This window comes from Pseudonaja textilis, chromosome Z, assembly GCF_049901715.1.
Source record: "Pseudonaja textilis isolate UNSWEBS1 chromosome Z, rPseTex1.2, whole genome shotgun sequence".
Classification (NCBI taxonomy): Eukaryota; Metazoa; Chordata; class Lepidosauria; order Squamata; family Elapidae; genus Pseudonaja; species Pseudonaja textilis.
The window spans coordinates 62,480,215-62,552,303 of NC_142008.1; the positions used below are offsets into that span (position 1 = coordinate 62,480,215).

Here is a 72,089-nt window from a genome sequence, read left to right on the forward strand (position 1 = left end):
TCTCAGTATATAGTGTGATATTCTACTGTAAGGAAAACATTACACCATTCAGATCTATAGCTGGGGTATAGGCTGATATCATCATGTAATTTATAAAATAAATTACAAGTTAACTTACTATTTAAGGGAACCAAGCTATGGAAAACAAGACATGGCTGTTGGTGAAAAAGACTTCTTCTCGTTTTTTGTATTCCAAAATTCTTCATTCTTGTAGTTTTATATATGCTTGACAAACATTAATGCAATTGAAACCCAAGATTTTTCATTCTTGAATATATGACAGCAAAATATGGTCAATCACAAAAACTCCCCCCCAGTTTTTTTTATTATTTTGGAATAACCTCTTTTCATGGACCATTAGCAGCTTCCAAAGGCAATATCCTTTCACTATCACATATGCCATGGGGTGCCATTTGAACAACTTCAGATGAGGGCATTAAATACAATCCTGGAAGGGAATCAGAGCATAACTAAACAGAAATAATAAAAGAAAGCCTGTGTAAGCAATTTGGAATGCTGTCCCTGACTGAATTCATTTGCAATATAGCAGAGAGCTACCAATAACTGATGATCAGCACTATTTTCCCTACTATGTAGCACCTTACTTAATTGTAAAACACTAATGATCTTTTTTGAGAATTATTATTAACAGAGGAAGCCAGAGAAGTTGCAGACCACAAGAGAGATGACTGTTCAATGAGAAACAAAGCCTTATTTTAATTACCTTGAATAGGAAGAACTACTTCAAGACAGTGGACTGTTAAAAACTAGATAATTTCAACCTTTATTTGCCTGCTAATCATTTCCACATTCTTGACTGTGTTGCTACTCAAAATTCTTTGGTTGATGTTATTGTATTATTAAATGATTTTATAGATAATCAGTTTTTTGTTTTTTGCTGGTCAATGACCAAAATAAAATGACCAACTGACATTTTCTTGCTTATTGATCCCACATATCTAAGTAATTTATATCTAAGCTTTAAATAGGATGTGGTGATTAGCAAGCTGATCTCTTAAATGGACTAATTTTCAGTCCTATACTCACCTCTTCAGCTAACAACTAAAGGTACTGATAAGATAGTTTGCAATACAACTACATTTACATATATCAAACCTTTGTGCAATGTTTTTTCCTCTTTGACTGGTTGACAAACATGTTAATTTATAATTTGTTAACAATGGTTTGTCGAAGAAACCACAATTGGTTGGGTTTTCACATTGCCTGGCTTTAGCCAAACAAACCAAATTCTGAATAAATATGATGTATTAATCCAGTATGTACATTCCCCAGAGAGATAGATTTGATTTTGTATCTTGGCCTAAATAATCTGCTTTTATTTTTGTTTGGGAAGATAAAGCAAAGTAGTTTGCTGCAAATGATAAATTAAAAGATCATTTCCTGCATAACTTTTACATTCATGTGGATGAATGCCTTCAGCCTTAATTCAACTATAAAAGAGCACCTTAAAATTGGAAACAGGAACATTTTCTCCAGCTATGATCTTATTGAACATTATTATATTATTTGGCTACAGGAACATTAAGGAGCAAATATGCACGAAGAAAAAATAACCTGAAGTTCTACATTGTCATCAGGAATGAAATAATCATTTTCTTTTTGTACATTGAGAAATCACTCCTTTAAGAATCACATTTCTTATAGAAAAACTGTAGCTTCCAATTCTGATTGCTTATTTCGAGTGACAAGGTCCCTTTGTGACTGCTTCACATTTTATTTTCTTGCTGTTTGTCCTTAATGTTCTTAAAATTCTCAATCTTAGACTCTTTCACCTCCTTCATTGTGAGTAGCAAATATCCATTATTTTGTATCATAACTATTTCCTCTAGAGTTCAGACCAATGATGGAATTCAAATAATTTAACAACTGGTTCTCTGCCCTAATGAATAGCTGGGTAGGCTTGGCTAGGCAGTCATGTGACTGAATGGGCATGGCCAACTCTACATCATTCATGTCAAGAGGCGCTTCTCCTCACCTGGCCTTCTCATGACCATGGGGATGCTGCAACTGTTGTAGGTGTGAAAAACGGTCATAAGTCACTTTTTTCAGTGCCATTGTAACTTTGAATGATCACTAAATGAAGGATTAGCTGTACAAAAATACAAAAAGTTTCTTAGCTTGCAAAAAGCTGTCCTAAATACTAATCATTAAATTAAAAATACCTGAAAGCTGGAAATCGAGAAATCATCTCGATCAAGATGGCGGCGGCCAACTAGGAAGGTGAGGCTCTAGCTCCTGGAGCACTATCTCCCTATAAAGTCACTGCCTGCACCAGAAATCATCTTTAAAGCTGCTGCCTGGGCCAGTACCTGTGAGTAAACCGGAGCCCAAAAAATTCTGGATTCCGAAGCCCTGTAGCCATAATCACGCTGGCGGAGCTCCTGCTAGCGGATCTGGAGCCCTCCTCTCCTTCCCCAGAGAAGTGAAGCTCTTTCCATTGATCCCTATTAACCACACCGGTGGAGCTCTTGAACTGGATCACATGGAGCCAGTGGAGCACAAACAATGCAACTTCATTTAAATCCCCCACACAGCTGATCGAAGTATCTTCCATGCCAGACGATGTATCTCCATTAATATCCCCCCCACAGTTTCCCTGGAGTCACATCGGACAGCTGGCAGGGAGAAACAAGGAGGGAGGAGAGAGAGACCAAGGGTTTAAGGAATTTTCCAGTCCTTTCTTGAACAGAGTCAGCTGTGTGTTTTGCTCTTATTTCAGAGTTTTCCAAACCTACAATTTTTACGAGTGTTCCCAGCGGATCAGATAACAGCAGCAATAAATCAAAGCATAAGTAATCAGATTGCCTGAATTCTCTCCTTGAATTATTTTCTTTCTCTGAGCCACAAACTTGTTTAAATTCAAAGAGAAGGGGCCAGAGATTCCCCACTTCAGCATCTTTGCATCTTTGCTATCTCAAAAAACTCAAAAATTTGCAAAACAAGAAAGAGAGTGTAAACCCTTGCTCCCTGATTGTTTTCAAGAGGAAAGAGGAAAACAGTTTGAGTGGGACTTGGAAACGTTTCCTCTGTTCATGTTTTAAAATCTGTTTAACACAAAGAAACTGCTGTTTCTCCAGCCCAGGAAAAGAGGCCTCCAGCCAGTTTATTAGGGGTTATAAACCTATTCTAAGGTATCAGCAACAGCTAGCAAAGCAATAACCCTTTACATGCTGATTCTCAGTACTTAAATATTTTCATTATCTCAAAACTTATAACTTTCTACCTCAAGACCTATATCAAAGATTAGATAATGATGCCTCCAAATCAATTTCTTGAAAATAATTAATTTTTATCAAATGATTAATTGATTTATTGTTTTTATTGATTAGTGTGATTAGAGTGCTTAGTGCATATAGTGTGATTACTGATTAGTGTAAATGATCAGCAATTCCTGTGGACTATTTGATTAGTAAAATCAGTGATTTAGTGAATTTAATTGACCAGTGTGATTAGTTATTAATGTAATTAATTAGGCTGTTTGTTGCTTAGCAAAACTATTTGATTAGAGTGATTTGAATAATTGATAAATTGATTATTAAAATTGATTAATTGGTGTGATATTGGCTATACTGATTAAGCAATTTGTCTAAAATAATTGATTTATCATCTAATAGTATAATAATTAATTTTTAAATGACCACTAATTTACCGATTCATTGAATTGATAGAGATTTAATAATGTATCATTGATTATCTAGTCAATTGGTTGATTGATTGATTTTTAGTAATAAGTAACCTTACTTTTGATTTGTTCTCTAACATATCAATTAACATTTATTAATTACCAACATTTATTAAGTAACTGTCTACCTATCACATTAACTAGCTATTGTAATTGTTCAGTGTACATTGACCATGCCAGCCAGAAACTCCAAACCAAAACAAAAAAAAATATCTCTACCAATGACCTCCCAGACTCCTGCACATGTCTTGAAACCATCAATGAAATGGTTTCAAGACATGTGCAGTCTTGAAAGTGAAATTTACATCAAATGCTGCCTATGCGACAATCTAGCCCACCCTGCCTGCTTAAATGCAAACAAAAGCCTGGTTGATATGATTAAAAATTCAGATACATTCTTTTATCTATGTCCATCATGTTCTCCTAAGCTAAACAAACAGAGTACCCTACCTGACAGGGTTGAAAGCATAGAATCACTCATTCACTCAATAGAAGAGTGCTTAGCAACACATTTTGAAACACCTATACAAGCAAGCCTAATTTCTCTTGAAAAAAAAAATACAGCACAGATAAGTGAGTACCTATCACCTCAAAATCAAATCCCACAACAACCACAACCACTACCTCAACTACAATCACAACTACAACCAAGAATAACCACCAAACCACAGCCACAAACAATTACTATCCCATCAAATAATTCCACAAATAATATCCTCTTACTCATCAGAGTCATCATGGAATGTGATCAGAAATGTCCAAATGCCATCTTATTTGATCTCGAAGACACCAACAAATCAGATGACATCACCAAAGTTCGCGATATCATAAGCAACTCAAATACAACAAACATCTCTCCTGAAGATATCATTGAAATAACCAGAGATGGCCCAGAGAGTCCAAATAGAATGATGGCTCTGTGGCCCCAAGATTTTGTAGAGTTGTTTGCAAAAATGAGTCCAGCAAACGTATATTCATTCATACAATAAACGCCATTGCAAAATCCAATCTCACCCATAAAAAACTTCACTCAAGACAAGACTTATTCATACTGCAAAGAATCCACTCCCATGAACTCCACACAGAACTCAAAAACCGTCTAGACAATGGAGAAAAGGACCTGTATATTGACTACCATGATGACTGTATCAAAAGTAAGTCACACAACCCACAACTCAGCATCCAACCCCACTTCAACCAATCCACCATCACCTAAGACTAGGGACGCATGCCCCCAACTACTTCAATTCCAACTACGACTGGCCTTCAATGCAAGCTACTCAATGCAAGAAGCCTTGTGAATAAAATACCTGAATTTCTCCTCTTACTAAATACGGCTAAATTTGACATCATATTTGTCTGTGAAACATAGCTCAACGCATCTCTCCCTGACTCCATTACCACAGTAAGAGACTATCATGTTTGCCAATCCGATTGTGAAATCTGTAGAGGAGGTGGTGTTGCTAACTTCTATAAAAAGTCCTTATATCTAAAAAACATCCAAGATACCCAGGAGCTTGGTCTTCCTGAGACTATCATCTGTGAACTGTCCTTAAATATCACATTTCGATTCTTACTATGTTACAGAGCCCCTGATTATGACATTGAACATGCAAACAAGCTAAATTCACCACTAACATGGGCAACATCCTGCCCACAGGCTTTTATCTTTCTTGGTGACTTCAATCTACCTCATATTAACTGGACCCTTAACAAATGTACAACTGAACCCACACATGCAACATTCTACAATGCTGTAAAAAATCTGGGACTAAAACAACTATTAACCAACAATACTAGAATTAATAACTGCCTCGATCTCATCTTCTGCAATAGTTTGAATTCAATTTACAGAATACAAATTAAAGAACCCTTTTCCAACAGTGACCACAACATGATTGACCTTTGTCTCAACATACATCCACACAAAAATCATCACAATGACATAATCCCCAGTTATAACTTCAAAAAAGGCAACTATGATCTTATAATCAATGATCTCTCATCCCTTGATTGGCAGTTTCTATTCACTGGATGCAATACTGTTGAAGACCATTACAACATATCTTTACTTGAAGTCAAAAGAGTCATCAAACTATATGTACCAATAACAACTCCCAAAACCAGAAAAAACAAATTACCCATAACAATAAGGAAGCTTCAATTCAAAAAGAAATCACTTTGGCGGAAAAACAAATCTGCTCACGTTGCCAACTTCAAAAATCGATACAAAAATTTATGCCAACAGATAAAGACTGAATGCATCAATTATCACATTAAACAAGAGGAAAACCTTCTATGCACCAACTTCACCCATGTTTCTACAATTTTGTAAACAACAAACTAAAAGACTCAAGGTCCATCCCACCCCTGAAAAGACCAAATGGTAAGGACTGCAACGATGACACCATTAAAGCCAACCTCTTTAACACATTCTTTGGCTCAGTATTTGTAAACATGCCCAGTATTTCTTAGTCGAATCACAGATGACTACAATGATCTAATACATATCGATTTCACAGAAGACAAGGTTGAAAAAGCACTACGCAATCTAAAACCATCTCTATCTATTGGACCGGATGGAATATGTGCCTACTTCTTAAAAAAGCTATCCACTGCCATAGCTGAACATCTAAGCATAATCTTTGAAAAATCTTTCAGGACCAGCTCCTTGCCAAACCTATGGTCTCAAGCCACAGTGATCCCCATCTTCAAAAAGGGAGACCCCAGCCTAGTTGAAAATTACAGACCAATCTCCTATGCTGCATCACCTGTAAAGTCATGGAATCAATTATTAACCAATCCATTATCCTCCACTTAGAAACAAACAACCTACTCTCAAATAAACAATTTGGTTTCAGAAAAAAATTATCCTGTAATCTGCAACTCTTACACTGCAGAAACATATGGACTACACAACTCAATCAGGGCAAAGCAATAGACACAACATACATAGACTTCTGTAAAGCCTTTGATTCATTGGTACATAACAAACTACTCCTAAAACTAAAATCTTATGGTATCTGGACACCTGCATAACTGGATAGAAGCATTCCTGTCAAACAGACAACAAATGATCAAAATTGGGAGTGTCCTATCAAATTCTGTACCTGTCAACAGTGGTGTCCCCCAGGGCAGTGTTCTAGGACCAACTCTTCATACTCTACATAAATAATCTCTGTGATCATATTAAGAGCAACTGCGTTCTCTTCGCTGATGATGTAAAGTTATTCAATACCACATATAAATCTGCTACCCTTCAAAAAGACCTTGACTATGTATCAGAATGGTCAAACAAATGGCAATTTCAAATCTCAACAAATAAATGCTCTGTCTTACATATTGGCAAAAAAAACAAAACAGAGAAAATAAAATACAAGTTGAATAGTCAAGACCTTGTTGATGATCCAAACTCTGTCAAGAATATTGGAGTACTCATCTCAAATGACCTAAGTGCTAGAGCCCACTGTAACTACATAGCCAAAAAGGCATTAAGAGTTGTTAACCTAATCCTACATAGCTTTTTCTCTGATAATATCGCACTAGTAACTAGAGTATATAGAACATTTGCTAGACCAGTACTTGAATACAGCTCATCAGTCTGGAACCCACATTACGTATCTGATATTAACACAGTTGAGAAAGTCCAGAAATATTTCACAAGAAGAGTTGTCCACTCCTCTACTTGTTGCAGAATACCTTATGCCACCAGACCTGAAATTCTAGACCTAGAAAACTAGAACTACACCGCCTTCGGTCTGATCTAACATTGCAATGTATGCAAAATCATACATTGCAATGTCCTACCTGCAAATGAATACTTCAGCTGCAACCATAACAATACAAGAGCACACAATAGAGACAAACTCAAGGTTAACTGCACCAACTTGATTGCATGAAATACGACTTCAGCAACAGAGTGGTCAATGTCTGGAATACTCTACCTGACTCTGTGGTTTCTTCCCCAAACCTCAAAAACTTTAACCTTAGACTGTCTACTATTGACCTCACTCCTTTCCTAAGAGGTCTGTAGGGGGCGTGTATAAGCGCAACAACGTGCTTACCATCCCTGTCCTATTGTTTATTGTTTATTTTTTTTTATTTTTCTTATATGTATCCATGTATTCATAACTATGTTTTTACTTATACCTATTATCTTGCAAGTGATTGATAAAGCAAATAAATAAATAAAATAAAAAATAAAATAAAATAAAATAAATATGATCAGCTGTTGCCTGTCAGACGCTGTGTTAGCACACGGTTTGACATTTACCCTTGTTAGTGCTTTAATAAAAGGCTTGCCCTGAATCTACTGGTCTGTCTCAGTAATTCCCATTTAATTTATATAACAAAGCAAAGGTTAACTTTCTCATTCTTTCTAACCCTTTTTAAATGGCAAATAGAAGTGAGCCTTTCTACTTGCCATTTTATTACCAAGAATTTACCACCATCTTCAAATTAAAGAATTGCCTTCCAACAAAAAAAAACCACATTTGGAAACTGCCTGAATAGTAACACAGCACATAATTTTTTATGTTAAGTATCAAACCACAAAGTGGAAGAGGGAAAATATTTGTGAGAAATATTTACTGTGTTTTTTGCTTGTCGAATTTAAAAGGCCATTGGACTCCATAAAGGTTGTGACAGCAATAGCAATAAGCAGCATCTAGGCAAACTGCTGAATGGTCTTATTATGCTTTGGAAATTGTGTAATGTATGCTCTGAAATTGAGCAAATGAATGAGACCTAAAGATAAGCTGTTCTCTACAAAATCTACTCTGAACTTATCACACTAAGCTTGGCATGAAAAAGCAGAGCAACTTACTAGTTTTGAAGAGGAGGATATGGAATAAAGAAAAAAGATTGGTTCCAACAGACTGCATAGTTTTGTTTACCTAGAACATTCCAAAGGCAGTAATCAATACTCTATTACTCCAAATGTTCTTTTGGCTAAACACTGAATTCAGGCATACTGGATGGCTGGATGCCCCCAAGAGGCTGCTGGAAGGCCTCCTAGACCCAAAACGGGGCCTAGCAACCTCCCTGGAGCCACCTGGAAGTAAAAGCAGGGTGTGGGGGGAGGGTTTTGGCCTAGCGAGCCTCACTGGAGCCTCCTGGGAGCAAAAATGGAGGGTGGGGTTGGCGTTTTCAGCCTAGTAAGCCTCCCTAGAGCCTCCTCAAAGCAAAAACAAGATGGGGGGTGGCGCCAGACCTCCCCACACCTCATTTTTGGCCTAGCAAGCCTCCCTGGAGCCTCCTGGGAGAAAAAATGGGGAGGGGTGGCACTGGACCCCCCACCCACCTCATTTTTGCTCCCAGAAGGCTATCCTACACTTACCTGGGAGTCAGACAGGACTTGTGGGGACTCCTGGGAGGGGAGGGGCAGGGTGGGCGGGGCCAGCTGTTCTTCAGAACTACCAATTCGCTGAACTGGATGTAAAATTAACATCCGGTTTACCCAAACTAGCCTGAACTGGTAGAATCCCACCCCTGATTTAGACAGATATTTTCCAGATGATTTTTGTTTAATTATAGAACTTCTTCACAGTGTAGGTTTGGAAGATAATTCAGCAATCTTCAATTAAATTCTGCTCTTGGTTTGTAGCAGGTATTTCCTGAAGCTCCAATGGATGTCATGTTGCTGATTACTATTTATGAGTAATATTTCTGAGTAATAACCTCCACAAATATATAAATAGAGTAACTGTACATGTGGGACTTTCTTCCATCCCGGCTTGCAGATTTAAGAACAAATTAGGTGGCTGAGGCTCCTTTGTAAGTGTAAATGCAGAGGTGGGATTCAACCGGTTCTAGCCTATTCACTAGAACCGGTAGTTAACTTTCTAAGCAGTTCGGAAAACCAGTTGTTGGAAGAAATCTCCTTTTGTTTTTTTTCAACTTTACAGGGCTAATCCTGTAAGGAAGGTGTTAAGTTTGAGCAATGAGAGGCTGAACCAGAGCATGAGTGCAACAGTACTTTATTTACAAATAAAGGGCTGACCGTGCTTGCCAAGCCTGGAACTGGCTCGCAGCAATCAGCGGCCAGTTGGACCCCGCAGCCTGCTTTTATAGCTGGCTGCTGTGGAAGAACTGACCAATGGGAATGGGGGAAATAACGCCCACACAAGTGAGTGGACCTGAGTGAGAACTCCTAGAGTCCTCAGGACATAACACCCCTTCCCCCAGATGCGAACACGCATAGTCCTTGAGGTAGATGGGGGTTTGTGTTGGCGCCGGAGCGGCGCAACGGGAACATTGTCTGACTGTTCGGCATCAGTCTGTGACGATTGAGCGGGCATAGTGTCACCAACACTCTCTCTGGACTGGACATCCTCGGAAACCACCGGGTTGGTTTCTGGAGTCAAACTCTCGTGGGTTGGATCCAGTTGATCAACTCTCTGGGCGCTGTTGCCCGGGTTTGGGCTGACCGGAGCGACCGCTGGCGCAGACTGGTCACTGGGTGCGATGTGGCTGGGTGGCGGATGGGCGGTTCCCCTTCTCGACTGGAGACTCTGGATCCTTGTTTGCGAGGTTGCTGAGGCGCCTTCTGAGTTGGTCTATGTGTCTCCTCCAGGCGCGACCGTCCTCCAGCCTGACTCTATATGATCTCGGCCCGGTGACGGCGATGACTTCGCCCGGAATCCAAAGTGGGTCCCCAGCGAAATTCCTGGCGAATATCGGCTCCTGTAACATAAAATGTCTAACCCCGAAGTGGAAGCGAGGGGAGAATCAGGGCAGTATTGTGGGTGCAGTCTATCCAATACAGTCCTCAGGCGTCGCCCATCAAGTTCCGCTGGGGACTTATTGGTGACTGCACAGGGGTTGAGTGCTGGCTCATCAGGAACCGTGAGAGTTTGTGGTGCCAGTCATCTCTGCCAAACCTAGCGAGGGCCTCTTTGGTGGTCCTGACGGCCCTTTTCAGCCAACCCATTACTCGCAGGGTGAAATGGGGCTGTGAAAATGTGGCGAATGCCTAGGTTGGCTGCAAAACGGCTGAATTCTACTGATGCGAACTGTGGGCCATTATCGGAGACCAAGGAGTCGGGTAGTCCATGGGTAACGAACAGGCGCGTTAACACGTTGGTGATTGCTAGTGTGGTTGTTGTGGATAGCTGCCCCACGTCTATCCACTTGGAATAAGCGTCACCACCACTAGGAACATCTTTCCATGCACGGGCCGGCCAGATCGATATGGATTCTCGACCAAGGGCGCTGGCGCTCTCCCATCTGGTAGGAGTGGCGATGGGGGGAGCAGGACGGGATTCCTGGCAAATGCTGCAGGAACTTACCCACTTGACAATGTCCTCGTCTAGACCCGGCCACCATACGTAGCTGCGTGCCAACGCCTTCATTCTCACAATGCCGGGTGTCCCTCGTGCAACGCCTCCAGGACTCGGGTACGCAGCGAGGTCGGAATGATCACTCGAGTGCCCCACAGCAGACAACCCTGCAAACTGGACAGCTCCTGCATGCGAGTCTTAAAGGGTGCGTAATTTGTTATCAACATTGCCTCCCGGCCACCCCTCCTCACCCAGTCGAGCACCTGGGCGGCGTTTGGTCTGCCTTGGTTTTGGCGGCGATGTCAAGGGCGGTGATGGGCAGGTCCAACTGGGTGATTTCAAAAATGGCATTGACAGGAGCTGGGTCTTCAGCCGGAGCGGGTAAGGGCAGCGACTGAGTGCGTCAGCATGGGATAGAGTTTTGCCCGGGCGGTGGATAAGTTTGTATGAGTAGGCGCTAGAAAAAGCGTCCACCGTGTCATCCGAGGGAGAGGACTTGAGGTGTCTGCTTGTCGCCGGCCAGTAGGCCTAGGAGGGGTTTATGGTCGGTGACCAGTTCAAGAAGTGGCCAAAAGGAATTCGTGAAACTTTTCACGGCTGCAACAGCTGCTAGGGCTTCCTTGTCTATTTGGCTGTAATTTCGCTCCGTGGCCGAGAGCGTCCTGGAGAAAAAAAGCGATGGGGGCCTCGGCGCCATTGGCGAGTCGGTGACTAAGGACCGCCCCAATTCCAAAAGGGGATGCGTCTGCTGCCAGTACTAAAGGAAGGTTGGGGTCGAATTGGATGAGCACTGCTCTGACGTAAGTAGTGATTTGACGGCGTTAAACGCCTGGTCTTCTTTTGTGCCCCCAGTGCCACGGTGACTTTTTGTCTAGTAATCTGTGTAGGGGTTCGGCTACTGAGGCTTTATGGGGCAAGAAGGATGCATAAAAGTTTAGGAGTCCCAAGAAAGCTTGTAGCTCCGTTTTGGAGGTTGGTGTGGGAGCTTCGTGGATCGCCCTGACCTTGGACTCCAGGGGTGAATGCCAGAGGCGTCAATTTTATAACCCAGAAAGTCCACCTGTCTAGTGGCAATGGCGCATTTTTTCTTTTTTTAACTTGAGGCCATGCTGTCTGAACCTCTCTAACACTGCTCGCACTCTCTGTAAGAGTTGGGGTCTGTCCCTGGCCGAGACCAAGATGTCGTCGAAGTAGGGTACTACACCAGGGAGGCCCTGTAAAATCCGCTCCATGAGGGATTGAAAAATGCCTGGGGCAACACTTACGCCAAATTGGAGACGCTTGCATCGGAAGGCACCCCTGTGAGTGACGATGGTCTGAAGTTCCGCTGTTTGGTTATCAACAGGGAATTGTTGATATGCTTGAGACATGTCCAATTTAGCAAAAATACTGCCCGGTTGAATGTATGCAATAAATGCTGAATGACGGGCACAGGATAGGCGCTAACTTGTAAATATTTATTGATTGTTGTCTTGTAGTCCGAGCAAATTCTCAGGCTACCATCTTTTTAGGGGTGTGACAATGGGCGTCTCCCACTTGGCGAAATCTGTTGGCTCAATGACCCCTTGTTTTAGTAGTTTATCCAATTCAGTGTCTAGTTTTGGTCGAATAGCAAATGGAACTCTACGTGGTTTTAATCTGATTGGGGCTGCCTGGGGGTCAACGGTGAGCGAGATGGGGTTCCATTATAACACCCCAGCTCCTCGCTGAACACATCTGCGTAGTCAGCGAATAAGGAGTCAGTGTCTGAGGTTGAGACAGCATGGATTCCTGTTAACCCTAGGCCGAGGTGGGGAAACCAATCGAGCCCCAATAAGGTGGGTAGGTTGCCGTTAACTACCACTAGAGGTAGGTGGCCTTTAAAAAGCTCTAAAACTGACAAAGAACTTGCCTCTGCCGATCACGGGAATGGCCTTCCCCTGGTAGTCCTTCAGACCGAACTGGCATCTCTGGAGCCGGGTAGTAGATAGGCTGGGGTGGAGTCTCTTGAGGGTGTTCCATGAGATTATTGAGAGCGCTGACCCTGTGTCAACCTCCATGTGGCACGGTTTACCTTCTAGGGAAACGGAGAGAGAAATTTTACTAACAGAGTGGCAAGTGCGCCTGGCAAGGCGGTGCGTGCGACAGTTTAATACTTGCCTCTGTGGTCCCGGAGTGCGAGGATGGGGGTCTTTGTGCAGCGCTTTGGGGGCTTGGCAGACTCTCGCAATGTGCCCCCTCTTATGGCAGTTGTTGCAAACGGCTCCTTTAAACTTGCAGGTGGCCCTTTGATGTGATCCCCCACAGGCTAGGCACAGGGTGATGTGCTTGGGTGGACCGGTGTATTCTTGTTTGGCCCCTACCTGCGACCGTCTGTCATTGGTGAGGCGATGGACATCGTTCTCATCGTTGTGGCCTTCCTCCGCTTCCACCTCTTCGGAATGGACTGGGAACGCTGCTAGCTTGGCGCTTGGGCCCTGAATTTCGGTGGCTGAGTTCGTAGCTAGCTCGGTTGCTAGGGCCTCCTCTACCGCTGCGCGAGGTTGAGGTCTTTCTTAGCTAGCAGTCGCCTCTGTAGGTTGAGATCCTTGACCCCACAAACCAATTGATCGAGGAGCATGTCCTCTAGGTATGTTCCAAACCCGCAGTGCAGGGCTGCTGTTCTGAGGGCGGCCATATATTGGTTGATGGTCTCCTTACTTGATTGCTTCCTCATTCGGAACGTGAACCTCCTGGCGATTTGTGAAGGTCTGGGAGCGTAGTGGTTTGTGAGGATCTCAAGCAACTCCGGACCACGGAACGTTTTTTAATTCTCTCGGCGCCACGAGTGCTGCAGCGGTATAAGTAAGCGGTGGCTCCGCGTAGATTAGGAAATAGGATTTTTCCGATGCTCTCCCGCATCCGACAGGCCGACCGCATCGATGTAATGATTGAAACGGTTCTTATACGATTCCCACTTCTCTTCGTCTGGTTTAAACGCCGGGAATACTGGATTGGAACTCATGGTGCTGGAACGGCTGGGCTACCTGCGGGAGAAATCTCTCTGGGACTACGAACGCTCGTGAGTTACAAGTGATATCAGCTCTGGAGAGGTTTTTTGCTACCCTCTCTTTCTCTCTCTCTGGGTTACCACGTTGGCTGCTAGCCGTTGGAGGTGTCTTGATTCGCGCCAAAAAAGTGGGCGTTAGTGACTCTCTACAGCGCTGTGCTGTGATTCCTACTGGCCCGAAATTCAAATGACACCGTTTGAATTTCGCGCCAAATGCAGAGCGCTGCGGCTCGCAGCGCTTCACTTTCCCGTAGCGAGGCTAACAAGCGGCTACAGACGCTTCTAACTATTTGACTCAGACCGCTTTCTCTGGCTGCGGATCTGCGTTGCTCTTTTTGATCGCTCGTTCGCTAGCTGACCGCTCTCTCTGGCTGCGGATCAGCGTTTCCCTGTTGCCAACCGATCGCTCTCTCTGGGCGGTAGATCGGTGGCTAGTGACTCAGCGGTTGCAAGGTGCTTCTGGTAGCTATCCCATCCTCGTCGCCAGTGTTAAGTTTGAGCAATGAGAGGCTGAACCAGAGCATGAGTGCAACAGTACTTTATTTACAAATAAAGGGCTGACCGTGCTTGCCAAGCCTGGAACTGGCTCGCAGCAATCAGCGGCCAGTTGGACCCCGCAGCCTGCTTTTATAGCTGGCTGCTGTGGAGAACTGACCAATGGGAATGGGGGAAATAATGCCCACACAAGTGAGTGGACCTGAGTGAGAACTCCTAGAGTCCTCAGGACATAACAGAAGGCATTCTGATGTTGCTAGCCTAATGTTTATTGCCCTGCTTACAGAAACTGCCTCTCAGTTAACCCTTATTACATCATAACAGCTAAAGGTTCTTGGCAGTATGCCCAGACCTACTGACTCCTGAGGTTTTTTCTTCCTTTGCTGGTTCTTTGCTGGGGCTTGACTTTCTTAAAGGGAAAGGGTTGTTTTAAGCTTTTTATACTGCTGTTGGGAGAAAATACTCCCCTGTTGGAGTTCTTCTAGCCGGAATGCAACAAACAGCACTTTGAAGTAATAATTGAATAATGAAGCAGAGCTGCTGGAAGGAAGCTTATAATGACAAAGAACCAAGATGAGTAACATCCAGCAAGACTTCTTGGCTAGCTAGAAAGATTAACATTCAAATGTGAGTTTACATAGCCTTTCTGAATTTTGATCTAAAACTGGTTTTGGGTGAAGTTTAATTCTGTGCTTGGTGATGTTTAATCCTGTATTTATTGATGGGATAATTTTCCCTATTCAGCTTTGTTTGGAAGGAAAAAGGTTAATCTCTGTTTCTGAAAAGAAGCAGGGTTCAGAAATCTGGCTAGTTCCTATGTCTATTTGTACTGGTGATTGGTTTAACAAACAACAGCTACTGTGTTTTCTTCTTTAGTACATTCTAGCACTAATCGCTTTCTTTTTTTTTCCCCAAAAGTTTTTTATTTTATATTTACCATAAATCCATCTTTCATTTAAACCAGGGGTCTCAAACTCAATTTACCTGGGGGCCACTGGAGGCAGAGTCTGGATGAGGCTGGGCCGCATAAGGGATTCCACAAAAAATGTTGTTAAAAAAATATCCTCAAATGTCTTCAACAGTTAATGATTTCTCCAATGCATGAACTGTCCTGAACACATGAATGGAACATTGAATGAAGATCATGAACAGTTCCTCAGAACATGGCTTCTCCAGCTTACTCCTTGCTGCCAGAGACCTGACAACGCGTCCTCTCACATATCTGAGCCACATTTGGCTTGAGAGAGGAGGCACTTGAGACCCTCAGTATGGCTTGAAGATGATCATCAGTAAGTCTGGACCTGTACTTGGACTTGTTAAAGTTCAGGGTGGAGAAGAAGTTTTCGCACAAATATGTGCTCCCAAAAAGGCACATGGTCCGCTTGAACATACGGGAAAGCTCAGGGAAGCTGGGGGGCAATTCTCTCAAAAATTGCCCATGCTTGTCTGCTTTTCCACTCACCTCCCTAAATTTGGCCTTGAGGTCAGAGTTGCATTGCAGGTCAATAAGCTCCATTTGAAGCACAGGAGGGGCATCTTGCACATCAAAGGTGAAGGGGTCTGCAAAAATTTGAAAAGTGGCTCTGTGCGTCTTGAAGTCTGCAAATCTGTGATCAAATTCCTTCTGTAGCTTCAAAATAGCATCAACATACTTCTCACCACTGAATGGTGTGCCTGCATCCACAAGTGCCTTGCATGCTGGGAAATGGCAAAGGTTTGTCTGAGAGAGCTGGGCTTTCCATAACATAAGTTTTGTGGAGAATGTTCTCACGTTGTCACAGGCAGCACTGACAAGCTGCCCCTGGCCTTGTAACTTCTTGTTCAGTGCATTCAGCTCATGTGTGATGTCGACAAGAAAAGCTAAGTCCATGAGCCATTTCTGATCATTCAACTCAGGAACAGCCAACCCATCCTTCTTCATGAAGGCTTTCACTTCTCTCAGTTCAAAAAATCTTTTCAAGACATTTCCCCTGCTGAGCCAACGTACCTCAGTGAAATAAAGCACATCTTCATATTCTGACTCCATTTCCTCTAAAAAAGCACGGAACCTCCTGTGCTTTTAGCCCCTGGATCTGATGTGGTTGGTGCATTTCACAACAACAGACATCACGTTGTCACACTTCAGGCATTTGCTGCAAAGGGCCTGCTGATGGATAATGCAGTGCGGAGCAATAGCCTCTTCTACACCCTCCTCCTCAAGTTTTCTATGAACAAGTGCCACCAGTCCATTTTTCCTCCCCGTCATTGATGGCGCTCCGTCGGTTGTTATTCCAATAAACCTATTCTATGGCAAACCAGCATTCTCAATGGCATCACACAGCTGGCGAAATATCTCATGAGCGGTGGTCTGGCCATGCACTGGAATTACTCTGAGCAACTCCTCTGTCACTTCAAAATTGCAACACCACAGACATAAATTGTGAGCTGAGCAGTGTCAGTTATGTCTGTGCTCTGATCAAGAGCAACTGAATATGCATCAAAACATCTGGCTTTCTCACACAGTTGATGATAAATGTCATTTGACAGGTCAGAAATGCGCTCTGCCACTGTGTTGGCAGAAAGATTGATGTTGCTGAACTGACTTTTCTTTTCCAGACAAACTATACTTGCAGCCTGTAATATGTATTTTTTTACAAACTCGTCCTCTGTGAATGGTTTTCCCGCCTTAGCAATCATCTCACTAACCATATAGCTAGCTTCGACTGCTGCAGCATTCTCTTTGGTTGCTTTCTTGAAGAAATCTTGTTGCCTCACTAGACATGTTTTAAGGCTGGCAATCCGTTTGGCTCTCTCATCCCCCTGATATTTTGCACATTCCTCAGCATGTTTAGTTGAATAATGATGTTTCAGGTTGTATTCCTTGTGCACTGCAACTTTTTCAGCCCCTGTGCTCAACAAAGAAATACTGCATCTCCCACCTTTGCTGAAATTGTCTGTGCTTGTCACCTATCTTTCTCTTCACTGCAGGCTTTGACAAAGACATGATGAGGGTGTGACAAAATTTAGTTTATTCCACTTGGTGTCGCTCTTGTTCCACATTTCATAGAAGTGTTTAGCCAGCTAGCAACGCATGGAGAACGCCTCGACGTGTGACGTCATTTCTGCTTCTACTTGTCACAACAGCGCGGCGGATGACGAACAGCCTGGTAGCAGTCACCTTTCTCTGTATTTGATCATGGCATTTGTTGATGGTAGAAAGTACCGGAATGGCGACCACAAAAAAAGGCAACTGCTACCGGACTGTTCGTCATCCGCCACACTATTGTTACAAGCATAGTGTGCATGAAGTCGGTGTAGCTTAGCCTAGCACTGAATGTCAGCCACGACAAGGAACAGCGGGCGGGACTTCCTTCAGAGGTCCATTCCCCCTGCAGGCTGCACTAATATTATACTTTCATATCACAGTGGGGGCCACAGGATATCGTCCTGCGGGCCGCAATTGGCCTGCGGGCCATGAGATTGAGACCTCTGATTTAAACAGTATGTCAACTGGGTACATATATCTTGTGTGAACAATTGTAATTAATACCTTCTTACCAATATAACAATAATCAATATAACATTTCTTTATAAGCCATTATCTCTTATATCTATTATCTTTATAACAATTTTAACTTTAAATATATTCCTCTACTCAGTTTTAACTTATTTTATTTTCCAACCATTGATAAAATGAGCCCCATATTCAGTTTCCTCTTTTTCTTTTATTGTCAGTGTTAATCTATTCATCTTTGCACATTCTAATATTTTCGCAATCACCTTTCCCTCTGCCACTTTTCCAATTCTGAGCAAATACAATTCTGGCTGCAGTTACTACATGAATAATTAAGTATACTTTTTCTTTACAATGGCACTTCCAGCATTTAGCTGATTTGTCTTTAAACATCTTTGCCAGTTTTGCTGGCACAAAGTGCCATCTATAAAACATCTTATACAAATTTTCTTTGTATGTTATCAATATTGTTAGTTTATAATTTCTTTCCTATAGCTTCTGTCATTTGTCTAACTCTATAGTATACCCGAAGTTTTTCGCCCATACTATCATTTCCTTTATTTGTTCTTCTTCTAGTTTGACACCTAGTAGATAACAATACAGTTTTTTTAATCAGCTTGTCTTCTGTTCCTGTTAATATTTTATCCAATTCTGTCAACTCCTTATAATTACCTTCAGCTTTAACATCTTTTTCATATCTTGACTGTATTTGCATGTATGAGTACCAATGCATATCAACTCCTTGTTCATTAAATTCTTGTTTAGTTTTGAGCTCACCCTTTTCATTCAATATATACTTATATCTAACAACAGTTCCCATTTTACAAACATTTGTATGTATAAGTGCTTCCATTGTTGATAACCAGACTGGAATGTTTAAATAATGTTGTTGTCTAGTTTTTTCCCATATTAACTGTTAAGTTCGAGTAATGAGAGGCTGAACCAGGGCATGGATGCAACAAATACTTTATTAGAATAATAAAGGACTGAACGTGCTTGCCAAGCCTGGAACTGGCTCGCAGCGATCAGCAACTGGTTGGACCCCGCAGCCTGCTTTTATAGCTGGCTGCTGGGGAGAACCAACCAATGGGAGAGGGCAACCGCCCCCGCAGCGTGGACGGACCTGGGTGGGAACTTCTTTAAGTTCTAGGGACATAACACCCCTTCCCCCCAGATGCGAACACGCATAGTCTTTAAGGTACGCGGGAGGCTTGTGCTGGCGCCCAGAACAGCGCAACTCTGGGGAGTTGTCTGGTAGATCAGAGTCTGCAAGTGAAGGTTGGACCGGTGGGATGTCACGAACGCGTTCCTCGGTCAGCGCCGGTTCGGGACTCGTAGGGCTGGTCACTGGGGATGTGCTTCCGTTGACTGGTTCAGTCATCTGGTGGTCACGGGTCGTATTCGGGGTCCCCGACTCGGCTGCAGGCATGAACTGGTCCCTGGAATTGGTGCTGATGTGGGGTTGATGCTGTAGCCCTGCACCGGTCTGCAACCATGAGTCACTGCTAACGTGAGTGCCTTGGCGCTTCCGCAGCTGATCCAGGTGTCTTCTCCAGATTTGGCCATCCTCCAGTCTGACTCTATACGACCTGGGTCCTGTGATGGCCACGATCTCTCCCGGGATCCACAGAGGGTCTCCAGCATAGTTCCTCGCGAACACGGGTTCCTGTAAGACAAAATGCCTAACCCTCGATGTGGAAGCGAGGGGAGAGTCAGGGCAGTAATGTGGGTGAAGCCTGTCCAATGCAGTCCGCAGGCGTCTACCCATCAGGAGTTCAGCCGGGGACTTATTGGTGACTGTGCACGGGGTTGAGTGCTGGCTCAGCAAGAAACGGGAAAGTCTGTGGTGCCAGTCTTCCTTGCTGAACCTAGCTAGAGCTTCTTTAGTGGTCCTAACGGCTCTTTCTGCCAACCCGTTGCTGGCAGGGTGAAAGGGGGCCGTGAAGATGTGGCGGATGCCCAGGTTGGCAGCGAAGCGACTGAACTCGGTCGATGCGAACTGGGGGCCATTGTCGGAAACAATTGAGTCTGGTAGCCCGTGCGTTACGAATAGGCGAGTTAATACCTTGGTGACCGCTTGCATGGTGGTTGTGGACAGTTGTGCCACGTCAATCCATTTAGAGTAAGAGTCCACGATCACCAGGAACATTTTGCCGTGCATCAGGCCCGCTAGGTCGATGTGAATCCTGGACCAGGGTGCGCTGGCGCTTTCCCACTTGGTGGGAGTGGCAATTGGAGGGGATGGATGGGATTCCTGGCAGGGATGGCAGGAGCTTACCCATCTGATGATGTCATCGTCGAGGCCGGGCCACCATACGTAGCTGCGTGCTAATGCCTTCATCCTGACGATGCCAGGGTGGCCCTCATGCAACGCCTCCAAGACTCGGGTACGCAGTGAGGTCGGGATGACCACTCGTGTGCCCCACAGCAAACAGCCCTGCAAGCTGGATAACTCCTGTAGGCGGGTCTTAAAAGGCGTGAATTTGGTTTCAACATCACTGCCCGGCCACCCCCTCCTCACCCAGTCCAGTACCTGGGCGATCGTTTTGTCTGACTTGGATTTGGCGGCAATGTCAAGGGCAGTGATGGGGAGGTCCAGTTGGGTGACCTCAAAGATAGCATGGACCGGGCAGGATCCTCAGCTGGAGCAGGTAGGGGCAGCGGCTGAGGGCGTCTGCGTGAGACAGTGTTTTACCTGGACGGGTGTATGAGTCTATACGAGTATGCCGCGAGGAAAAGAGTCCACCTCGTCATTCTAGGCGACAGGACTTGAGGGGTCTGTTTGTCTCCTGCTAGTAGACCCAGGAGAGGCTTATGATCCGTTACCAGCTCGAAGAAGTGGCCGAAAAGAAATTCATGGAATTTCTTCACAGCTGCGACAGCTGCTAAAGCTTCCTTATCGATTTGGCTATAATTGCGCTCTGTAGCAGAGCGTCCTGGAAAAAAGCGATGGGGGCCTCGGAGCCATTGGGAAGTCTGTGGCTTAACACTGCCCCAATTCCAAAAGGGGATGCGTCCGCTGCTAGCACTAATGGAAGGTTGGGGTCAAACTGAATAAGGACCGCCTCCGATGTGAGTAGTGATTTGACTGCGCTGAAAGGCGGAGTCTTCCTTGTGTCCCCAATGCCAAGCCGATTTTTATCCAAGAGTCTGTGCAGGGTTCCGCCACAGATGCTTTATGGGGCAGAAACGAGGCATAAAAATTCAATAGTCCCAAGAAGGCCTGCAGTTCCGCTTTGGAGGTTGGAGTGGGTGCCTCGTGAATTGCCTTGACCTTGGACTCCAGGGGTGAATGCCTGAGGCGTCAATTTTATAACCCAGAAAGTCCACCTGTCTAGTGGCAATGGCACATTTTTTCTTTTTTTAATTTGAGGCCATGCTGTCTGAACCTCTCTAACACTGCTCGAACTCTCTGGAAGAGTTGGGGTCTGTCCCTGGCCGAGACTAAGATGTCGTTGAAGTAGGGTACTACACCAGGGAGGCCCTGTAAAATCCGCTCCATGAGGGATTGAAAAATGCCTGGGGCAACACTTACGCCAAATTGGAGACGCTTGCACCTGAAAGCACCCCTGTGTGTGACAATGGTCTGGAGTTCCGCTGTTTGGTTATCAACAGGGAACTGTTGATACGCTTGAGACATGTCCAATTTGGCAAAAATGCTGCCAGGTTCAAAAGTGTGTAATAAATGCTGAATGACGGGCACAGGGTAAGCGCTAACTTGTAAAAACTTATTAATTGTGGTTTTGTAGTCCGAGCAAATTCTCAGGCTACCATCTTTTTTGAGGGGTGTGACAATGGGCGTCTCCCATTTGGCGAAATCTGTTGGCTCAATGTCCCCTTGTTTTAATAATTTATCCAGTTCCGCATCTAATTTAGGCCGAATAGCGAATGGTACTCTACGAGGTTTTAGCCTGATTGGAACTGCTTGGGGGTCGACTGAGAATGAAATAGGGGTACCGTTATAACACCCCAGTTCATTGCTGAATACGTCTGAGTAGTCAGCGAATAAGGAGTCAGTGTCTGAGGTTGAGACAGCATGGACTCCTGTTAACCCTAGGCCGAGATGGGGGAACCAATCAAGCCCCAAGAGTGTGGGGAGGTTGCCGTTAACTACCACTAGAGGTAGGTGGCCTTTGAAAGTTTTAAAATTGACAAGAAACTTGCCTCTGCCGATTACAGGAATGTCCTTCCCCTGGTAGTCCTTCAGGCTAAACTGGCACTTCTGGAGCCGGTTTCTGGATAGGTTGGGCTGTAGTCTCTTGATGGTGCTCCAAGAGATAATTGAGAGCGCTGACCCGTGTCAACCTCCATGCGACAAGGTCTACCTTCTAACAAAACGGAGAGAGAGATTTTACTAATGGCATGGCAAGCGTGCTTAGCATGGTGGCGAGTGCGACAGTTCAATACTTGCCTTTGGGGTCCAGAATGTGAAAAGGAGGGGTGCCTTTGTGCCGAGTTGTGAGTGGCCTGGCAGACTCTAGCGATGTGCCCCTTTTGTGGCAAATGTTGCAAGTGGCTCCCTTGAATTTGCAGGTGGTCCTCAGGTGAGATCCACCACAGGATAGGCACAGGGTGATGTGCTTGGGTGGACTGACGCTTTCTTGCTTGGCTCCTACCTGCGATTGTCTGGCATGGGCGAGGCGGTGGATGTCGGCTGCATCGCTGGGGTCCTCTTCGATGACCACCTCTTCCGAGTGGACTGAAACTGCACTTTGCTTGGAAGCAGGACCTTGGATTTCGGTGGCTGAGTGTGCTGCCAGCTCTGCTGCCAGGGCTTCCTCGACGGCTTGTGCGAGGTTGAGGTCCTTCTTAGCGAGTAGGCGCCTTTGGAGGTGAAGGTCCTTGACTCCGCAGACTAGCTGGTCGAGGAGCATGTCCTCCAGGTAGGTCCCAAACCCACAATGGAGAGCTGCAGTCCTGAGGGCAGCCATGTACTGGTTGATGGTCTCTTTGTCTGATTGCTTCCTCATTCGGAAGGTGAACCGCCTGGCAATCTGTGAGGGTCTAGGAGAATAGTGGTTAGTAAGGATTTCTAACAGTTCTGTCCAGGGAACGTTTTTTAACTCACGTGGAGCCACGAGTGCTGTGGCAGTGTCAAAGACGATGGCCCCACAGTAGATCAGAAAATATGATTTTTTCCGGTGTTCCCCTGCATCAGCCAGCCCAATTGCATCGATGTAATGGTTAAAGCGATTCTTGTATGACTCCCACTTCTCCTCATCTGGCTTGAACGCTGGGAAAACTGGGTTGGAGTTCATGATGAAAAAAAAAATCGGTTGGATAATCTGTTGAGGAAATCTCTCTGAGGCAGCAGCAGGAAGGTTTTTTGTGCCTGTGGCAGGCAAGTGACTTCAGCTCTGGAGAGGCTATTCACAACTCTCTCTCTCTCTCTGGGTTAACATGAGGTTAAGCTGCAACGACCGTTGGCAGTGTTTTGAAATTCGCGCCTGTGTGGGCGTCAGTGACTTCGAAATACAGCACCGCGCTGTATTCTTGGGCGGAAATTCAAATGACAGCCGTTTGAATTTCGCGCCTAAAGAAATGAGTGGCTGCGGCTCGCAGCGCTTCACTTTCCCTGTAGCTTGGCTAACAAGCGGCTACAGACGCTTCTCACTCTCGCTGTTTGCTGACCGCTCTCTCTGGCCGCGGATCAGCGTTCGCTCTTGTTTGCCTGCTGATCGTTCTCTCTAGCTGCGGATCAGCGTTTGCTCTTATTGCCTACTGATCGTTCTCTCTGGCTGCGGATCAGCGGCTAGTGATTCAGCGGTTGCATAGTGCCTCTGGTCGCCATCCCATCCTCGTCGCCAGTGTTAAGTTCGAGTAATGAGAGGCTGAACCAGGGCATGGATGCAACAAATACTTTATTAGAATAATAAAGGACTGAACGTGCTTGCCAAGCCTGGAACTGGCTCGCAGCGATCAGCAACTGGTTGGACCCCGCAGCCTGCTTTTATAGCTGGCTGCTGGGGAGAACCAACCAATGGGAGAGGGCAACCGCCCCCGCAGCGTGGACGGACCTGGGTGGGAACTTCTTTAAGTTCTAGGGACATAACATTAACAATAGAGCACTCCTTACATAATGTCTTTGAAAATAACCATGTATCTTACTTCTCCCAAACCATAAAAATGCACGCCAGCCCAATTGCAGATTGTGCTCCTCCAATGTCAACAACCTTGTATTTCTTAACATGATCTATTCTTTCATCCATGTTAACACTGCAGCCTGGTAGTACAGTTCCCAATTAGATAACCCAAACCCTCCTCTAATTTTTGCGTTCTGCAACATTTTGAGGTTAATTCTTGCTTTCTTCCCTTGCCATATATATTTTAGTATTCTTCTATTAATATCCTCAAAATATGTTTGCTCCAATTTTATTGGAATTGTTTGGGGAAAATACAATAATTTCAGGAGTATATTCATCTTAATTGCTGCAATTCCTCCTATTAATAATAACTGTATATTACCCCATTTTTCCAAATCTGTCTTAATTTGTTGTTTCAGTTTATAATAGTTATTTTCCTTGATTATCAGGGCAGAGAGCGGGTCATGCATCCAGCACCAACAAAGCCAGAAGTAGCTGCCTACCATTTCCCATCAGTCTGGCAGCCAGAGAGAGAGAGAGAGAGAAAGTGAGACAGTTTTGATTTGATGTGGCTCTGTCTGCTCTCCTCTTTCCGCCTTGCCCAGTTTTGCAAGAATTCAGCAGATGCTGCCTTGGTGATGGGAGGGGGGAGCTTTGTCCCATGCTTTGCCTGCCAAACGTCTTCAGGGGTGCCCAGGGATTATATTTTCTGGCCACTTTGGACCATGTTTCAGGATATGTATGTGTGCCTGTGTGAATGTGCTTGGAATGATACTTGATGTGATCTACAGCCTGACAGTCACTCCTTTTGCAATGCAAGATTTATTTTTGTATCTTTCCAGAGTCAGAGAGAACATGGTCGAATTTCCTTACAGTTATTCCCTGGGAATTTCCTTACAGTTATTCCCTTTGTGGGTTGGGGAGTGGAGGTGGGGAGTGGGAGGGATAGAGTGAGGGAGAGAAAGAGAGAGAGAGAGAGAGAGAGAGAGAGGTAAGAGGGAGAGGGAGATAGAAAGAAAGAGAGATGAGAGAAAGAGAGATGAGAGGGCGGGAAGGGGAGGGAGACAGAGAGAAAAAGGGAAAGAGATGAGAGAGAAAAAGAGAGAGAGAGAAAGAGAAAAGAGGATGGGAGGGGGAGGGAGATAGTGAAAAAGAGAAAGAGATGAGAGAGCAAAAGAGAGATGAGAGAGAGGGAGATATAAAGGGAGAAAGAGAGGTAAGGAGGGAGAGAGACAGAGAGAGGGAAATACTTATTTCCCATAGAAAAGAAAACACGGGGAGCCACAAAATCTGGGTAGGCATGGCTGGGGGTGTCATGTGACAAGGTGGGAGTGACCACACCAACACAGGTTTTGTGGCTCCCAGTGTTTTGTTTTCTGTGGGAAATGGGCCCAAGTGGCTCTTTGGGTGTTTAAGGTTGCAGACCCCTGGTCTAAAAATATCAATGCCATCTGTTTTTCTGGATGTGTTTCATAGTATTCCAAAGTGTTCAGGATTATTCTCATATTGTCTTTTATTTGTCTCTTGGGCAAAAAAACCATTTTGATCTGGTGTATAAAATGGTTTTAAAATCTCTTTAGTCTCTCTGCCATTATTGAAACAAATATTTTATAGTCAGAGTTCAATAACGATATTGGTCTATCTATAACCATGATGGCAAACCTATGGCACACTTGCCGGAAGTGGCACACAGAGCCATTTCTGCTGCCATGCGAGCCATTGCCTGGAACACTTCCACTGCACATGTGTACACACACACCACCAGCCAGCTGATTGTCGGGTATCTCCCACGCATGTGCAGGGGGAGACGTGTGCACGGGAGATACGCGTGCATGCGCAGGGAGGCGGGGAGGTTATGGGCACATTGCATTACTTTCGGCATGCAATGATGAAAAGGTTAACCATCACTGCTCTATAATTTTTTTATCTGTTGTAAATCAAAGTCTTCTTTTGGCAATATAAGGTAATATAGGCTTCCATCCACGAATTAGGTATTTTTGCCTCTATCAATACTTCATTTAATACTTCCAACGTTGCTGTCAGCTTTGGAAGCCATATTGAGACCAGACACTTCCAAATAGCCACCTTCTTGAGCCTGGGAAAGTGGGAGGAGGGAACTTCTTGATGTGATTAGGTATTCTTCTTCTCAGTCAAGGTCAGGTTATTTTGCACTTGGGTGAGAGGATGTCTCAAGTTGAGATGGATGGTGATTGGGCATGTGATGTGATGATGGGTGCAGGGGGTGGATTTGTAGTTTTAACTTATTGCAAGAAAGTCCAGAACTTTTAGATTTGGGATTCTCCTGATGTGCCAGTTTACTATCCAATTAAACAGAACTTTTGAGAAGATGTCTGTCCAGAGTTATTTGTTGGAGTGGAGGTTTCCTGGAATGCTGACAATATCCTGAATCTCTAAATAGCTACCAGCACCCCAAAAGGGAGCTGTCCAGGGTGCTGAGCCCCAGTACTGACCTAAAACTTGGATGGTGTGAAGACTCCAGAGAAGATGAAGGAGAAGAAGGGAAACCACAGAAGGAGTTGTGAGAATGGATACTGAAGGACTGGTTGAGACCCGGTGTCCTCCTTCTGAAGAATTTGTACAAGCCATTGAAGCTACAGAGGAAAGACAAAGGCTAGGCACTTGGCCCAAAGAAACAGATTCCTGGAAAAGCTGCCAGACTGAGCTGAATCCAAAGATGAGACCAGAGGAGAAGCTGTCTGAACATCTTTCCTACTCCTGCCCAGTAAGGTTGACCCACGAGCCAGAATGGAGAGGCATGGAGGCTTTTCAACTCCCAAGATTAGAACCTGTTGGCCCCATCCTGTAGCCAATTGTTGGCAGAGCTCCCAGAGCAATTTGAGTGACTTAAAGTTATGCACCACAGTCACAACCTCTCCAACTGAGCTGGACCTTAACTCAACCCACGTTCACTTTCCCTGTTCTAGGACATGACAGTAGAACCAGTGTGGCTTCGGCAACATTCCCCTTAGCTAGAGGTGACTGAAGAATCAGCTCAACACAGCAGGGACAAGTGGCAAGGGAGAGACAGCAGATGCAGCCAACACTTGGTATGTACAACCTCCAATTCCTTCCCCTCACCAGCCAGCGGTGAGGCTACCCCCTGCGAAGTACATTTCCCCAGGCTGGCAATTCTATCCTGGTCAGGGGGGCTCAATGCAAGTGGATGTCAGCACCAGTTGCACCATCTGGTTTGGGATCACCATGGGGCCAGTTAGCAGCAACAATCCCAGCACAGAAATGGGGTCAGTCCCAGCAGCAGGCTGCAACCCCCCTTTTTTTCTAACACAGCAGCAAGTTCAGCAGATGGCCCCCATTCAGCAGCCAACAGCTCAGCCACCCCTTGGAGTACCCCTAGAGGGACCACTCCTGCCGCCTGCAGCAGCACAACAAATTCCAGCTCAGCCACCCCTCAGAGTACCACTGCAGGGGCCCATGGTAGCATAGCAAATTCCACCTCAGCCAGAAGTTGCCATGGTGATTCCTCCCCCCACCCCAGGGTGACCCACCAAGGTTTAGAGCAACATTTGATGGAATGACTGAGAAGCTTGTTTACTTTTTCAGCCGAATCTGGGTACATTTGTCAAACTGCTCAGGACTCGATTTGAAGACCCTGACAGAGTAGGTGAAAGTGAAGATAAAATAATGGAAATGATCGACCCATAAAAGACTTTGTATGGGACTTTAGATGGTAATCTCATGCATTGGCCTGACAGGATACTTCTGCATTATTTCAAAGAAGCCATTGATCCAGAAGTTAGAAAGGCCTGTGGCATCAGGGGAATACTAGTGCAACTGCAAGACTGGTATGCCATGTCCATTATTCTGGATAGAGAAATCCATCCACACTGAAAACCTCCCTCTGACAGGCCCCCTAGGAGAACTTTAGCCATATGCCCTCTCACTAAACCTGCTGAAGCCGCTCCTACCCAAACCTACAGGGATTATAAAATGTTATTGATGTGGCCAGGCTGGTCATAGGGCTTCAGAATGTCTGGCCCCTGCACCAGTTCCACAACCAAGGCCTAGTACAGCTGTCAGAGGCAGAAGAGTCCACGGAAGCCCCCAGACACCAGCTGGTTTATCAGAGAAGCTGTAGAGGTTCCCCTCCCCACAGAAGAGAGTGAGGAACCTCCAGCCAAAGAAACCCTTCCTGGAAAGGCAAATGAGGAAGAGGAACTCATGGTGAGTGCTGCTATTCCCTCTTCTACAGTTAAAGTGAAGTTAGTGGTGAAGTTGGAGACTGGGGAGGCTGGAGAGTTAGAAGCAGTAATAGATACAAGATGTTCCAGATGCCTGATTGGGCTCCCTATCATTGAGCAATTAGGGATAAAAACTAAAGCCCTGAAATGCCCAATCAAGTTTGATGGAACGTTAATTGGAGGAATCCCAGCCACCCAAATTACAGAACTAATCAGATTAGAAATGGGCAGGCATTGTGAACTTATACAATTTATAGTAGCTCCAAAAATGTCAGAATCTATCATATTGGGACTTGCTTGGCTTGATAAATTGGCCCCTGTCATCAAATGGGAAGATGGGTACTGGAAGATCATAACTGGCATTGGGCCACCGCCTCCAGTCCTTTCTGATAAGAGACTGCCACCCAACAGGGCTCACAACCAGAAGCAGCAGCTACAGCTTCAGCTTCTCCTCCAGGTTCCTAAAGAATATGGGGACTTGGTGGAGGCTTTTAGTGAGGAGGAATGCAATGCTGTCCCCAATCACCGAGCCACTGATTGTGCAATCAAATTAGAACCCGGGCAAAATTGCCCAAACCAAAAATGTATTCCATGACACCAGCCAAGATGACTGAGTTGAGGAAATACATTCATACCAATTTACCCAGAGGCTTCATCAAATTGGCAAAATCTAGGTTGGCAGCCCTGGTACTATTTAAAGAAAAGAATGATGGCGGACTGAGATTTAACAAAATGAAATTCAATGTAGAGAAAAGTCCTACACTTAGGCTAGAAAAACCAAAAGGAAACATATAGGCTGGTTGAAATCAGGCTTAATAACAGTAACTGCGAGAGGGATCTGGGAGTCTTATTGGCAACCAGCTAAATATGAGCCAGCAGTGTGCAGCAGCAGCCAAAAAAGCTAATGCAATCCTAAATTGTATTAACAGAGGGGTACAATCAAGATCAAGGGAGGTACTAATACCACTCTATAAAACCTTAGTAAGACCACACTTCAAATACTGCATCCAGTTTTGGTCACCACATTATAAAAACGATGTTGAGACTCTAGAAAAAGTACAGAGAAGAGCAACCAGGATGATTAGGGGACTGGAGACTAAAATATATGAAGAACGGTTACAGGAACTGGGCATGCTAGTCTAGTGAAGAAAAGGACCAGGAGAGACATGATAGCAGTGTTCCAATATTTGAGGGGCTGCCACAGAGAGGAAGAAGGGGTCAAGCTATTTTCTAAAGCACTCAAAGTCCAGACAAGGAATAATGGATGGAAACTGAACAAGGAAGAGATTTAACCTGGAAATAAGGAGAAATTTTCTGACAGTGAGAACAATCAACTAATGTAACAGCTTGCCTTTGGAAGTTGTGGGAGCGCCATCACTTGAGACTTTCAAGAAGAGATTGGACTGCCATCTGTCAGAAATGGTGTAGGGTCTCCTGCCTGGGCAAGGAGTTGGACTACAAGGTCCCTTCCAACTCTGATTATGTGTGGACTGTAGAAGCATCAACACTGTATGCATAAAATCATGTACCCCCTCCCCCTAATGAAGGACTTGCTAAATCACTGTCCAAGGGCAAAATCTTCACCAAGCTAGATCTGAGAGAAGCCGACTTCTGAGTCCACATAAAGGAGGGAGATGAGTGGAAAATGGCCTTCAACTGCCCTCTAGATAGTTTTCAGTTCCAAGTCATGCCTTTTGGACTCTGCTGTATTTATGCAACTAATCAATGAAGTGTTACATACATATTTGTATAAGGGGGTCTACTTGGGTGACATTCTTATATTCAGTGAGACCATTTAAGAACATGTCAAGGCTTCCAGCAGTGATGCCTTGGTGAAAGGGTGAAGGGAGAGCGGTCTCTGTCTCTGGATCCTGTTTTTTCACTTTTGGGGACCTTTTGGGGCGGGAAGAGCCTGGAGAGCCAAGCAGAGAAGAGGGGAAGCCCAGAAGACGGTGAGGCAAAATGCGATCGCCAGCCCTCAAGAAGGGAAATCCCTGAGAACCCGAAGTGAAAGTGTCTGTCATTTTATTATGGCAGACCTGAGGCTGAACCGTGAATGAGGAGGAAGTGAGAAGATTACCAACAGAAAGTGTCATTGAAGTTAAAATCCCAAAGTTGCAACTGTGATGATTTGCCAAAAGTAAGTTTGAACTTGTTTCCCAGGAAAAAAGAGCTCCAGTGAGGGGGGATAACCCCATAGTACAGGCGGCGAGACAGTAAGAAAGAGCTGTGATTCAGCACGTTTTACAAATGGAAAGAGACTGAAGGAGAGGGGGTATAAGTTGGAAATGAATAGTTTTAGGAAGCTGAAAGGTGGAGATTGAAATAAGATGGGAACTGGTGGTAGAAGAAGAAAATCCAGGGAAGCCAGAGGAGGTGGCTAAAAGAAGGTGATAAGGGAGAGACGATTGACTTCTCTCTGCTTCTTGGACGAAGGGTGATTACAAGACCAACATGGCAAGTGGAGAAGGAGAAAGTGAAATCCGATTGGGCCGTGAGAGCAATATGAAGGAACGAAAAGAAAGTCTTGGAAGGAAGGAGGAGGTGAAGTGGAAGTGGAGAGATGTTGAAATGATTAGAAGAAAAGTCGGGACAATGGTGTCATGCCCCTGGTGGAGTCTGACTCTGAGGAAGAAGAGGAGCAGCCAGCAGGGAGTGGGAGTGTGTCTCCAAGGGTGGTGGAGGAGGCTGGGGAAGGGCAGAGGCTGGCTGAGCAGTCAGAGGAGGTTCCAGGCCCATCCCCTATCCATCCTAGGTCACGTAGGGAGGAGAGGATCAGGGAAAAGCGAGGTCTACTCAAGAGGAGATTACCATGATCCTCCTCATGGCTTGCAGGTGGGAGCTATGTATATAAGTTTTCAACTACGTAGTTAGAATTGCTAGAGTCAATTAGTGTTTACCTTGAAAGAGGCTTATCTTTGCTGACGTTCTTCCCATGGACTTTTCTCAGTTATTTTCCTGCAGTTTATAATTAGTTATCTTGGCTTGCTTCGGAACTCTCATCAATGCGGTTTGTTTTGGATTTCTGTTTGCCTCATTATTTACCTTTGTAACTTTAAATTGTGCCTAATAAAACAGTGAAGTTAAGTTGAAGGCTTTACCAGACTTTAATATATGTTTTGGGTTATTTTGAGAGACTATGGGTCATCACATTTTGACTGCAGCCACCCCTTCAACTCATTTTTGCTTTTTGTGGGGTGACCATGGATCAGCTCAGAGCAGAGATTGCCCAGTTAACCCAACAAGTGGCTCTTTTGACTGCACAAGTGGCACAAATGGAAGCTGCCCTGCCACACCAAAAATGTCCAGTGGCAGTGCCAGATAAATTTGATGGTTCGCTGGGCCAATTTCCAGCATTTTTTGGGCAGTGCCAGCTTTACATGAGCCTTCAGCCTGAGGACTTTCCCACTGACCGGGATAAGGTGGGGCTTTTGATTAGTTTGTTGTCAGGCTCTGCAGCACGTTGGGCGAGGCATCTGCTGACCCAGCACAACCATGTGTCGGACAATTACGCTGAGTTTTGCCATCAGTTTCAGGCCATGTTTGAGGACCCTGTTCGAAGCCGAACAGCAAATAGATGTTTGAGAGAGCTGAAGCAGGGGGTGGCTCACTCATGGATTATATTGCTAGTTTTCAGGTGGTTGCTTAGGATGTACAATGGAATGAAGCAGCACTATTAGACCAGTTCCAGGAGGGTTTGTCGTTGGAGCTCTCGATGAGTTGGTGCGCACTGAATGCCCTCGCACCCTTCAGGAGCTCATGCATTTGTGTCTTCGTATCGATGCTAGACTTCAGCAGCGACAGGTGCGACGATGAACAGAGACCATATCTGTTTCCAGCAAGATGGTGCCCTTGGTGGAGGTGCCTTTGGAGGAACCCATGCAGTTGAGGGCTGGCCGCCCTCGCCTGACTCAAGTAGAAAAGAATAGATGTCGTCGTGATGGTTTATGCCTCTATTGTGGTAATTGAGGCCATTTTGCGGCCAAGTGTCCTGTTAAGACATCCATAGCAGCAACAACTGCAGTGGTGGAAATGAGCATTGCTTGGCCTACGGGGGTCTGCAGGTCTGGGTGTAAAGTGCATAGGCCCACCATCTTCACCAACCTTGCCACCCTCGCCACCTTTGACATCTTCGACATCTCCACCACAGGCACTATTGGAAAAGCATCTTGTGCTGCCAGCAAGTGTGATCGTGCCTGTTGTGGGAGCGGTGGAGATCCCAGCTTTGGTCAACTCAGGGGCCACAGCCAATTTCATGGATGCTCATTTTGTCAAACAGTGGTTCATTCCTCGGCAACAGGTATCCCCACCAGTAATGGTGGAGACAATTGATAGTCAGCCCCTTCATTCAGGACCTGTGGTTGCTGCAACCAAACCCCTTTGCATGCGTGTTGGGCAGCATGTGGAGGAAACTGTGTTTTATGTTGCCTCAGTGCCTCATTTTCCAGTGGTGCTGGGTTTGGAGTGGCTACAGACCCATGATCCACAGATTGTCTGATCATCTGGAGCTGTGCAGTTCCTTGATAGGAAGTGTGCCAACCATTGCTTGTGCTCCTGTGCAGGGAGTGTGGCTACGCCCGTGCACCTGGATCTACCTGCAGAGTTGGTGGACTTTGCTGATGTATTTGGGGAGAAGGAGGCGGATCAGTTGCCTCCGCATCGGGTGTATAACTGTCCAATCAACTTGTTGCCCGATGCAAAATTGCCGGTGGGTTGGATATATTCCCTGTCAGAACTGGAGTTGGCCACGTTGTGGGATTTTATTGACAAGAACCTCCGGAAAGGGTTTATCCGGCCTTCTACCTCCCCATTGGCAGCACCGGTGCTTTTTGTGAAAAAGAAATCAGGGGAGCTATGTTTGTGTTGTGATTACCGCAAGTTGAATGCAATCACAGTGAGGAATCGGTACTCGCTTCCCCTCATCCCTGAACTGATTGAGTGGCTTCGTCAAGCTAAGATCTTTACAAAATTGGATTCGCGTGGGGCCTACAATCTGGTTCACATTCGTGCAAGGGACATGTGGAAAACAGCTTTCCAGATGAGGTATGGGCATTTTGAGTATACCGTGATGCCTTTTGGATTAACCAATGCCCCAGCTGTGTTCATGCATTTCATACACGATGTTTCCCATGATTTGTTGGATCAATTCATGATCATTTATTTAGATGACATTTTGATTTACTCAGACTTCCTGCAGGAACATTGGCAGCGTGTGTGGCTGGTGTTGCAACATTTGCATGACAACCACCTGTTTGCTAAATGTGAGAAGTGTCAGTTTGCACAAACCATGATTGACTTCTTGGGACATCATATTTCATCTGCTGGGGTGGAAATGGACCCAGAAAAAATTCAATCATTGCAGGACTGGGAACGACTGTTGGAGTTTGTGAACTACTACCACACATTTATTCCCTGATTTGGTGTCTTGACTGCTCCCCTTTCTAATCTGCTCAAGAAGGGGGAGAAGTTTCATTGGGGTGCTGAGGAGCAGGCAGCTTTTGAGGCATTGAAAATCGCCTTTGCTTCTGACCTATCCTCAAACACCCTGATCCAGGCCAGCCATTTGTGGCAGAAACAGGTGCTTCTTATGTGGGTGTTGGTGCAGTACTCCTCCAGGCCTATGCTCCCGCAGGCACCTTGTTCCTGTGCACTTATTATTCCTGGAAGTTGTTGGCTCCAGAGCACAACTATATGATTTGGGACAAGGAGCTATTGGTGGTTAAGGTCGCTTTTGAGACATGGCGGCACCACCTGGAGGGGGCTTGTCACCAAATCGAGGTTCGGACAGATCATCGCAATTTGGAACACCTACGTACAGCTTGGACATTGAATCAGTGTCAGGTGAGATGGTCCTTATTCTTTGCTCGATTTGATTTCCAGGTGACCTATGTTCTGAGTGGAGGGAATCAATGCGCCGAAGCCTTATCTCGAAAGCCTGAGTATACCCGAAGGGAGGATAAAATCTTGCCCTGGATGGTGATTCTGTTGGAGTGGTTTGCAGCCACTGAGGAACCTGTGAACCTCCAAGTGAGGATTCAGGAGGCACAGAGGCAGGACCCATTTGTGACAGCTCGACGTCGAGAATTGGATGAGAATGGGAGACAAGAGACTTCTTGGGTGTAGATTGGGGACCTGTTGTGGTTCCATGATCGCATTTATGTGTCTGGAGGTCCTCTTCATGGCCTTATCCTATGTCAATGTCATGATAGTCTGGTGGCAGGACACTTTGGGGTGTTCAAAACACTGCACCTCATCTCTAGGACATTTTGGTGGCCAAGACTTAAACATGATGTGTCAGGATATGTGGCATCCTGTGGGATCTGTAGCCAAGCCAAGTATGCTCCTGGTGCACCCCCTGGTCTATTGAAGCCCTTGCCCATGCCAGAACGTCTGTGGGGGACAGTTTCATTGGATTTCATTGTTGAGTTACCACTATCGAATGGTGCCAAAACCATTTTGGTGGTGGTGGATATGTTGACTAAAATGGCCCACTTTATTCCATGTGCGGGCCTTCCATCAGCCAAGATAATGGCTCAATTGTTTGTCTCCCATGCTTTCTGGTTGCATGGGTTACCAGACCACATGTTATCAGATCGGGGGGTACAATTTATGGCAAGCTTCTGGCAGACCCTACTCATGAAACTGCAGGTTCAGGTGTGTCTGTCATCTGCTCATCACCCTGAAACTGATGGGGGACAAAGAGAGTGAATGCTATTTTGGAGCAGTACCTCCGCTGTTTCAGCAATACTCAACAAGACAATTGGGTGGAAGTGCTGCCGGTGGCCATTGTTTATAACAATGTTCAACATGCATCCACCCATGTGTCCCCTTTCTTTGCTAACTCTGGGTTTCATCCACAACTTTCCCTTTAACCCCATCTGATTCCCCAATTCTGGCAGTGGATATGTTTTTGCAGGAGTTAAAAGCCATATACCACATGGACTTTTCTCAGTTATTTTCCTGCAGTTTATAATTAGTTATCTTGGCTTGCTTCAGAACTCTCATCAATGCAGTTTGTTTTGGATTTCTGTTTGCCTCATTATTTACTTTTGTGACTTTAAACTGTGCCTAATAAAAGAGTGAAGCTAAGTTGAAGGCTTTACCGGACTTTAATATATGTTTTGGGTTTGGGGTTATTTTGAGAGACTACGGGTCATCACAGATGTAGGTGAGAAAGGCAAGACATGGAGAAAGTAGTGACTCAGCAATTTTCAAGCGGAAGGAGACAGCAGGACATTAATGAGAGCAGAGAAGAAGACAATTTGGCAGAGAGTGGGCTGAAAGAGTTGACGAAGGAGGATTGGAAAGAAATGGAGAAGGTACGAGTGGAGTCATAAAGAGAGAGACTTGGAGGGAGTAGTAGAAAGACAAAGCAGAAGAGAGAAGAGAGTGGAAACTGGTTTGGACTGAGACAGTGAGATTGGAGAGAAAAGAAAAGGAAATCTTTGAGTGAGGTGTATGAACTGTAAACTTTAAAGATAACAAAATAGGCTTGTATTGAAATATAAGTTTAATTTATATGATTAACATGATCAGTATGACTTATATAATTTGAATGTATTTGTCTATTAGAGCACTGTCTTAAGGGAATTGTGGGTATAAGAAATCAAAAAGGATGCTTTCTCCTTTAATTTGAAATGATGGTATAGTTATCTTGACTAAATAGGATTATTGGGTTAAGGAATGTAGTGATAAATGATCTTAGAGTAGGGTGTTAAGAGTTTAAGAAGAATATATATTGTTGTGAGTATAGAGAATCTAAACCTTGACCCCTCTTTTATTGTATAAAGGAGAAACTACAGTATATCATGTACAGAAAGAAATAGAAAAGGGGTGTTTGAGTCAGATATATAGAGATACATGCAGATATAGATATTTCAATCGACAAATACCTGACTGCTGGATTACTGCTCTAAGTTAAAAGTGAATTAAGAAACTAAAAAGGGAGCTTTTTTGTCTTTCCTTCTCTATTGGGGTGATATTTGAGGTTATAATTACTTTGATTAAGTATTGTGTATTGAACTAAGGAAATATAATCTCTTAATATGTAATCAAAACTTATTTATCACTATAAAGAAGTTTTGATTACATATTAAGAGATTAAGGGGAGTGTATATCTAGGTGATTATATATAAACAGAAATTAGATTCCCCCTTTTATTATAAATGAAAGGAAAAAAGAATAAATTTAATACTTTGTGCATAAGGAAAGGCAGGAGGGCTTTGTCTAAGTAGGATATTGTTAGATATATAATGATATTGAATTTGAGATAGAGAAAGGGATAACAAGTGGTGCTAATTCTATATAATTATAATAAAGAGATTTGAAAAGAAGAAGGAATAAATTGAAAGTAAGAGATTAGTTTAAAATATATTGTAAAGGAGATAATAAAATAGGTAGAAATAAATAGAGCTTAAAAATAAGATAAGTGCCATGACATCAGCCTGGAGAACAGCAAAGAAGACAACATCTAGTCCATTGACTAGATTACATCACCGACTGGTCAAAAGGCAATTGAAGGAATGCCAGGGGCAGAAAAACAAACTGCAGCCAATATGCAAACAATACAGGCTTCGTTAATGACCATTCAAGAAACCATGCTTAAAATGCAAGAACAACAGATAAAATGCAAGAAAATATTTTGCAAAATCATATGGAATTGAAAGGCAATATTAATAAATTAGAAGACAAAGTTGATGCTATACAGCAAACAATGCAAAAGAATGAGCAGAAACTAGAAGAGGTGGAACTTAGAACAGTACAAAATGAAAAGAAACTGGAACTAATGGATAACAGGATGATGACAACAAACAAAAGATTACAAGAACAGATTATCCACCTAGAGATGGAGCGTGCTGCCTATTACTTGAGGTTTCAAAGTATCATTGAAAGTAGAGATGAAGATCTGAATGTGCTTGTGGTAGAATTACTTGCACCAGCTTTTCAAAGGGAGACCCGAGAGATCCTGCTAGAAATCGATGAGGCCTATAGAGTTCAAATGAGTTACGCTCGATGTAATAGGTTATCCAGGGAAGTCCACATGCGATATGCCAGGAAATAAGTATGTGACATAATATACAAGATAACATGAGACGAATCATTGGTTTATAAAGATAAAGAAGTGCAAACCCTGAAGCAGGTTCCCAAGAAGGTGCGTGAACTATAAGTTTTTGGCAACACAACTTATCCAGAAGAACATAATGTTTCAATGGTTAATTCTAGAAGGCTTGTTGGTAACATGGCAGGAAAAGAGGATCAGGATAGATAACTTAGACAAGGTGCAAGATTTCTATGAGCAGATTGGAGGAACAGAAGAAGAAAGCAGTGGTAGAGAGGAGCTAGAGACAGAAAGCCAAGAAGAACAACAACAGCAAGATATAGGAGGCCTAGAACAAGAAGGAGAGAACAAGGAGGAGATGGAAGGAAGAAGATTAAGAACACGCCTGCAAAGAGAGACTAGAATTAACAGAAGACAGATGGAAACAGAAACGAAGCTATTATCATTAAACATAAATGGTCAAAACTCAGTGTTGAGGTAATTCCCCATTAGGAGAATGAGCACATACAGGGAGATGTAGTGAGAGAAGTGAAGAATAACACACACACAGCACACAGATATACTGTACAGTAAATGTAGGTTTTTACTTCCAATAAACATTTAAGCAAATTCCAAGATAAGCAGTCCAAGTCATTCACAGGTAAGGCAATCTGTTCAGTTCAGGGAAAATCCAAATATCAAAGTCCAGTATCAAAAAACTGTTCAGTAACAGATTTATATCAACAAGTCTTTAGGAGGAATGGCAACTCTCTCCAACAGAAGGAATAGAGGGACTCTCTGAGACTAAACAACCCAGGTTTCTGGCTCCATCTTATGGCCATTACAGATTTAGTATTCTCTTAAAGGCATAGTATTAAAATGTCTATCTTAGTTTATATATTTCCAACCCAAATAACTGTTAGGTGACTTACATTCCTAACACTCACCCTTTAAAAGGAAACAGATACTATCTAGATCAGCCAAACAGAAATTAGAAATAATATGCCTGAAAGAAGTCCATATTAAAAAACAAATTTGGAAATGTTTAGAATATCCTAAATTAGGAAGGTTATTTGTAGCCCTGGCAGATCAAAAACAGAAAGGGATAGTGGTATATGTTAAAAAAGAAATTAAGGCAGTAGAAAAATATGTAGACCCACAAGGGAGAATTTTGATACTCAAACTAGAATTAGGGTACAAGCCAATGTTATTAGTTACAGTTTATGCGCCGAATGACAACCAAAATCAATTCTATAAGGATTTACATGAGAGAATCGTTGAGATGGGACAAGATTATGTATGCATTGTGGGAGATCTTAATGCGGTAATAGATATAAGGAAGGATTATTTTAGTAATGCAAGGAAACAAAAAGAAAAGGAAAATTTTGCCCAGATCCTTTTTCCTTTATACACAGGAACTAAATTTGATAGATCAATGGAGGAGAATAAATTTGAGGAAAAAAGCATTCACGTTCTACTCTAACCCACACAAATTGTGGTCTAGATTAGACATGGTGTGGATGAACGCAGAACCAGGAAACCAACTAGATACGATAGAGATTATGACAAATGTATGGGCTGATCATAACCCATTAAAAATAATTTGGAAAGGAAGGAAAGGAAGAGTAGAAGGTGGATATCCCCAAATTTTAAAGGAGAAAGATTTTGTAGAGAAAATTAAGAAAGAAATGGAACTTTTTAAAAGGAAAATACAGTGGAACAAACATCATTACAGAATATATGGTATACCGCAAAGGCAGTCTTGGGGGTAACAGCATATACAGCAAAAACGAATAAGGAAAGCTGGCAAAATCAGAATAAATTACAGGAAGAGATTAAAGACCTAGAAAGTAGATTACAAAAAAACCCACAAGATGAAAAATTGAGGAGAGAGATGATTCTTCCTAGGCATAAATTGAACATTATAAATCAGGAAGGGAGAGTTAAAGAGGTGAAAAGGGCAAAACAGATTTTTTTTGAACATGCAGATAAACCAGGGAGGTGGTTAGCCCATAAATTACGATTAGAAAGAGAAAGAAAGTTGATACAAGAATTGGAGAAGGAGGATGGAAAATTAGAATATCGAATGACTGAGAAAAAGAAAATAGTACAAAAATATTTTGAACAACTTTGTAGGGAGGATGGAATAAACCCTGAGAATATAGAATAATATTTGAAAAGGAAAGGTCTCCCAGAAATTAGAGAGGAACAGAAAGAGATATTAAATAAAGAAATAACAGTGATGGAATTGAAAAGGGTGGTTGAAAGGCAGAAAGATAATAAGATTCCAGGGTCGGATGGTCTTCCATCATAACTGTATAAATATATTTATGAATGTCTTGAACCAGTGATGTTAGATTTGTACAATGAGGTATTAGATTTTTCCAAATTACCCGATTCATGGAGACAAGCAAATATCTCACTAATTCCTAAAGAAGATTTAGATCACAAACAGATTAAAAATTATAGACCAATAAGGAACAATATAAGGATATTATTAAATGTATTAGAATACTATGAAGTCCACCCGGGAAAGTAGGCAGCATTGATTTTCTTCGATGCTCAGAAGGCCTTCAGCAATCTCAGCTGGCAGTTCTTGATCTAACAGATCGAAAATATGGGATTTGGAGCTAAATTCAAGAAAATGATTGGCACAATTTATTCAAACCAAAAAGCTAGGGTAATAATAAATGGGGAGATTACTGAAAACTTTAAGATTATGAAAGGTGTTAGACAGGGATGTCCAATGTCGCCTGTGATTTTTATCTTGACCATTGAAGTGCTTTTAAATCGGATTAGACAAAGAAAGGAGATAATTGGACTGAAGAGCAAAAAATAAGAATATAAAGTACAGGAATTTGCGGATGACTTAGTGTTTTTTGTGGAAGATCCAATGGAGTCAGGGACCGATCTAACTCAAGAATTAGAAGAATATGGGGCGGTAGCAGGACTAAAAATTAATAAAGATAAAACAAAAGTAATAACCAAAAACTTGATAGAAAGTAAAAAAACAAACAATTGGAAAGGAAATTGGGATTACAAAGTGTCAAAAAACTTAAATATCTAGGAATTTGTTTAACAGGAAGATGCTCTTCCATAAAAGAGGATAATTATATGAAATTACTTTCACAAATAAAGAAAGATCTGGTCAATTGGGGAAAATTACAACTATCACTATTAGGCCGAATATTGGCCATAAAAATGAACATACTACCAAAACTACTATACTATTTTCAAACAATACCTATAAAATTGGATAAGAATTTTTTTTCAGGAATTAGATAGGACGGTAATGAAATTTATATGGATGGGGAAAAAAAGCACAAATAAAATTGAAAACGTTAGAAGATAGTAGAACCAGAGGTGGCCTTGGACTCCCAAAATGGGAAACATATTATCAAGCAGCAATTTTACTATGGGTTAAGGAGTGGATAAACTTAAAAAATAAAAGAATTTTGGAGATAGAAGATCATGACCTCCAAATTGGGTGGCATGCCAAGATCCACTCCTATTTCCATAGACATTTGATAAGACTTTTACAAACATGGGAGAAAATTTTTAAAAAGCATTATTTGAAAAGACCAAACTGAATCTCACCCTTGGAAGCTATATTATATCCAAATAAAAGGGTCATTAAAAATGATTAGATATAAAGAATTGGTAGATGAACAGGGGGAATTAAAAACACTGAATAAACTAAAAGAACAAGGAATAATATTAGACTGGTGGGTATATTTGCAAATTCAAATTAAATTTAAGAAAGATGTTAAGGAGCTAGGGATAGATAAAGATTTACAAAAATTGGACCAAATCTTGACAGGCAAGGACATAAAATTTATAACACGAACACATAATTATTTACTGGAGGTAGAACTAGAGGAGGAAATTGTTAAGGGACCAATGATTGCCTGGGTGAGAAATGTGAGTCATAATATAATTTTGGATGAGTGGGAAAAGACTTGGACCGAGAACTGGAAGCTGACTTTGTCGACGGCATTCAAAGAAAATCAATATAAAAAGTTTTGTAGATGGCGCTTAGCGCTGGCACGATTGGCGAAAATGTATCCAACCTTGAAACCAGAATGCTGGAAGTGCAAACAAAAGAAAGGAACATTTTTCCATATGTGGTGGCAATGTATAGAAGTCAAAAAATACTGGAAGAAAATAGAGAGATGGCTTTTTGAGATTACAAAATATAAATTGAATTTGGAACCCAAAATGTTTTTATTAGGTATGATCAAAGGGAATTTGAGTAAAGATAAAAGATATCTTATTGTACACATCTTAACTGCAGCAAGAATCATGTTAGCACAAAATTGGAAGAGTGATAAAATACCACCAGATGAAGTTTTGATTCAAAAAATAACGGACTGTGCTAAACTAGATAAATTCACTATGGAACTATGGAAAGGCAAAGAGGATTGAGAATACTATGTGACATGGGAGAGGTGGTACAAATGGGCGAAGGATAAGGATAAAAATAATGTATAGTCACAAAATAAGAAACATGTATATACAATGACACAATAACAGTTAATGGAAATGAGATTTTTTATTTTTTGTTTTTAAAGAATTTTTTTTTAAAAGAACATGTCAAATTAGTCAGACAGGTACTGAAAAAACTTTTAGCCACCAAATTATATGCAAAGCTGTCAAAATGTGAATTCCATAAAGAGTCTTTGGGCTACCTGGGCTACTGAGTGTCAAATCAGAGGACTGAAATGGATCCTGGAAAGGTGAAGATGATGCTAGACTGGCAGCCACGAAAAACATGCAAACAGCTTCAAAGCTTCCTGGGTTTTGCAAATTTTTGTAGACAATTCATCCCTTCATTTGTCCAGGTTGCCCTCCCTTTAACAGAGTTACTGAAAACTGGGCCTTCCCCAACCAAACCAAAACCTAATCAACCTCTCACTTGGACAATGAATTGTCAGAAATCTTTTGAAACATTAAAACATCTTTTTACAGTGGAGCCTATCCTCCAACATTCAGATATGACCAAACCTTTTGTAGTCCAAACTAATGCCAGTGATGTTGCAGCAATTCTACTTCACAAGAACTCTCAAGACCAGCTAATGCCTTATTCTTATGTGTTAAAAAGTCAATGGACACAGGGCATAGGTGGGCAGTTTGGGGGAAAGAGGCTTTTGCCATGCGATGGGCTTCACTATCTTGAAGACATTTCCTGGAAGGAGTAACGGAGCCTTTTGAGGTGTGGACTGATCATAACAAACCTAGAGGGTCTAAAGACCCCTCACCTAAACAAGTCTGTTGGACTCAATACTTCAAGAGATTCAACTTTAACATGAAATATATCTGGGGGGGGGGACACATATTAGAGGATGCCTTGTTGAGAAAACCCCAATTTGACAGTAACTGGGAGGAAGTAGTGCAAACTATGATATCAGAAGCCAACCCACTGGCCAAGCAACCACCAGAGGTCAAGCCAAATGCAGCCCTAGACCTTTTGAGGACAAACTGACAACCGATTTGAAAGCAGCACTTTTAATGGATCCATGGTTTGTTGAACATCAAATTGATTTGACAATAAATGAAGGATTAGCTTGGAAAGGAACCAAGATCTATGTACCAATACACTAAGACTGATGGTGCTAAAATGTAGCCATGACTTGTGGTTGGTGGGGCACTTTGGGTTCCTAAAAATCCTACATTTAGTCAGAAGATAATTTTGGTGGTCACAAATGAAGACTGATATCATAAAAACTATGTAAAAACGACTATGTAAAAAGCTGCTCAATTTGTGCCATGGTGAAACATAGAACAGGGAAACCCCCTGGCCTCCTCCAAACAAGTAGCTGAACCAGTGAAGCCATGGGAAGAAATCATGAGGGACTTTATTGTGGAATTACCAGAGAGTGGAGGAAGTACCATGATTTGGACTTTTATCAATTTATTCTCCAAGCAAGCCCAATTTACAGCATTTCAGCTAAAAAAACTGGTGAAACTGTTCATGAAGCACATTTATCAGCTCCACGGAGTGCCCAGTAGAGTAATCTCAGATCAAGGCATACAGTTTACTGCCAAGTTCTGGAGGGAGTTTTTGAAGTCCATTGGGTTGTCCCAAGGGCTTTCCTCGGCATTCCATCTGGTGTGTAATGGTGCCATGGAGAGAATGAACACTATGATGGAACAATACATTAGATGTTATGTAAATTATCAACAGGAGAACCAGCCAGAACTGTTGCCGTTTGCAGAAGTTGCTTACAATAATGCAGTACACAGTAGCACAGGCTTAGCTCCTTTCCAAATCAACACCGGCATGGATCTTGTCCCTATGCCAGAGTTGCCTCGGGAACCCCCAACGTCCATGTCATTAATAGATTGGGTGGAATCACTAAACAAGGGTTGGGAGGATACAAAAAATGCTCTAGTGGAAGCCACTGAGGAATATTAATACAATATATCATTAACACAATATGGCGGCGCCCAACTAGGAAGGTGAAGCTCTCGCTCCTGGAGCACTATCTCCCTATAAAGCCACCACCTGCACCAGAAATCACTTTTAAAGCTGCTGCTTGCACCAGTAACCGTGAGTAAACCTGATCCCAAAAAACAAGCCCAAAAACGCTGGATTCTGAAGCCATGGAGCCCTAATAATGCTAGCAGAGCTCCTGCTAATTGATCCGGAGCCCTCCTCTCCTTCCCCAGAGAAGTGAAGCTCTTTCCATCGAGCCCTATTAACCACACTGATGGAGGTCTTGAACTGGATCACTTGGAGACTGCGGAGTGCAAACAACGTACCTTCATTTAAATCCCTCACACAGATGATAGAAGTATCTTCCATGCCAGACAACGCGTTTCCATTAATATCCCCCACACAGTTTCCCCGGAGCCACATCGGACAGCTGGCAGGGAGAAACAAGGAGGGAGGAGAAAGCCCTGAGGCTCTTAGGAGCCAAAAGTTACCCTGGATGGCAGAGGAATGCTTCGGTTGTTGAGAGGAGAGGACAGTCTCCTTGACTGACCCAAAGAAAACCCCTCCATCCGAACTAAAAAGAGAATTGCCAGCATAGCTAAATCAAAACCAATAAGTCAGCTGAGACAGAAGTGAAAAAGAAAGGAAAGATCTTGTAACAGCGTGCTTAGTCTTGGTTAGAATCACTCAAATTTCTGCAGTGGAATTTTCCTTGGAAAGTGGGACTCAAAGGAGGAAAATAATTGTGATTAACGATCTGGAGTGACTGTCAGATTTAGTTTTAAAAAAAGGTATTGCAACTAGAAGTAACTTTAAAAGCAAAGGACAGATTGGATTAGTTAACCCAAATTTCTGGACTGTATTTTTAGTACTACTCAACTTGAAGAACTTTAGGAAACTATTGCAAAACAATCTTATTCAGAGACATATTGATTGTAGTTAAAGTGTTTTAATTCAGCGAGTTTTGCTCTCTTTCAAAAACCCAGCGTGCTTTGAACATCCTGTTACAGTCTTTTGTTTAAAGAGTAATAACAGCAGCAATCAAAGCAATAAATTCCTCTTACCCAGTCTATCACAGCTGCTAGAAAAACAAACAACCCTTTCCTTAAAGACTCTCAATACTACCTCATTACTTTAAGCAAACACCCATTAATTCATTACCTCAAAACTTACAACTTTTCTACCTCATCACCTACATCAATGATTAGATAATCAATTTCTATAAAATATTTTATTAATGGTTTAATTGATTTATTGTATTAATTGATTAGTGTGATTAGAGTGTTTAGTGCAAAGAGTGTGATTACTGACTAGTTTAAAAGATCAAGATTCATGTAATTTAATTGATTAGTAAAATCAGTGATTTAGTGAATTTAATTGAACAGTGTGACTAATGATTAGTGTAATTAATTGATTAGTAGTTAGTGTAATTAATTGATTAGGTTGATTGTTGCTTAGGGAATTATCTGACTAGAGAGATTACTGCAATTGATTGATTGGTGTGATATTGGCTATATTGATTACCCAAAATTGTTCCATTAATTAATTCAATCAACGTACTATCTTAACAAACCTACCATGCCAAAAAAAAAAATCCAATGCCAAATCACAACCTAAAGAGAAATTAATCCCCACCAATGAACCACAAGACTCCTGAACATGCCTTAAATGCTACAAAACTCTAAAGGATAATGAAAACTCCATCAAATGTTCTCTGTGTAACAAATACGCTCATCATGACTGCTTGGGATTACCCAAGCAAATGATTCAATACCTAGAATCATGCAATGAGTTTCCATATCTCTGCAAATCATGCAGACCCAAACTGGATCTGTTGGAAAGAGTTGATACCACTGAAACACGATTAACATCCCTTGACACCTTAGTAGCATCCCTGGACACCTTAAAAGAAAGATTATCCAACCTCGAAAAAAAAGACACAACGCAAAAACCTGAACATCCAATAGCTACAAACCACATCTCTACCCAACGACCACAACCCAATCCACAACCCAATCCACAAAAAAAACATAACCCAGACAAATATTGATATCCCAATCCTCATCAGAGAAGCTGTTGAGCGTGAACGGAAATGTCCAAACGCCATCTTATTTGGTCTAAAGGGCATCAATGATAATGATGACATCACAACTGTTCGAAACATCATCAGTGATTATCAAGCATCAACCATCCCCCCTGATGAAATACTTGACATTTCCCGCATTGGCCGGGAGCTCAAAAACAGAGACGGCTCTGTGACCTCACGCTTCTGCAGGGTCATTTGCAAAAATGAATCAAGCAAACGCAAATTCATTTACACTACAAATTCACTCGCCAAAACCAACACCAACCATAAGAACCTCCGTTGTCGCCCTGACCTAACCATACAGCAATGTGGCCGCTCCCGTGTACTCCGCACTGAACTCAAAAACCATCTAGACAATGGAGAGAAGGACCTGTACATTGACTACCATGCTGACTGTATCAAAAGTAAGTCACACATCCCGCAACTCAGCTTTAACCTTCAACCACAACCTTACCTCAACCAATCCACCATCACCCAAGACTAGGCATGCACGCCCCTAACTACCTCAATTCCAACTACTGCTGGCCTTAAATGCAAGCTACTCAATGCAAGAAGCCTTGTAAATAAAATACCTGAATTTTTCCTCCTACTAAATATGGCTAAATTTGACATTATATTTGTCTGTGAAACATGGCTCAACGCATCTCTCCCTGACTCCATTACCACAGTAAGAGACTATCATGTTTACCAATCAGATCGTGAAATTCGTAGAGGAGGTGGTGTTGCTATCTTCTATAAAAGTCCTTACATCTAAAAATATCCAAGTTACCCAGGAGTTTGCTATTCCTGAGACCATTATCTGTGAACTATCCTTAAATATCACATTTCGATTCTTACTATGTTACAGAGCACCTGATTATGACATCGAACATGTAAACAAACTAAATACACTACTAACATGGGCAGCATCCTGCCCATACCCTTTTATCTTTCTTGGTGATTTCAATCTGCCTCATATTGACTGGACCCCAAATGAATGTACAACTGAAACCATACACGCAACCTTCTACAATGCTGTTACAAATCTGGGACTGGAACAACTAGTAACCAACAACACTAGACTAAACAACTGCCTCGATCTCATCTTCTGCAACGGTTTGAATTTAATTTATGGAATACAAACTAAAGAACCCTTTTCCAGCAGTGACCACAATATGATTGACTTTTGTCTCAACATACGTCCACACAAAAACCACCACAATGACGTAATCCCCAATTATAACTTCAAAAAAGGCAACTATGATCTTATAGACAATGATCTCTCATCCCTTGATTGGCAATCTCTATTCACTGGATGCAATACTGTTGAAGACCATTACAACATATTTTTACTTGAAGTCAAAAGAGTCATCAAACTATATGTACCAACAACAACTCCCAAAACAAAACAGAAAAACAGATTACCCATAACAATAAGGAAACTTCAATCCAAAAAGAGATCACTCTGGTGGAAAAACAAATCTGGTCACGTTGCCAATTTCAAAAGCTGATACAAAAATTTATGCCACCAGATAAAGACTGAATGCACCAATTATCACATTAAACAAGAGGAAAACTTTCTAAGCACCAATTCCACCAGTGCTTTTTACAATTTTGTAAACAACAAACTAAAAGATTCAAGGTCCATCCCACCCCTGATAGGACCTAATGGTAAAGACTGCAATGACGACACCATTAAAGCCAACATCTTTAACACATTTTTTGGCTCAGCATTTGTAAACAGCAATGGACCATACCCAGTATTTCCTAGCCGAACCACAGATAACTACAATGATCTAATACATATCGATTTTACAGAAGACAATGTTGAAAAAGCACTTCGCAATCTGATTTAAGCATGGTATATAAAATCATACATTGCAATGTCCTACCTGTCAATGAATACTTCAGCTTCAACCATAACAACACAAGAGCACACAACAGATACAAACTCAAGGTTAACCGCACCAAGCTTGATTGCAGGAAATACAACTTCAGCAACAGAGTGATCAATGTCTGGAATACTCTACCCGACTCTGTAGTTTCTTCCCCAAACCCCAAAAACTTTAACCTTAGACTGTCTACTATTGACCTCACCCCTTTCCTAAGAGGTCTGTAGGGGGCGTGCATAAGCGCACCAACATGCCTACCGTCCCTGTCCTATTGTTTCTTTTATTTTTCTTATATGTACCCATTTCATGTATTCATAACTATGTATACACTTATACTTATTATCTTGTAAACAATTGACAAATAAAATAAAATAAAATAAATAAATAAATATTAAAAACAGGCAGACAAACATAGATCTCTCCAACCACCACTTAAAGTGGGGGACAAAGTGTTTTTGTCAACTAAATATTTTAAGTTGAAGCTTCCTAGTAAAAAGTTGGGACCAAAAATTTCTGGGTCCCTTCCCTTTACTGAAAGTAATCAATCCAGTCCAACCTAGCCTCCCTCAGTTATTAAGGAAAATATACCCAATAATCACGTATTCTTATAAGTGTTATCTAATTATATCTATCATTTTTGACAATCTTATTACTTTAGATATTCATCTAATCCATATTAATTGTTTTATTTTCTAACATTGATAAATAAATCCCATACCATATAATCTATTCTTTTTCTTTGATTACCAATGTTACTCTATTCATTTCTGCACATTCAAATATTTTCTCAATTATTTTCCCTTCTGTCAGTATCCTATCATTTTTCCAATTCTGAGCAAATACAATTCTAGCTGCTGTTGGTACATGTATAATTAAATATGTTTTTGGTTTTTTTGCTGTAACTTTTAATTCCTAATAAAAATATTTCAGGTTTCAAGTCTATGTATTGTTTTATCATTTTTCCAACCATGTGTGCATTTTTGTCCAATATCTTTTAGCTTCTATACAAGACCACCACATATGGTAGTATGTTCCCAGTGTTTGGTGACACTTCTAGGATTTGGCTGATTTATCTTTAAACATCATGCACTAAATTTGCTGGTGCAAAGTGCCATCTATAAAAGTTTTCTTCGGTATCATTCCAATTTTAGTATATGTGCTGCTGAAGCAAGCACTATAAAAGTTTTCTTTTTCAACATTGTTAATTTATAGTTCCTATCCCATAGCTTCTGCCATTTATCTAATTCTATAGCATATCCCCCCAAAATTGCCCATGCTATCATTGTTTTTTTAACTTGTTCTTCTAATTTAACACCTAATAAATAACAATATAATCTTTTAATCAGCTTATCTTCCATTCCTGTTAATATTTTACCCAATTCTGTCAACTCCTTATAAATCCCTTCAGCTTTAATATCTTTTTCAGATCTTGATTGTATTTCTGTATATGAATACCAATGCATTTCCAACCCTTGTTCATTCAATTCTTGTTTAGTTTTGAGCTCACCCTTTTCATTTAAAATATCTTTGAATCTGGCAATAATTCCCATTTTACAGACATTTAGGTGTATAAGTGCTTCCATTGTTGACAACCAAACTGGTAACTTCATATAATGTTTTTTCCCATGCTAGTTACAATGCATTCCTGACCATGTGCCTTTGAAAGTACCCATGTATTTTGCTTCTCCCGTACCACAAAAATCCCTGCCAACCATTTGCAAATCATGTCTTTCCAATGTTAACAACCTTTTATTCCTCAGTGTTATCCCTTCTTTCATCCAAATTAATACCGTCACCTGATAATATATTTCCCAATTAGGAAACTCAAACCCTTCTCTAGTTCTCGCATCCTGTAACATTTTTATATTAATTCCTGCTTTCTTCCCTATTCCAATACCATTTTATTAATATCTTCAAAATACTTTTTTTTTCAATTTTATCAGAATTGTTTGAAACAAATACAACACTTTTGGTAATATGTTCATCTTAATTGCTGTAATTCTTCCTGTTAGTGATAACTGCACATTACCCCATTTTTCCAACTTTGTCTTAATTTAAGTTTATAGTAGTTGTCTTCATTAATTGTTCCACATCTTGCTGTCAACTGAATTCCTAAATATTTAACTTTTTTTACTATCTGAATATCTATATTCTTTGTCAATTCTTTTTTTTTCTGTTTCTCTGTCATATTTTTCACCAATATTTTAGTTTTCCCTTTGTTTATTTTTAATCCAGCCATTTTCCCATATTCCTCTATTTTATTTATTAACTTGGGTCCTGTTCAGAGGTGGTATTCAGCAGGTTCTGACCAGTTCTGGAGAACTAGTAGCGGAAATTTTGAGTAGTTCAGAGAACCGGTGGTAAACTTCCCCCAAGAGTGGGGAGGAAATGGAGATTTTGTAGTATCCTTCCTCTGCCATACCCACCAAGCTATGCCATGCCCACCAAGCCACACCCACAGAACTGGTAATAAAACAAATTGAATCCCACCACTGGTCCTGTTCCTAGAGGTTCTTCTAATATAAAAACAATCATCTGAAAATGCCTGTAATTTGTACTCCTCTTTTCATATTGCCATCCCTTTTATCTCCTTATTTTTCCTAATATTTCTATTTAATGCTTCTAATGTTAATACAAACAACAATGGGGATAGAGGACACACTTGCCTTGTTCCTTTCTCAATATGAATTTTCCCCATCAGTTCTCCATTAACCTTTGCATATTGTTTATAATATATTGTCTCAATCATGTTAATAAACCTTTCCCCAAGCTCCATTTCTTCCATTTATGTCAAAATAAATTGACAGTTCATGTTGTCAAAAGCCTTCTGTGCATGTAAATATACCAACACTCTTTGTTTTTCAGGATGTGCTTCATAATGTTCCAAAGTGTTTGAAATTATTCTCATATTGTCCTTTATTTGTCTCTTAGGTGGGAACCCATTTTGATCTGGATGTATAAATTAATTTAAGTATCTCTTTAATCTTTTAGCCATTATTGACGCAAATATTTTATACTCTGAGTTTAATAATGATATTGGTGTATAGTTTATAATCTGTTGTAAGTTGGTCAATATTTTGTTTACTATTTCTAATAATGTATCACTTAAAGAACCCTGTAGGGTTTTGTCCATTTCTGCTGGTAGGCCATCTGGCCCTGGCACTTTCCCATTATTTTATCTTTTAATTGCTTCTGTTAGTTCCATCATTGTAGTTCTTTCCTCTAACATTATTTTACTTTCTTCTGGTACTTTAGGTAATTCTACCTTCTTTAAATATTCCTTTATTTCTCCTTTCCCTACTTATTCTTCTCTGTAATATTTTTGTATTATTTCTTTTTTATCTTCATTTCTATGATATAGATTCCCCTTGTCAACCATTAATTGAGAGATCCTTTTCTTTTCTTTCTCTTTTTTCAGTCTATATGCTAACCACCTTCCTGGTTTATTTGAATTTAAAAAAAAAGATGTTTGGAGTTTTTTATTTTTTGTGTTAGTTCTTCTTTATCTGTTATTTCAACCTTGTGCTTTACTAAATTCATTTTGTTTTGAATTTCCTTTTTTGTGGGTTTTTTTGAAGTTCTCTCTCCAGTATTCTTCTAATATCTTTTGTGTCTGTCTTTTCTTTCTATTTCTCTTTCCCATATATGTTATTTTTAATCCTTTTATATAAGCTTTAGCTGTGTCCCATGCATTTTGTAATGAGGTTTCCTTGATTTTGTTTTCTTCGAAGAATTTCTATTCTTTTTTCATATATTCAATATATTCTTTTTCTCTTAATATTGAGTTATTTATTGTCTATCTTGACCTCTTCTTTTATCCCTTCCATATTACTTTAATTGGACTGTGATCTTCCCAGGTGTTTGTTTCAATACTTATATCTTGTATATTAGTAATTAACTGTTGTTCGCCACATCATATCTAATCTGGACCAGGATAAATGTCCATTCAAATAGAATGTATATTGTTTATTTTCTGGGTATCTTTCTCTCCATGCATCTTGAATTGCTAATTCATCTGCCATTTTAAAGAATGATTTGGGTAATATTTTCCTATTTTTTTTATTTGCCTTTTGCGTATGGTCCATTTCTACATCTACTATTGCATTGTAATCTCCAATAATACAAATGTTTTCATATTCCAACTCTATTATTTTCTTATGTAGTTTATTGTAAAACTCTTCTTGACTTTCATTTGGTGCATAAATTGCCACTAATAATATTCATTTATAGTTTATCAATATTTCTACCATTAATACTCTCCCATCATTGTCTTGATAAATTGATTCCGTTTTTATAGTATCCTTTATGTATAGTGCTATTACTCTTTTACTTTGGTGTGTTAATGTAGTATATAATCTCCCAATCTTTGGTTAATCCAATATTTTCTCATGTAGTTTTCTAATATGCACTTCTTGCAAACAAATTATGTCCAATTTTAGTTTCTCTAAATTGTTGAATATTCTTTTCCTTTTAATTGCCAAATTTAATCCATTTATGTTAATCACCATTAATTTTATTTCTTCTTCCATGTCTTTATTTATAATATGCTTTTGGTGGTCTTGTCACTCTCATCTTCCTTGGTTCCTTTGGTCTTTCTTCTTCCCTGGTTGCTCTCTCTTTCTGTTCTCTTTCCTCTTCCCTTTGTTGTTTTTCATTCCTTTTTGCAGCTTCTTCTCTCAGTTTTATTTCTTCAATTTCTCTTCTTTTTTCTCCTTCATGTTCTCTAAAGTATTGATCATAAAATTGTTCTGCTTTGTCAATTGTATCTAATCTGTGTCTCTGTTCACGCCATGTTACCATTATTACCTCTGGTATCAGCCAACTGAAATTAATTTCTTTTGATTAAATATTTTGTTAGAAATTGATATTATCTTCTCAAGTGTCTAACATTTCTTGGTATTTGTTTTAGTACTGTTATCACCTTCCCTTTGTATTTTAATGTGTCATCTCTCACTGACTTTAATATTTCTGTTCTTATAGCTTTCTTTGTAAATCTGATGTGCATTTCTATTGGTAACTTGTTTCTCAATGCATATGTAGTCTGGACCCTGAATATTTATTTCATCTACATCAGATATCATTTTTCTTTTGTTACTTCCAAGGCCTCTGCTAGTAACTCTCCCATTATTTCTGCTAAGTTCTCATCTTTTTCTTCTTCAACATTTTGAAATCTTAAATAATAGCCACCCTTGTCCATTTCCAGCATAATTTTTTTCTTTACTTTGATCTGAATTTGTTAATCTACAGTCCATTTCTCCTATCCTTTATTCTATTATCGATGCTTTCTCTTCTATTTTCCCCATCCATTCCTCATTTTTCATCATCAATTGTTGAATGTTCTCTACTTTTTCTTCTACATTATCTACTTTTCCTTCTGCCTTCCCTATTTTTCATCCACTTTTCCAATTTGTTTTTGCATTGTTTGAAGGTTCATTTTAATTTCCACCTGCATTGTAACCACCTTCTCTTGCTGGATCATCAAATCAATAGATCTTTGTTCTCCAGGACTGGATGCAGCACAGGATGATGCTGAGGATGGAATGGATGTCATTGTTTTTTTCATTCTTTGATATTGTATTTGTTGTCTCCTAATAATCTCTTTATAATTCATCTTGTATGTAAAATCCATTTGTAATCCACAATAGGGTCTTTCTCCAAAAAAAATTTCTTTGAGCTCATCTATACCCTAATACAATATATTCCATGTAGATGAAGTTATACAATCCAGAGAGAAGGTAAAAATAGTACCCAGAAAGCAAAAGGCTCAATACAAAATAAAGGATAAAAATAAAAATAGTTTTCTCCCTCTTTTTTTTAAATAATGAAACTAGCAGAGGGGGGAAGAAAAATAAGAATGAAAAATAGCTAAAAAGAAACAAGGAGAGAGAAAAAGAACAATATCAATCTTCTTGTAAAGTTGTATAAAATAAAAAGAAAAAAGGAAAATACAAAAATTAGATTTGAGAAAAGGAAATAAAGAAAAGAAAGAAGCAATAGTAAAAAGGTATTCAGGAAAAAGAAAAAGCCTATACATTAATATCCACTAAAAAGATTCTAATATTATAACCTAAAAAAAATCAACTATCAAAAAATATAGAAATGATATGATTTAATTACTCGGTTGCAATTCACCTTATATCACCAAGTCTCAGCATCCAGCCTTCAATTGTTTTCTTTGGTTCCACAGTGCAATTTTGCCACTATAATCAAAAAAGCTCATAAAGAAGAAAAAGAAAAAGAAACCGTAATCCAAACAGTTCAGTAGAAGGAGATCTAGTTTTTTATTTCTTTGTAACTTCTTTGTTTCTTTTAGTGTCCAAGTGTTACACTGGTTTTCAATATGAGTTCTCAATGTAACATTCTGTCTGCAAATGATTGTATTTTTATCTTCACTCTTTCCAGCTGTCAGGGTCAGCCTAATAGTCCAATAATCATTTCTCCTTCTGTTTTCTTTCTTCCCGGTAGGTGGCACTGTTACACTGCTTTCTCTTTTAACTTTAAAATTTAAAAAGTCAGGAAAAAAGAATAACTCATAAACAAAAGTAAGTCCAGTTTTCCTTTCTTGATCACCTTAGTTTAATTCAATAAGTTCAAACAGTTCAGTCCAGTTTTTAAAAAGAATTTTCTGCTCTTTACTCCGTAATTAATGGCTTCCTCTTTCGGTTTGTGTCAGAAATTGCTTTTCTCACCTTCCGGAGGGGGATATCACCCCTTTAATTCTAGCTTTCTCTTTTCCCTGTTCTTCCCAGGGGGCTCTTTTCTTTTAAAATTCTCACCTAGTTTGACCATACTTTTCCTTTTCTTCTTTCTGTCAGAGACTGCCCCAGGCTTGTAGCAGTTCATAATGACCACTTTCCTTTGAAGTCAGCTAGAGAGGCTATCTCTGGATTTACCAGGGATATTGCGGTATCCCTGGAATCAGCAGAGTGTCCTCTCCTCAATTATCATCCCTATGAGACAATTTAGGTCCAGTAGACCACTGATTGTCAGAATTTTGATGTATTCTCCAGGAGCCTCTGGAGGTTCCATCGTATCACCATGACATCAGTTCTGCCCTCCTCCAAGATCATGGAGGCTGACATTTGGCCCTCCCTGCAAAAGAGGTATTAGCCCTGGAAAAGAGAAGATAGCAAAATAACAGGAAAATAAATATTTCAAATATAGCTATACAAACAAAAATACAATAAGATTTATCAGGATATTTAGAACAAAAAGCTTGTTTAGGAGCCCTGATATCATGGTCATTTACCCATCCAACTGAGAAGGAGGAAAGTGTTTCCAAACTACTAAATATTGAAGTCTTCCTCTCTGTTTCCTGGAATCTACAATTTCTTTATTTTCAAAATGTTGCTCACCTTCTATCAGAAGAAGAACTGGTGGGCGACCTGGTCAGAGCGCAAATGAGATGTATGTTCAGGTTTCAGTAAACATGAAAAACAGGGTGGATCCTCCTAAGAGTCTTTGGCAGTTGTAGCTGCATTGCAACAGGATTCACAGCCCTGACAATTGAAAATGGCCCAACATACTTAGGTCCCAACTTTTTTGATTTCTGGGTGATCTTAGTGGACAAGAAGACCTTATCCCCCACTTGATAGGATGTTGTTAAACCTGTCTTCTTGTCTCCTTGTTTTTATGAGCTTGATGAGCATCATCCAATGCTTTACAGGTAACCGGCCAGGTAAGCTGGAGCTGGGTTATCCACTCTACTAATGATGGGATTTGGGGTTTCTCCCGTAGTAGCTCTGGGATGGGTACAGAATCCTGACCAGTAGCCACTTTGAACAGAGTGAAACCAGTACTACTATGGATGGAGCTATTGTAAGCTACCTCTGCAAAAAGCAATAGATCAGACCAGTTATCTTGTTGATAATTTACATCTAAGATATTGTTCCAATACTGAGTTAGTTCTCTTGCAAGCCCCATTAGTTTGTGGGTGGTGCGTGGAGCTTAAACTCTGGGCAGAGCCCAACAACTTCAAGAATTCCCTCCAAAAGTTAAAAGTGAACTGAACTCCCCTATCTGAAATTATACATTCAGACACCATGTAGTCTATACACATGTAAAATAAACAGTTTAGTCAAACTTTTGGCAGAAGGGATCTTTGCACAGGGCACAAAATGTACCTGTTTGGAAAATAGGTCAGTAACCACCCAAATAGCTGTATTTCCCCCCACTCTCAGGTAATTCCACAATGAAATCCATAGAAATTTCCTTCCATGGGACACTCAGCCTAGCTACATTTTGTAGCAGACCAGCAGGTTTCCCAGGAGGTCATTTGGCCGAAGCACAAACAGGACAACTAGCGACATATGTTTCTATGTCTTTTTTCAAAGATGTCCACCCAAATTGCCATTTGACTAAATGTAAGATTTTCACGAACCCCAAATGCCCAGCAATTGTCAAATCATGGGCATGTTTCAGGATGGCCTCTCTAAGGCTAGCAGGGACATATAACTTCACCCCCACTCATGCTTGGTCATTGTGAATAGAACAATCATTTGAGTGGGCTAAAAACCAATCATCCAGTTTTAAAGCTTCTTTTAACTGTTCCGTTAAATCTTTTGAAAGGTTAACGAATGTTAACCCTTTTCCTGGGGTCTGGTGACCACTGGGACAGCCAGTTGCTTTGTAGGAAGAATAGGACAGATCACTTCAGGATGGTTACTATTATATTGGGGCAATCTAAATAAAACATCAGCCATAAAAAATTCCCCCCCCCCCCAGCAGGTATTCTAATGAAAAGTTGAACCGCTTAAAGTATTGCTCCCAATGAATTTGCTTGGGAGACAGCTTTCAAGGGGTTTTCAACACCTCAAAGTTTTTATGATCTGTCCACACCTCAAAGGAGTGTTTCACCCCTTTGAGGAAATGTCTCCAAGTTAATAATGCCCATGAGATAGCAAATGCTTCTTTCTCCCAAATAGCCCATCTTCTTTCCATATCAGTTAATTTTGGGGAGGTATAAGTGCAAGGTTGTAAGGTTCCATCCACCTTGGATTGAAGCAGTACTGCTCCCACCACCATCTCACTTGCATCAGCCTGGATCACAAAAAGAGCTGTCCATATCTGTGTGCTTAAGCACAGGTTCAGCTGCAAAAAATCATTTCAGTTTTTCAAAAGCCACCTGGCAATCCAACAATTGGTTGGGCTTAGGTTTCAGTTCTCCTTTAGTCTTTAGGAGGTTTGTAAAGGGCAACGCAATCTTTGCAAAGACAGGGTAAATTGGCGGTAGAAATGAGCAAACCCTAGAAAACTCTGCAATTGTCTTCTGGTATGTGGGGATACCCATTCCAAAATGGCCTGGATCTTCTCTGGGTCCATTTCTATTCCTTCATGTGAAATGTGATATCCCAGCTAGTCAATTTTCTCTTGGTGAAATTCACACTTAGATAGCTTAGCATACAATTCAGCCACCTGGAGTTGTTTCAAGACAGACTGCACCAAATTCAAGTGCTCATCCATGGTTTCCATATAGATAAGAATATCAGTCAAGATAAACCAACACCCCCTTGTATAGGTGTATAGGTGTTTATCAGTTGCACAAATATGGCCGGGGCTCCTTGCAGGCCAAACAGGCATACATTAAATTGAAAACACTCCTTGGAGTACTGGGGCCTTACTAGGGTTGGTTCCTCCCCCTCCTGGAGTTGGTTAGAGCATATACACCGCAGCCCCTTCCCACAGTTCCCTTGAGGGTTCCACTTTCGGAGCCAGGGTAATCTGAGTAATAGGGGCCTTGGGGGCTACAACAAAGTCTCTTGATGTCTCCCCATCATTTCTACTAACTTCATTACAAAATGAGTTGGCCCCCAGCTACTGATCCATCGAGTTGGCAAAATGCTATGGGAGAGTTTTCAAAGTTCTTTGTCTCAACCCCAGTTTATCCACAACCTCTGGGATAATTACAAATCTAATACACCCAGAGTCCAGCAGAGCCAATATTTTCCCCTGGGAGCTGGATGTGGGCATCCTTAATTCCACTAGGATGGTCGTGGACCCCCCTTGTTGAATACCAGAGGATCATTGTTGGAATTGGACTCGCTCTTGCTTGAAGGGGTTGGAATTCCCAATTCCTCTCTTCCCAGAGGAGTGAACCCAATGACTTCCATGGCCTTCAGGTCAATTTCATGCAGCTTGGCTGGGGCTTTTTCAGTTTTCTTCCCTCCGGCTGGTGTTTCTTTAGCATCCACTTTAGTGCAGCAATCTGCAGCCTGGTTATCCTCCTTTCCTCTGCTTGAGCTGGCCTGGCCTGGCCTGGTGGAGCTTCAAAAGCATCTGCCCACCTTGGTTTTCCTTCAGCCAGGCAGCTTCTTCACCCCGGTGTCTGGCAGTCATCACCCCAGAGGGAATTTCCTCCAGCATTCTCATCCATCCTACTCCCAAAGACCATTTGGGTCAGACAGAAGCAGATTGTCTTCAATCTGCAGCCCCACCAGCAGCTCAGCCTCCTCTTGAGTGTCAAGAAGCAGAGAGGCAGTAGCTTCAGCAGCCCCCAGATCTTCTTGATGGCTGGCTAAGTTAGACATCATGTTTCTTTTCAGTCTCCTCTCCGAGTGGCCTGGTAAAAAGAGATCTTGTTTAATGTCAGCTGTGTCTCCATTCAAAATTCAAGAAAGAAAACCTTAGACTCCATATAGAGAAAAGTACTTTTACTGGATATGAAGAGATAGCATCAAAAGGGTAACAAGATCTGAGGCAAAAGGTGCAGAAATTACATATTTAAAGTTATCCCAGACCCCTCAACTGTTCAAAGTGGACATCCAATCTGAGGTGGGTATAATGTCATGTGGGTTACATCTTCTGATGGCATCTCTCACATCTGGTATGCCAAGACGGTTGACCTTGGCCTAGAAAAGATAAGTAGCAGAGAGCAGGAAAGCGTTTGTGCAGAGAGCATGAAAGCATACCATCTTTTACAACTTCAACCTCCAGCATCCATCTCCCAAGAAACCCAATTATCCCTTCTCCCATTTCCATGGCATCCAGCAAGAGTCAAGCAGTTAAAGATCTCAGGAAGAAGATCTTGAAGACTGACAGTCTCCTTTTTCTATTTCTCTTTCCCACATACCTATCAGAGTTAATCCTCTGATGTAAGCCTTAGCTGTGTACGAAGAGGTTTGTAGTGAGGTTGTAGCGAGGTTTCTTCACTTTTGTTTTCAACGAAGAAGAATTTCAGTTCTTTTATTATATGTATACAATAAATTCCTTTTCTTTCAATATTGAATTGTTCATTGTCCATCTTGACCTCTTTTTTGTCCCTTCTATACTACTTTTATTGGATTATGAACTGCCCAGGTGTTTGTTTCAATATTTATTTCTTGTATATTAGAGATTAAATCTATTTATGCCCATATCATATCAATCCTGGACCAAGACAAATTTCTATTTGAGTAAAGTGTATATTGGTTCTTTTTTGGGTGTATTTCTCACCATATGTCTTGCATTGCTAACTCTTCAATCATCCTGAAGAAGGATTTTGGTAGTGTTTTCCTGGGTTTTTTTCTTTTTCGTTTGTATTTTATAGTCCATTTCAGCATCCACCATTGCATTAAAGTCTCCTAAGATTCATATACTTTCATACTCCAATTCCATTATTTTCTTGTGTAGTTTATTATAAAATTCTTCTTGATTCTCATTTGATGCACATATTACCACTAATAATGTCTTTTTACAGTTTATCATTATTTCCACTATTAACACCCTCCCATCATCATCTTGGAATATTTGTTTGGCATTTATTGTATCTTTGATATGTGATCCTACTCCTTTTTTGCTTTGTTGGGCCAGGGAGGTATATTTTTTAGGATAGTCCTGTACTTTATTATGTTGCTTTTTTATGAGAACCTCCTGTAAACAAATTATATCCAATTTTAATTTCTCTAATTTATTAAAAATCCTTTTTCTTTTTATTGCTAAATTCAGTCCATTTATGTTAATTTACATTCTTTATTTCCTCTTCCATATCTTTTTTTATAATAAGGTTTTGTTGCTCTTGTCACTCTTGTCTCTCTTGCTTCCTTTGGTTTAACTTCTTCTCTTGATGCTTTTTCTTCTTGTTCTCTTTCCTCTTTGACGTCCATCCCTCTTTCCTGTAGCTTCTTCCTGATGTCTAATTTCTTCCATTTCTCTCATTCTTTGTTCTCTTGCTCTCTGAAATAATTGTCATAAAATTGCTTCACATTCTCTATAGAGTCTAAACTATGTCTCTGTTCCTGCCATGTCACCATTATTCTCTCTGGTATCAGCTATCTGAAATTAATTCCTCTCTTAATTAGGCACTTTGTCACAAATTGGTATTCCCTCCTTAAATTTCTAACTCTTATTGGGATTTGTTTCAAAACTGTCACTCCTTTTCTTTTATACTTCAATGGGTCATCTCTTGCTTTCGGTAGGATTTCTGTTCTTAAAGCTTTCTTTGTAAATCTCACATGTGCCTCCCTTGTTAGTTTATTTCTCAATGCATATCTGGTCTGGATTCTAAATATTTCATCTATCTCAGCCATCACTTTTTCTTTAGTCCAAGTTTTCTTTCTAATGCCCCTGCCACCAAGTCTGCCATTATTTCTGCTAAATTCTCTTCCTTTTCTTCCTCTATATTTTGAAACCTTAAATAATAGTCAGTGTGATCCATTTCCAATGTGATAATTGTTCTCTCATTACTTTGATCAGCTAGTGTTAATCAATAATCCATCTCTCCTACTCTTTTTTCTGTTGCATCTGTTCTTTCCTCTATTTTTTGCATACATTCTCCAGTTTTCATTATCAATTGCTGAACATTCTCTATCTTTTCTTCTACATTCCCTACTTTCTCTTCCACTCTTATTTTTGTTCTTGGAAGGCTTGTGAGATAATTTTGATATCCGCTTGCATTGTGGCCTCCTTCTTTTGTTGTAACATAACATCCAGAGATCTTTGTTCTGCTGGGCTGGAAGTAGCTGAGGAGGAAGCAGAAGATGGGGCAGATGTTGTTGTTTTCTTCATTTTAAGATATTGTGTTTGTTGTCTGTTTATAATTTCTTTATAATCCATCTTGTAATAATCCAAGAAAATCACAAACAAATTATAATCCACAGTGAGGTTCCTGTGTCCTCTCCCAAATTCCTTTCTTCAGGTTCTTCTATATCTTAATCCAAGTCATGTTTATAGCACATTCCAAAAAGAGGAAGATATACAAAGAATAAAAAATATGCTAAAACAGGGTTATAACCAAAAAAGGAAAAGAGAAAAAAGAAGAAAAATTCCCTTAAAAATTAAAAGTTTAAAGTTTAAAAAAGAAAGGAAAAAATGTAAAAAGTAGATATAAAATGATGTCCAAAAAGTTAATATAGTAGCATTGTCATTAGAAAAGGTAAGTTTGGTTATCCAGTTATAATCCACGTTAGATCACCAGCTTTCAAAGTCCAGTCATCAGTTATTTTTCCAGCAATAAATTCCACAGTGCAAACTTGCAGGTGTTCTTCAATAAGAAAAAACAAAACAGTCCAGGAGAAAGGGTTTTTTATCTTCTATTACTTTGTATATCATTTGTTTCTTTTAGTTTCCAAGAGTTACATTGTTTAGAATGAAAGTTCTCAGTGTTCCACTCTCTGACTGTCAACAAAATATCATTATCTTTCAAGGTCATATATTCCTTTCTCCCTCTGTCTTCCATTTCCTCTTTCACCTTTAGGTGGCCCTATTGCACTGCTTTCTCTTTTCTCCTTACTATAACAATTCCTTATTATTTAAAGTTCTTCAAAGTTTATATTCAAATACAGGAAGTTAAAAAATCAGAACAATCAGAAAAAAGGAAAATTCAAATATCTCTTCTTATTTTCCCTTCGCTTAGTCCAATAAATCCAGTAAATCCAGTCCAGTTTTAAAATTACTATCCATTCACAAGTCCTTAATTAATGACTTCCTTTCTCTATTTGCACTGGAAACTGCTTTCCTCACCACTTTTTTTCAGTGGAGGGTATTAACCCACCTCCACCTTTGTCTTTGGCTCTTTCCTTCACCCTGTTCTTCCCAGGGGGCTCTTTCTTTAGTATTTTAAAAAAGGTTTCTCACCCAGCTTGATCACGCTTCCTTCTATTTCTTCTTTCTGTTGGTAGCTGCCCCAGCTTTGTAGCAGCTCGGAATGGCCACTTTCCTTTCCCGCCAGCTGGAAAGGATCCACCAAGGACTTTGCAGTGTCCCTGGGATGAATGAATGAATGAATGAATGAATGAATGAATGAATGAATGAATGAATATAGCTTTATTACGGTCTTAGATCAGTAATAGACACCACTATTTACAATATACATAAAAAATACTGACACATTATAATATATTAATAGTGGATAAAAACATCTGTTAAGAAAATACATGTTCTCAAACAGTTAGGGACACTCCCTGGTTTATATGGGTGGAGACCCAATAAGTATGTGTGTAAATATCATTTTCCAGAGTTTGTTCTATCTCCAAAAATTGTCACAAATTGACAGCTATAATTCTGTAACCAATTTTTTTCTGGTAGACATTGCAGCAACACAGAATTTTGTCACTGCACGCGTAATAGCTGGGTTTGAATCCTGGAGGAGAAAGTCTACATAAAAATTGTCTGCCCTCCCTGCCAATCTCTCTAGTAAGGGGAGAATATACAATGACCTATATACTCTGTATAACTCACAGTACAATAAAATATGTGAGATATGTTCAACTTCTCCTTTACCACATATACATACCTGTTCTGTTATTGGTGTTTTTTTAAACCTGTCCTGAAGGAATGCTGATGGTAAAATATTAAATCTGGCTCTGAAGAATGCTATTCTTTGTTTTGGGAAAATCAGATCATTTAGATATCTTGCTGACTCCCACACTCCTTGTTTAATTCTGTCCCTGTTGTGGTGAGCCAACCTATTTAATTCTTCTTGGAGCTCCATGTCCTTCATTCTATTGATTACCACTTGCTTTGCTTGGTCAAAGCCTAGGGACATTAGAATGCTGGCGAGAGCCCATAAGAGCACAGCTTGTGGTCTATTTTCTGTTTCCAGGGGGAGGGGTAATTATCAGTCAGCACTAGAGGGGTCAGTCCCTATGGGAAGAAATGCATTTTTAGCCAATGAATGATCATCATCTTCCAGACTCTTATTTGAATTTGAAGCATGCCTGTCTCAATTCTTACCTGGGCATTTGGAGTTCCTTTGGGTGCAGCTAAGATGGCTCTCAGGAATTTGGTTTGTATAGGTTCTAGCAAGTCTTTTTTTGCAAGGATTCCTGTTTGTGCCCCAAATAGAATTTGTGCCAATGTTTTGGCCTCAAAAAGTGTTTAAGGCCACAGGTACTAATTGCCCCCCAATGGTGTAAAAAAAGTGTTTAATTGTATTTGAGGACCAATAGGCTGCTTGAAATGTGTGATCCAGGTGTGCCTTCCATGTTCCTTGTGAGTGGAAAACTACCCCAAGATATCTGAATGTCCTAACCTGTTCTGAACTATACCCTTCTATTTTTCAGCAGTATTGTCTAGGTTTTTTAGCAAAAACTGAAACTTTTGATTTATCAAAGTTAAGGACCAGCTTATTCTGTTTACAAAATTCAAGTGTTGCCATAATTGCTCCCTTCAGTCCTATTGGAGTTTGTGAGATTATAGCAACATTGTCGGCATATAGGAGAATTGGGATTTTACCTTGTGCTATATTAGGAGGATGTAAATCAGGGTTCTATAAGAGGTTGATCAAAGGGTTAATGTAAAAGTTAAAAAGGGAGGAGGATGGGATGCAACCCTGCTGTACCCCTTTTTGTACCCTTACTGGACCAGTTAAAGTGCCTTGAGGATTACACCTCACTTTCAAGGTGGAATTATCATACAATTTTTGTATGAGGAAAAGGAGGTGTTTATTGATAGTAGTGCATTTTAATTTCTCCCAGAGAGTGTTCTTGGATATTGAATCGAAGGCCTCCTTAAAATCAAGGAAGGCCACGAAAAGAGAGGATTTTTTTTATTTGTGTATTTTGAACCAGATGGTGAAGTACCAAGATATGATCCACTGTAGATCTTCCTTCTCTAAAACCAGTTTGCAGATGGGAGGAGCCCGCGCCATGGCTCCTCGATTGCAGCCGATATCTCCGCTACCGGCCGGTCCAACGGACCTATGCTGTCCCGTAGGGGCAGCCATCGTGAAGAGCGTACCCTGAGGACTCCGGGGATACCGCAAAATCCCTGGAGAGCCCGGGTGAAGCTCTTCTTGCCAGTGGCGGAGAGGCAGCCCCCATGCTGCTGAAGCCGGGGCGGCTCCAGAAGGAAAGAGTTTGAGAAAGAGTTTGTCGGTTGGGTGAGAACTTTTTTTTTATTTAATTTTTTGAGCTTTGAAAGTTTACTCTGACTATTTGAAGAAACCTGTGTGATTTTTTTTTTTTTTTTTTGACAAAACTGACTAAGCGGCGTTCTTTTTAGGGAAACGTCAAAGAGAGAATCCATTTTTTTTTCTTTGCTTCCGGACTTCATTGTTATTTATTGGATAACTGGACTGTTTTTTTATATATATTCATATGTTTTATTCTTCTTCTGGACTTTTTATTTTTGGGCTAGAGGCTCCTCTAGATTTTGTTTGATTTTTGTGCTTTCGCTTTTGTGTATTCCACGTTGGCTTTCCCTTGTTTATTATGCTTTTCAGAGAGGAGGGGGAAAGTGAGAACTAAGATACTTTGTAACACTGCCACCTAGAGGCTCGGAAATATTTTACTTGAACTGGAAAAAATAGACTCTTCTTCTCAAGGACATCCTCTGATAAGATAGAGGAAAGCACTCTGTGGAATATTATTACAGGTGTCTTTCTGGATATTTATGGCTTAGCTTTGAAGCTTGTGGGAAAGAGAAGGGAGTTATAATTAGAGCCTTGGATAATTAAATAGAGTGCAGTGTATTGTTGCTTATTCTCTTTTTCTAATTTTTTTTTTGAGTTCTGCCAACCCCCCCACTAACATCAAGGTCTTTACTTTTAAGCTTGATTTATTTGTAAAGGGAAGCCTCTGAATTTCTTTTTTTTATTTTATTTTGATTTAACTTGTTTTATTTTTTTCTCTTGCCCATTTGGATTCTGTTTTTCTTTTTTTTTCCCCTTTTTTTAATGTACATCAGTGGACTATTTCTTTTTCAACTGAGGTTTCTTTTTTTTCTGGCTGGACTAAGGTGTGGAATTTGAAGAAACTTATTTTTCTTGGTTTTTGTTTTGTTTTGTTTTCTCTTTTTCTTTTTCCCTTCTTCTTTTTGGCTTTGTCTTGCTTATTATTATTATTGGGTTTTTATTCTTACTTTTACTCCTTTTTTTGGATTTTTTTTTTTTTTTGGATTAAGGTCAGGAAGAATTTGAAGAATTTTTTTCTCTTCTTTTTTTGAAGAGTTGGAACTACTTAAAATGAGTAAGAAACTTACATCTTTGGGTGCCTCTATGTCTGCGCCTGCCTCCCCACCATCTGGACAGCGTTCAATTCAGACATTGTTAAAGCAAGATAAAGAAAAAGAAAAAGAAAAAGAACAAGAAAGAGTATCCTTTCAGATGATTATGCAAGGAATTCAAGATCTTAAGATAAAAATGGATACTATTGAACAAAGAACAGGTAGGATGGAACAGATGATGGTAAAATACGAGGAGAGACTTCAAAATGTTGAAGAGGGGGGCAAACGAAGAGAGGAGAAGATTGGAAATATTGATAATAGATTAACAGTGATTGAACAAGAAAAAAGTGAGATGTTGAAGTGGGAGTTGGATAGATCAGAATTTTATCTCAGATTTCAAAATATAGAAGAAGAAAAAGGACAAGATTTGGCTGCGATAATGGTAGGAATTTTGGCGGAGGCGCTCGGGATAACAGAAGAGAAGATGATGGATGGAATAGATGAGATATATCGAGTTTTTACAAGATATGCGATGAGAAATAACCTACCCAGAGAAGTTCATATTAGATTTATTAAAAAATCTATGAAGACACAAGTATTGCAAGTAGCAAGAGAGAAGCCACTGAAATACAAAGGTAAAGAAATTTTGGTTTTAAAACAAATACCTAGAAGAGTGAGAGAGATGAGAAGAGAATATCGATTCCTGACTAAAAGGTTATTGGAAAAAGAGGTGTCTTACAGATGGTTGATTCCAGAAGGATTGATGTTTACGTGGCAGGAACAGAGACATAGAATTGATTCAATCGAGAAAGCAGAACTGTTTTGTGCAGAGGTTCTGGGAGGGAGAGAAGGAGGAGCAGGAAAGGAGGTCCCATCAATTGAATCCCAAGAGGAACAAATGGAGATCGGAAAGAAGAAGGTGCAGTAGGTGGACAAGTGGATATTAAAGATCAACGTGAGGCAAGACCCACGAGAGTGGTTAAATCTAAATATAAAATATAATTATGGAAGAGAAAAAATTGATTACAATGAATATAAATGGACTTAATTCAGCTGCTAAGAGAAGGAAGATTTTCCATAAATTAATGAAATTAAAGTTTGACATAATTTGCTTACAAGAAGTTCATATTAAAAAGCAACATGAACAATTGTTATTACAACCAAAATTAGGGAAATTGTTTACCTCTTTGACACAATCCAAGAAAAGAGGGGTGGTTCTATATATTAAAGAGGCCATACCAGCAAAAATGATTTATACAGATGATGATGGGAGAATATTAATGGTAGAAATAATGGACAATAATAGAAAGATACTTTTGATTGCAATTTATGCTCCGAATGATAAACAGGAAGAATTCTATAAAAAACTACATACTAAGATGGCTGAACTGGATTATGCTAATACAATTATGATGGGAGACTTTAATGGAATTGTGGATAATAAACTTGATTATATTGCAACAGCAGTAAAACATAATAGAAAAACTCTTCCTAAATCCTTTTTTAAAATGATAGATGAATTAACTTTAAAAAGACATATGGAGAGAAAGAAATAATAAACTTAAGCAATTTACGTTTTATTCAAATAGGCATCTATCATGGTCCAGACTGGATATGATTTGGATCTCAACAGATTTAATGTCTAGTATTCAAGAAGTAAATATTGAAACAAGTACTTGGGCTGACCACAATCCATTGACAATTAAATGGAAGGGACAAAGGAAAAGATCGAGATGGACATTAAATAATACTATTTTAAAGGATAAGGAATTTATACAATGGATGGAGAAAGAATTGCCCTTTTTCTTTAAAGAGAATAGAAAAGAAGACACTTCAATACAGAATGTTTGGGACACAATGAAGGCTTATGCTAGAGGCTTGATAATAGACTATACAAGAAAAAGAATATTAGGAAAAGGCAAACTCTTAAAGCCTTGGATGATGAATATAAAAGACTTGAAAAAGAATTACAGAAAATACCACACAGAAAAGATGTCAAACTGAAACTGGATATAACTAAACATAAAATGGACTTAATAGAAAGAAGAACTGGCACAGAAAATTAGGAATGCTAAACAGAATTATTTCGAGGATGCAAATAAGCCAGGTAGATGGCTAGCATACAAACTGAGAAAGGAGAAAGAATCGAGGAAAATACTGCAGTTAATAGATGACCAAGGTAAAACTTGTCATGGCAGCAAAGAAAAAGAAATTATTTATGATTTTTATAAGCATTTGTATAAGAAAGAAGATATTGATGAGGAGAAAGTTAAACAATACCTGCAGAATGTAAATCTACCTAAGATACCTAAAGAGATTGAAGAAATGCTAGAAAGCAATATAACAATGATGGAGTTAAGTCAAGCACTTAAGAAACAAAATAATGGAAAGGCACCAGGTCCAGATGGATTTCCTGTAGAATTTTATAAAACCTTTCAAGAATTATTGTGTATTCCACTGTTAGAAGTTATGAATGAAGTTATGGTAAAAAAGATAATTCCTAAAACATGGTCAGAAGGCTTATATTACACTTATTCCAAAAGAGGAGGCGGATCTACTTCAAATCAAGAATTATAGACCGATTTCCTTATTAAGCGCAGATTATAAAATTTTTGCTTCAATATTAGCAGAAAGACTTAAAAGTATTTGAATAACTTTATTCACCCAGATCAAAATGGGTTTCTGCCAAAGCGACAAATTCGAGATAATATGAGAGTAATTTTGGACACCTTGGAATATTATGAGGCACACCCTGAAAAGCAAATGGCTTTGATATTTTTAGATGCTCAAAAGGCATTTGATAATGTAAATTGGAGGTTTATGGTACTTTTAATGGAACAGATGGGCTTTGCTAGAAAGATTTATTCAAGCAATAGAAGCAATTTATAGTGAACAAACAGCTAAGGTAATGATGGAGGGAGAATTTACAGATTCTATTAATATAAGAAAAGGTACAAGACAAGGTTGTCCTCTTTCGCCTTTGTTATTTGTATTGACTTTGGAAGTGTTGAATAGAAATATCAGAGAAGATAAAACTATAAAAGGAATGAAAATCAAAAAGGAAGAATTCAAACTACAAGCCTTTGCAGATGACCTAGTCTTCATCCTGGAAGATCCTATAGAAACAGCCTCGAAGCTGTTGGAAAAGATAGAGGCCTATGGGGAGGTGGCTGGTTTGAAAATAAATAAAGATAAAACAAAGATTTTGTCAAAGAATATGTTGCTGAAACAAAGAGAAGAGCTGGCAGAACTGTTAAAAATTCAAGTTACAAACAAGGTTAAGTATTTGGGGATATACTTGATGTCAAGATGTAGTACATTGAAGGAGAACAATTATATTAAACTTAAACAACAGATAGCCCAAGATTTGAAAAAACGGGAAAACTTACAATTGTCATTAATAGGAAGGATTTCAACAATTAAGATGAACATTTTACCCAGAATCTTATTTTTGTTTCAAACAATACCAATTAGGCTTGGAAAAGAATACTTTGAGGATTTAAATAAAATTGTTTTGAAGTATATATGGCAAGGCAAGAAAGCAAGAATAAAGTTAAAGCTTTTACAGGATGCTAGATCTAGAGGAGGGTTTGGTCTGCCTAATTGGGAGTTGTACTACCAAGCTGCAAATTTGACGTGGGTTAAAGAATGGATAACATTAAGGAAAACCAGATTGTTGACATTAGAAGGTCATGATTTGCTGTTGGGCTGGCATGCTTTTTTATGGTACAAGGGAACCAAAACACAGGGGTATTTTAGAAGACATTATATACGGGAGTCTCTGTGGTTAAATTGGGAGAAGACAAAAAAACAGTGTTATTTGAAAATTCCAGTTTGGTTATCGACGATAGAAGCGTTCTCTTATCCTATAATTTATAAAAAGGAACAAACAGTTAGCTATGGGGAATTACTAGATGAAAAGGGTGAACTTAAATCGATGCAAAAACTAGAAGAACAAGGTATACAGATGAATTGGTTTTCATATCTGCAAATACATTCAAAGTACTATGAGGATTCCAAAGCAGAGGGATTTTATGATAAGCAAACTGATTTAGATAAGATTTTGATGGGTACTGATGAAAAGGTGATTAAAAAGCTGTATGGTTATTTATTGGAAATTAAGCTGGAGGAAGAACAAGTTAAAGAAACTATGATTGCGTGGGGGAGGAATTTTGGATATGGGATTGATTTAGAGAAATGGCAGAATTTATGGTTGCAAAATTATAAAATGACAATGTCTACAGCCTATAAAGAAAATTTGTATAAGATGTTTTACAGGTGGCATTTTCCCCCGACAAGGATAGCAAGAATGTTCAAGAACAAATCTGAAAAATGCTGGAAGTGTCATCAGAAACCTGGTTCATACTACCATATGTGGTGGACTTGTGAGGATGCTAGAAAATATTGGACTAAAATCCACATGTGGTTGGAAAAAATGACAAAGAAGCATATAGACTTGAAACCGGAGTTTTTTTTATTGGGAATCCTACCAGATACATATAGTAAAGAGTTGAAATATTTGATTGTAAATGTATTGACTGCTGCTAGGATTGTATTTGCAAAAAATTGGAAAAATGAGAAAATTCCATTGCAAGAAGTTGTAAAGAAAATTTTGGAATGTGCTGAGATGAGTAGATTGACTTTTGAAATTAGAGAGCAAGAAGATAGACAATTTTATTTAGTTTGGGATCTTTTCTATCAATGGTTGAATGATGAAATATTAAAATATAAAAGTTAGATAATAAGGAATAATAATGACTTTATTTTCCCTTTCCTTTTATTGGTTTTTGATACTATATATATATAATAGTTTTCCTGTTTCTTTCTTTTTTCTATTTGGGATAGAATTGGTATGATTATAAGATTTGTTTTAGAATAAAATATTTAAAATATAGTTATCTCATAAAGGCATGACCGAATAAAAGTTTAGTCAAATTTTCTTTCTTTTTTTTAATAGCGATACTATGATTTATTAATTTGTATTGATAAGAGTATTATATAAGGTAATTGTAATTGTGACTATGAGGTGAATGCACAAAACTGATGGACCAACCGACTTACTGTGTGTACAAAAATATGGGGGAGCTGATACTTTTATGTTTTGTCGTTGTGTTTTGTATGTTAAAAAACAATAAAAAATTTAAAAAAAAAACACAGTTTGCTCATCTTAGATTATCCACCCGGAAATTAGCCAGTCCTGATGTTTATAGTTTAGGGGTTTGGCATACAATTTACTAATAGCACTCAGAAGGCTCATAGGTCTATAATTACCTGGGTCATTTCTATTACCTTTTTTATAGATTGGTATGATAATTGCTAATCCCCAATCTCTGGGCATACAGCCCATTATATCTATAAATGTAAACAGAGATGCTAAAAGTGGATCCCACCAGCTGGCATTCTTTTTTATTATTTCTGGCAGGACATTATCAGCACCTGGTTCCTTATTAGCCTTGAAGGTTCCAATTGACTGGGATATCTCTCCTGGTGTAATCGGGGGCCAGTAAGGAGTTTGGTCCAAACTAATTGGGCTCTCTTTAGTTACATAGTCAGGGTCTGAATCTAACTCTAAAATATTCTTCCCAGGCATGAATTGGTACCTGATTAGTTGGGGGTAGGAGGGATTTCCCCAATCCTCTAGAGATGCACCAGAAAAGGGATGTATTTTTTGTCTTGACTGCTACAATTAATCTATGCCAAGACCGCTTCAGAGCCGCACTTTTCTTTTCTTTTAGCAGGATCTTATATTGTGCCTTCAACTGCTTTAAGAAGTGAATGTGATCCTCAGAAGGGGCATTTTTACTTTTCCTATATTCTTTGTTATATGTCCTTTTCAGTTGCACGCAATCTCTATCAAACCAACTTTTATTCCTTAAAATCAGCTTTTTGGATTGAGCTAGTATTCTGTTAGCGAGAACTGATTTCAAATTTGAAATTAAAGTTTCAAACCCCTCTAAGTATGATCTTCAAACTTATTTTTAGTAGAGATGTATGAAGTTCTATTGTTTCTGGCACTAACATCTATTTAGTAACTTCCTTTGCATTTTTCTCAGTCCATTTAATTTTTACCTGGGTATTTTGGCTCTCTAGCCTGGGTAGGTAGATTGAATCAGTCCTTAGAGATTTCTGGTAATGTGACAATAAGGATTACTGAATTGTGATCGCTTTCCAGTTGTGGGTCTACCTCCATCTTTTGCGAGAACTTCTGGAGCTCATATGATATTATCCCATAATCAACTATGGATTTTCTTCCTGCTCCCCGATAAGTATATTCTGCTGGGTGGTCGCCTTTTGTGGAACCATTAAGGATACAAAGGTCCAAACATAAAGTCATCTGTCTTACACATAAACCTGCCCAATTCACTTTAGAGTCTTTAAATTGTCTGGAATGCAGGGGTTCTTCTGGCACATTCTCATCATAATGGATCTTAAATTGATTAAATAATGCTTGATCGTTTGGACCTATCCTAGCATTTAAGTCCCCCCCAATAATTATTGCTGCTGTGGGGTATTTGTCTGAACAGCCAAGGATAAAATCTTCTATGCCACCCCAAATCTTGTTGATCAGATCCTTCTTATTGAGTGGAGGAATGTAGATATTAAAAAGCAAAATCTCCACCTGTTTATATAAAAGTAAGGTAGTCACAACCCATGGCTGAAAAGGTGGCAGTGATACACATTTAAATTGAAGGGCTGTATTAACTAGTGTCACAATACCCCCTTTAGCTCTCCCATCCACCTTACTTGGGGCAGCCAGGATAGAGTTGGTCCAATAACCATCTAACTGTATCTCTGCAGGTTCCAGGTTTCCTGTAAGAAGAGGATGTCAAATTGTGATATGTAGTCAAAAAAAAAGAGTTGGTCTTTTGATGGGACAGTCCAGCCCGCTGTATTCCAGGTTATAATAGAGGAGGGGATCATCTTTTGCTGCTCATCAGGAAATTTGATTTATACAAAGGGAAGTTATAGGGTTGTTGCAATGGATGTGTCATTGTGCAC

General features: G+C 40.4%; 1 protein-coding gene across 1 annotated transcript; it reads right to left on the bottom strand.

Annotated features, from left to right (window-relative positions):
- Positions 1 to 347: 347 nt before the first annotated feature.
- On the bottom strand, positions 348 to 16,532 carry LOC148124043 (general transcription factor II-I repeat domain-containing protein 2-like). The gene is made up of 2 exons (XM_087917166.1): positions 15,899 to 16,532; positions 348 to 448 (listed from the first exon to the last, which is right to left on the bottom strand). The coding sequence occupies exons 1-2, from the start codon at positions 16,530 to 16,532 to the stop codon at positions 348 to 350; spliced, it is 735 nt and encodes a 244-aa protein (XP_087773292.1).
- Positions 16,533 to 72,089: the final 55,557 nt, after the last annotated feature.

What these genes read in the sequence shown, in the direction of transcription:
- LOC148124043 (XM_087917166.1), bottom strand. Translation starts at nt 16,532, where the DNA reads ATGGAGTCAGAATATGAAGATGTGCTTTATTTCACTGAGGTACGTTGG. An exon ending in CAGCTTCCCTGAGCTTTCCC is followed by an intron (nt 449 to 15,898) that starts GTATGTTCAAGC and finishes ATTCCCTTCCAG; the next exon opens with GATTGTATTTAATGCCCTCA.